Source organism: Salvia hispanica, chromosome 5 (assembly GCF_029641045.1).
Source record: "Salvia hispanica isolate PSC_SH4W2 chromosome 5, Shi_PSC_v1, whole genome shotgun sequence".
In the NCBI taxonomy this organism is placed as follows: Eukaryota; Viridiplantae; Streptophyta; class Magnoliopsida; order Lamiales; family Lamiaceae; genus Salvia; species Salvia hispanica.
In genome coordinates, this window is record NC_142696.1 from 6,799,910 (window position 1) to 6,870,565 (window position 70,656).

A 70,656-nucleotide genomic window follows, 5' to 3' on the forward strand; every position below is an offset into this window, starting at 1 on the left:
TATCATCTGCAGGAATGGGGACCAGACAGTGAGAGGCCCAAGAATCCTCGTGAAATGTTCAATATGCGACATACAAGTGCAAGGAACATAATTGAACGGGCTTTTTGTTGGTTCACGCAGCGGAAGAGCATGTAAATAAATCACATAATAATCAGATCTATTTAGCAGATTATTTAGACAAAATCTATTCGCGTAATTATCACATGTATCATGCTCATAACTTGAATTAATCATGCTTTAAGAATATTGAAAACCTAAAACATGCTTTTCTACGGAGTAGAATAATACCTAATTAATTCTCCAAAGAATTGAAGATGGCTAGCGACTTCTCCACGTGTAGCTTTAAGTACTAGACCACAAATCTTCTCTCTGGTTCCCGAACTGTACTCTAATATCAGTGTGGGCTGATCTTACTAGAATACTAGGACTTAAATAAAGAAGACAGAAGAAATCCTTTTTGGAATAGGACTCAAATTCGAAATCTCCTACAGCTGGGAGAGATCGAAATTTTCGAAAATTGCAATATGAGATATTGTGTATTTTCTGTCTCCTTTATTCTCCTATTTATATTAAGTTCCTTTTGGGCCCAGACAGGGATCTATGGAAGGCTTTGGATATGGGCTCATCCAATTTACTTTTTACTAATTAAATTGAACCCACAATTTAATATAAGTTATAATTGGAATATTACGAGCAGCCACTACAGAAGTAATATTGAACTCTCCCCATCCAAATCCGAAATTATAAGTAATCCGGGTTTCCGTTTATCTTTCATTTCCCGTGCTTAAGATTAATATGTCCATTAATTAATTAATGTCTGCTATTGACTTAATTAATTAACTTCTTATTAATTCCAAGAGTGGACTTAGCATGAAACACTCATTTATTATTCATAGAGTAATCATACTCCAACTAGCTAGGTTCCGAATAATAAAACTTAGTTTCGCGCTCCTCTTGAGGACATTATCAAACGAGACTCACCTCGTGCACGATTCAATATAATAGCAATCCTAGCACCGCTAGATATCGATCACCACTGCCCAATATATCAGGATAATTGGGCTACGAAAAACCCGCACCATTTGATAAGTCAAAGCAATGCATAATCAATACCGTATGCTCAATGCTAACCTACATTGATTAAGAAATAAATATTTATCAAGACCTCGCCTTTCAGTAGATAGCCCAAGGCAAGTCTTGCTGTTAGATCCGTTCAGTGCTATACCACACCAATGTCATCTTATTTCAGTAAGGCTTAGAAATATACGGACTGACATTGCAACCTTTCTCGATGGGTAGTCTAATTCCATCTAGGTTGTGAAATTCATATTTTTCTTTGTTTAGAACTGACCGTATTACCTTAAAGTGGACGACGCCCACAACCGGTCTACTAAAACAAAGACTTAGACTTTGTTAAGTTAACTTATACATTTAAACATGCATTAACATCCATTAAATGTAAAACATAACAACATTATGACAAAAATAATCTGTTTTATTCATTGGAAAATAAAATAAGAGTTTTACAGTATTCAATCACTCGAAACGTGATTTCTAGTATACAAACTCTAACAATCTCCCACTTATACTCAAAACACTTTCGAGTATACAAAATGTGCTAACGTCTAAATCTCCCACTTATACTGAAAGCGGATTGAGGTCTTGAATTAGTCGAACTCCCATTCCTTCAACATGGCTTTCATACGGCTTTACCGCTAACGCCTTCGTGAAAGGATCTGCCAGGTTGTTTTCTGACTCAATCTTGACCACTTGTATGTCTCCTCTCTGCACTATATCTCGAATGATATGATGCTTCCTCTCTATGTGCTTGCTCGCCTTATGAGCCCGTGGTTCCCTCGAATTTGCCACAGCACCAGAGTTATCACAATAAACGGTGATGCGCTTGGGCATATTCGTAACCACACCTAAGTCCAGAAGGAAGTTCTTAAGCCATACAGCCTCCTTTGCAGCCTCCGAAGCGGCTACATACTCGGCTTCCATGGTAGAGTCTGCAATGCATTTCTGCTTTACACTCTTCCAAACTATAGCTCCACCTCCTAAGGTAAACACATATCCGGAAGTTGATTTTCTCGAATCCAGATCAGCCTGAAAGTCTGAATCTGTATATCCTAAAGGACAGAGCTCGGCTGCATTGTAAACTAGAACATAGTCCTTAGTCCGATTAAGGTACTTGAGTATGTTCTTTACGGCAGTCCAATGTCCTTGGCCGGGATTTGATTGATATCTTGCTACCATGCCAACAGCAAAGCAGATATCGGGTCTAGTACAAAGCATAGCATACATGAGACTACCAACTGCCGAGGCATATGGTATTCTTCTCATCTCTGCTATCTCAGATGCTGTCTTAGGACACATCTCTTGAGACAACTGGATGCCATGTCTAAAAGGTAGGAAACCTTTCTTGGCATCTTGCATGCTAAAGCGTCTAAGTACCGTTTCGATGTAAGATTCTTGGGATAAGCACAACATTTTCTTACCTCGGTTCCTAAGAACCTTGATACCGAGAATGTGTCCCGCATCACCCATATCTTTCATCTCGAACTGGCTGGACAACCAAGTTCGCACTGATGACAACATCTTTTTATTGTTTCCAATTAGAAGAATGTCATCTACATACAAAACTAAGAACACAACATTTCCTTTTTCAACCTTCTTATACACGCAGCTTTCATTAGGGCATTTTTCGAATCCAAACTTTTGAACAGTTTGATCGAAACACTGGTTCCATGATCTAGATGCTTGCTTGAGACCATAAATGGCCTTCTTAAGCTTCCAAACCATGTGTTCCTTGCCCTTCACTACATAGCCTTCGGGTTGTTCCATGTAGATGGTCTCCTCAAGACTCCCGTTTAGAAACGCAGTCTTAACGTCCATCTGCCATACTTCCCAATCCATGTAAGCTGCTATAGACAAAAGTATACGGATCGATTTGAGCATGGCCACTGGGGAGAAGGTCTCATCGTAATCGATACCTTCCTTTTGGGTATACCCCTTAGCCACTAGTCTTGCCTTGAAGACTTTAACTCGTCCATCGGGTCCACGTTTACGTTTGTATATCCACTTGCTCCCAATGGCAGTACAGCCTTCGGGTAGGACAGACAAATCGTAGACGTCTTTGTCTAACATAGATTGTAGTTCCGAATCCATTGCTTTCACCCATTCGCAATGATCGACATCAGCCTGCGCCTCTGCAAAATTCCAGGGATCCAGTACATTGCTGTCCGAGGAGTGATCCATACACTCACCCAAACCAATGTATCTATCGGGCTCATGAGAGACCCTCCCACTGCGGCGCGGCACTACAATATCTGGAGTATTAGTTGAAGTTTCTGGAATTGTTGTTACACTTGGTAATTGTTCTTGGTTAATGGAAGTTGAAACTTGAGTTAGCTCTTCTAGAGCAATCTCACTGCTGGACTTATGATTCATTACATAGTCTTCCTCTAAGAATGTGGCATGAGTGCTCACAATCACTTTCTGATCTCTGAGACTATAGAATTCATAAGCTTTCGTTCCTCTAGGGTATCCTATAAACACGCAAACCTCAGTCCTAGATTCCAGCTTAGTTGGATCCTTTTCCAATACATGAGCCGGACACCCCCATACTCTGAGATGTTCTAGATTGGGCTTACGCCCATTCCACAACTCATATGGGGTAGTAGGAACAGATTTAGAAGGTAAGACGTCTAAGAGATAGTTTGCAGAAAGCAAAGCATGACCCCAAAACGAAACAGGTAACCGTGCATAACTCATCATCGATCTGACCATATTTAATAAGGTCCTATTCCTTCTTTCAGCCACGCCATTCTGCTGGGGTGTGCCCGGCGCAGTCGTTTGGGATTCAATCCCAGCTACCGATAAATAGTCCAAAAACTCGGCACTTAGGTATTCGCCTCCGCGATCAGATCGCAGGCATTTGATACTCTTACCATGTTGCGTCTCTACTTTAGCCTTAAACTCCTTGAACTTGTCAAAAGTTTCAGACTTGTAGCGCATCAAATAGATGTATCCGATTTTCGAGTAGTCATCTGTAAAGGTGACGAAATATCGAAAACCGCCCCTTGCCTCGGTTGACATTGGTCCACACACATCAGTATGAATGAGCTCAAGTACTTCTTTGGCCCTATTCCCCTTTGATCTAAAAGATCTCTTAGTCATCTTGCCTTCGAGACAGGACTCACACTTCGAAAACGGTTCCTTCTCAAGACCTTTAATAAGATCTTGATCAACCATCGCATGAATCCTTCTTTCGTTGGCATGACCAAGTCTAAGGTGCCATAAGTACGTTTCATTCATTGAAGTTGAAGGTTCTTTTCTTTTCTTAGAAATTTTCGATGTAGCATTGAGTTCTGATTTACGTTGATTAAATTGTGTAGAAGTGATCGTGTACAGATTGTTTTCCATGATACCGCGACAGATATAAGAACCATCTTTCTTAATAACGCAATTGTCATTAAAAGAAATCGAATATCCATCATAAGACAATTTAGAAACTGAAATTAAATTTCTTCTAAAAGAGGGTATCAACAAAACATTCTTCAAAATCAAAAATCTATCACTAGAAAAACGTAAATAAACGTCTCCCACTGCAACGGCCGCCACTTTCGTAGCGTCGCCCAGCTGGACCTCTATCTCACGATCATGTAGCCGTCTTGTCACCTGCATCAAGTCAGGATCAAAACATATATGATCAGTTGCTCCAGTATCAATAACCCAAGTATGAGTAGATGTCAAAGCCAAACATGACTCGACTACTAGAGCATGGTGCATACCTGCAGCCTTGCCCTTTATAGGACAATCTGGCTTCCAATGACCTTTCTCTCCACACTTGAAGCATTTTCCAGTTTGCTTCTTGTCACCCCGCTGTTTCTTCTTTCCCTTAGCATTGTTGACTGCTACTTGGTTCGGTGCCTTTTTCTTTCCTCTTCTAGCCTTAGAGCCAGAGGAATTAGGCGCGATACTCATCATAGCTACTTTAGCTTGAACCATAAGGTCCTCCGCCGACTGAAGTTCAGTCAGCAACTCTGCTAAAGTATAATTCCGTTTGTTCATCTCAAAGTTGAGCTTGAACTGCTGGAAGCTAGGGGGAAGACTCTGAAGGATTATAGTAACCTGGGACTCGGGATCGATCGTCCCTCCCAATACCTCAATCTTGTTGAGGTGACTCATCATCTCGAGGACGTGTTGCCTCACAGACGAGCCTTCCTTCATAGACTTCGTCATGATACTCCGAAAGGCTTGAGACTTAGCCGTTCGATTCTGAGTACCAAAAAGATTTGCGAGATTTGTCATGATCTCGGCGGCAGTTTCCATGGCAGAATGCTGATGCTTGAGTACTGATGACATAGAAGCCAACATGTAGCACTTAGCCATCTCATTCGCCTTATGCCACCGTCTATGCGCATCTCGCAATGCTTGGCTGGCACTAGCAGCCGGGACAGCTGGGCGTGGAGTAGTGAGTACGAACTTGTACTCTTCTGCTGTGAGAACGATATCCAAGTTTTGTTTCCATTCGATGTAATTTTGGCCTTCGAGTTTGTTTTCTTTGAGAATGGCAGAAAGAGGATTAAAAGACATCTTGACGAATTTTATTGCACTGCAAACAGAAGATTTTACTATTTGTCATAAACTTATGTAAGGAAATTGAGTAGATTAACCATAAAACTTTTCAAAATCTTACAACAGCAAAATTAATAAATTGTATCCTCCTCAGGAGGTTAATACGCATTAAAATTTCGACAATTTACTGGTCACAACACCGACATATCAATAGCTTCCTCCTCTGGAGGTTGACATGTCAAATGCTTCCTAAGCACGACCACCTGGTTTAGCATTACAGTATTTTATTTCTACAACACACTCCCATAACAATGTTCATGTGTTGATAACAAAATCAAGCTATCTCATAAATTCCGATTGAACCCTGAAACTCGCAATTCCTTAGGATTATTGTCCCTACTCTGTAGGTGGCGATAATATTAGGAATCACTTTCTAGTTCACTCTATTCATTATTTGAGAAGTCCGCCCTTATGAACTTACTGTTTTCGTAGGATTATTGTCCCTACTCTGTAGGTGGCGATAATATTAGAAAATCAGCTTCACAAAATTTGGCAGTCCAACCGATGGAGACCATATATAAACCATTAGTTCATAATTATCGCTTAGATATTTGGGTTATGGTTTTAATTAATTATCCTTTAGCCTTAAGGCAGATTAAGACTAATTAAATTCTGTTGGTATTTAATTTACTGGATAATTAAATCTTTTATAATCTTTAATATCTTAATATAGAAACTATTAATCTAGAATTTAATTCTCATTCATGTCTTACTATAAGATATATCTAAAATAAAATACATTATTTATAATCTTAATTAGACATGAAAAATCAAATTCATATAATTTCCAAGTTCAAGATTAGGAAGAATATCAATTATATTATTTAATGTATTCTTATATATATCATATCTTATAATAGATTCTAGATATATATTATAATTAGGAAACTATTAAATTATTCTTATCTATATCATCTAGGATATAAAATATTCATAGATATAGAAAATAATCCAAATATTCCTAAAATCTAGGGAAATCTTCCCAAAATGTTTTATTTCATTAAATAATATTATTTTTAATGATATCTATTAATTAAACAATTAAATAATCATTAAAATAATCTTTCGTCAATTTCTAGAGATTCGAGGTTGGCACGAATCTACACAACGAAGATACGAAGATATCCCCGGAGATTCTCGCCGGGACGGCGTGTTCGCCCCCCGACGACCGCCGGAAAACCCGCGCCTTACGGCGCGCTCTTCCTTCTCCCTTCTTCCTCCCGGCGGACAACCGCCGAGATTTCACCCTCCGTCGTCGTCGAGCCAGAAGGCGCAGCCAGAGCCACGACCTCCCGGCGATCTCCCACTGCCCGACGAGCTCGCGCGCACCAGCAGCCGGCGGCTGCTCTCGGTTGCGCCTCGCTAGGGCTGGGTCGGCTAGGGTTTCGGTATTAGGGTTAGGGTTAGGGTTTTGCGAAGAAGACCGGCGCCTCGGTGGTTCTCGGACGAGCCACCGTGCCAGGCTTCCTCCGTCCGACGCGTCTGGTGCCGCCTGGGCTCGCGGTCTCGATCGGCGGCGCGCGCGAGCCCCTGCTCGCATGCGCGTCGCCGCGTGATCGCACGTCCTCGGCTCCTGTCGCGTCGCATCGCGTTTGATCGGGGCCGGCTAGGGTTTGGCGGGCTTGGCCGGTGGCGCGCGCGAGCCCTTGCTCGCCGGCGCGTCGCCCCATGCCCGTCGCCCTCGGCTCCCACTCGATTGGCAACCCTCTTCGATCGATCATAGCGCAATTCGTCCCGGCGCAAGCGCCGACGAATCGCACATCTAGTTCGTTCGAATAATTCAAGTTCTATGATTCGAATGTTCTTGAGTTCAACATGCATAAACATAAAAAATAAAAACACAAGAACATGCTTCGTAATCAATCAAGACATTCATACATGAATTTCGCGAAATTTAAATCCAAATAATCAGAGCCAAAGACTGGCTCTGATACCAATTGTTGGTTCACGCAGCGGAAGAGCATGTAAATAAATCACATAATAATCAGATCTATTTAGCAGATTATTTAGACAAAATCTATTCGCGTAATTATCACATGTATCATGCTCATAACTTGAATTAATCATGCTTTAAGAATATTGAAAACCTAAAACATGCTTTTCTACGGAGTAGAATAATACCTAATTAATTCTCCAAAGAATTGAAGATGGCTAGCGACTTCTCCACGTGTAGCTTTAAGTACTAGACCACAAATCTTCTCTCTGGTTCCCGAACTGTACTCTAATATCAGTGTGGGCTGATCTTACTAGAATACTAGGACTTAAATAAAGAAGACAGAAGAAATCCTTTTTGGAATAGGACTCAAATTCGAAATCTCCTACAGCTGGGAGAGATCGAAATTTTCGAAAATTGCAATATGAGATATTGTGTATTTTCTGTCTCCTTTATTCTCCTATTTATATTAAGTTCCTTTTGGGCCCAGACAGGGATCTATGGAAGGCTTTGGATATGGGCTCATCCAATTTACTTTTTACTAATTAAATTGAACCCACAATTTAATATAAGTTATAATTGGAATATTACGAGCAGCCACTACAGAAGTAATATTGAACTCTCCCCATCCAAATCCGAAATTATAAGTAATCCGGGTTTCCGTTTATCTTTCATTTCCCGTGCTTAAGATTAATATGTCCATTAATTAATTAATGTCTGCTATTGACTTAATTAATTAACTTCTTATTAATTCCAAGAGTGGACTTAGCATGAAACACTCATTTATTATTCATAGAGTAATCATACTCCAACTAGCTAGGTTCCGAATAATAAAACTTAGTTTCGCGCTCCTCTTGAGGACATTATCAAACGAGACTCACCTCGTGCACGATTCAATATAATAGCAATCCTAGCACCGCTAGATATCGATCACCACTGCCCAATATATCAGGATAATTGGGCTACGAAAAACCCGCACCATTTGATAAGTCAAAGCAATGCATAATCAATACCGTATGCTCAATGCTAACCTACATTGATTAAGAAATAAATATTTATCAAGACCTCGCCTTTCAGTAGATAGCCCAAGGCAAGTCTTGCTGTTAGATCCGTTCAGTGCTATACCACACCAATGTCATCTTATTTCAGTAAGGCTTAGAAATATACGGACTGACATTGCAACCTTTCTCGATGGGTAGTCTAATTCCATCTAGGTTGTGAAATTCATATTTTTCTTTGTTTAGAACTGACCGTATTACCTTAAAGTGGACGACGCCCACAACCGGTCTACTAAAACAAAGACTTAGACTTTGTTAAGTTAACTTATACATTTAAACATGCATTAACATCCATTAAATGTAAAACATAACAACATTATGACAAAAATAATCTGTTTTATTCATTGGAAAATAAAATAAGAGTTTTACAGTATTCAATCACTCGAAACGTGATTTCTAGTATACAAACTCTAACACTTTTGCGGTTCTTAAGATGCGTTGGGGTATTCTACGTAGCGCATCTTATTATCCAATCGAAACACAAACTATGTTGATAATGGCTTGTTTTCTGTTACATAATTACATAAGGGGGGAGATGACAGTCGATCCAATTGAACAGTTAGTTGACAATAACATTGTTGACAATGACATTTTTGCTGAGCAAGATGACACTGAATATGTAGAATATATCGATCCTACAGTTGATTGGAATAACAGAAGGGATCAAATGGCAGCTGACATGTGGATGCGTGTGAGTATAAATGTCTTGGTTATTGGACAATTTAAGTCGTATTATGTATTTGCATACTGTCTGCGTTTTCTCTAAGTTTGGTTATGTATACACATGTGGATCTTCACATTTGTGATTCTTTGTGATCAGGATGAAAGGCCATGACATTGTGACATCCGAAGTCCATGCTTTTATGCGTCAAGCATCAACGACGAGTGAGAAGCCCTCATCTGAAGCTTCATCAAGCGTTCCCACCCGGTCACTCACCTTATCAGAATTTGAGACGTGTTGTTGTAGTATTCAGGAGCATGGTTCTTGTGCTTCTTGGTGTAATTATTGGTAGACTATTGTAGGCTTGTAGGCTTGTAACTGTGTTATTGTCAAACTATGCACATCTTTAATGTTGGGGTATACATTATGGACTTCTTTTTTGCTACCTAATTAACTATTTATCGTTTATATTAGGTTGTATAGTTTGTCTTAATTTTTTTTTTTTTTGCCTTCATATGTGTTTAGAAAAGCTGAGTTGGTCAAGCATTATTGCTTGATGTTATGACATTGGGTCAACTGGGAAACATAGCTACTGGACTAATCTTGAGATTATCATCTTGTGAGGTGAACATCCGATAATTTGGCAATATTGATTTGCAAGCTAGTTATGCATTATGCAAACTCTTCACTATTGTCAAAATATTTATATCCTTTTTTTATGAATTAAAAGTCATCCGTAGATATTTTGTGGACATACCAAATCTTGTTAAAAATAAAATAAAAAATTGAAGGTATAGTGGTATGCAAATCAAGTAAAAGTAATAATAAAAAGGTACTGACACTTCGAATTCACATTTCAGTATACATTATTTTTTAATATAGTCTACTAAAATTTGAAACACGAAACATTAGTCATATTTTAGAATTACAAGCGTTTTTTCAGTATATTTACTTTACAAAACTTATACTTAGTATATTTACTTTACAACACTTATTGTCAATATTCTAACTCGTTATTTGAATAAAATCAGATTTTTAAAATGATCTGAATTGTAACAGTTGTATAAATAATTCAACTTGATGAAAAAATATAAAAATAGCTTTAACTTGAAAAATAACCAAACTATAACGAAATTTATGAAAATGACTTAGAATCAAATTTCTCTCTCTCATAAACCCCAATTAACCCATCCACGCTCATTAATTATGTTCGACAAAAGTCATCAACATCAGCAATCACATTTTAGAATTGACTCAATCACAATCTCACAGGTAAATTCAAACTCATCATCATCAACAAATATACTTGGTTCATGATGACATAATTAACTCATCCTCTTCCAACTTCACGTGAAAGTAGCTGTGTACAATCTTGAGTACTACTAAAAGTCTGCTGATATGAATTGTTAATGTATGAAGCAGCTTTGCTCCATGAAACTAGGAAATGAATTACTAGATCAACAGCCTTATTCCAATTACATAGGTTGAGTTGTTCACATAGGATTGGTGCAGCAGAGTTCTAATAACATACCAGTATTCAGAAATTACACTACTAAAAAGTTTGCTGATATGAATTGTTATATCAAGAAGCAGCTTTACTCCATGAAAGTAGGAAATGAATTACTGGATCAGTAGCCTTATTCCAATTACATAGGTTGAGTTGTTCACATAGGATTGGAGCAACAGTCTTCCAACACATAGTATTTAGAATTCACATGCTTGCTTAGAGACAAAAAAAACGTAACAGTCAAAATAATGCAACATTTTCCACATTGAATATTATTTCCTACTCACTGGCCCAACCTTATAAATATGGATATCATTGTTTCACACCGTAAACAAAATGGCTTCCAAACCCAAATCTCAAGATGAATATCTCTATCATGGGATATGGACGGCTGAGCTAGACAATCTGATTGTTAGTAGTATTCTGAGAGAGAAGCAATTGCATCAGTTCGTGGGCTTCGTCTTCCCTCCGGAGTTCTTGTATGAGGCTGAAGCCACAATTGAGGAGGAGACGGGCATTCGCGTCAGTAGGGACGACGTCTATAACCGGTTGCAATTCCTGGAGCGCCGCTACCGAACCTTCAAATCATTGGTCGATCATCCAAATACACGCTTCGAGCCCTCGTCGAACAAGATTTTTGCTTCTGGAAAAACTTGGACAGCCATTCTTAAGGTTATTTTAATTTCAATATTTTGATATGATGTAATGATAGTATGCTCTATTCTTTCATAAAATTTTGGAGTTTCTTGTGATTAGAAAAATGCATTTGCTGGAGCATATACAAACAATGGAGAACCAGAGTTCAAGATGCTCGAAATGCTGTTTAGTGGTGAACTCAGTGTGACAAATAATGATATCGAAACTATTGTGCTCTCGGACAACACCATTGATCTCAATCCGGATATTGATGAGGGCCAAGGTGAAGAGCATGTAAGTGGATATAAGCATGAGAGCCACCTACTACCACGCAAGCTGTTCGACGAGAGTTCACACTCCCGGGACCGTGAGTCATCAAATTCAGAGGAGGTTCGAGGGCACGCGCGGGATCGTGATAGGGAGCTTGGACAACAACCTGGAAATTTCTATTACCACGGCTTTGGCAACGCCCCAACGAGGACAGTTGACTCCTCAAACAGTAGCTCTTGTGCATCGTCACAGCCAAGTGAATGGCGGCGCCGACGATAATTGTGAGGTGAAATGCCCAATGAACAACACCATCATGAATCTTATTTACAGTGATGTAAGCTTAGGATTGCCACTTGGCAAATAAGTCGTGTCTTGCGACATGGTTGTCTTCGTCTTACGCACGTTGTGAGTGTGGTTTTTAAAATCTGTATACTCATGTGTAGTCCCTAGATCTAGTTCAATTCCAAAAGTTGCACTATGCGACATGTTATGTAACTTTGTTAGTGAAATAAACATGAGTTTCAGAAAATATGGCCTATTGTATAATTTCCCTTTGGTTCTTAATTTAAAACATTTTTATGTTTTAAGATAATGGGAAACTATATATTAACCTTCAGCTCGTAACAGAGGGTTCCCTTGATAAACTAGCTCTACTAAAAACATCAGCTTCGGGACTCCAAAGTCTCTTCATACACAAGACAAATTCTAAGTGGGCTGAATTATCTTCACAGCCGTGATGTCGTTCACAGGTGCTGTAAATCGCCTCAATTTGTTCTTCTATTTATAGTTTCTTGTCCAAGGATCTCATATTCTCCCACAAGATTACTTTTTCCTTTCACTTTGTATTCTGCGAAATATATGTGGTAGCAGATTTGGATACATTTTTTGACAGTTTGTAAATAGTACTAGGATTTTATGTTGCCTTTTCTCTTTTCAGTAGCAATCCTATTATTTTCTGTGCATCCTCGTCTCTTTCTACTGGCCCTCCATAGAGAAGTATAAGTAATTTGACAAAACATTACAGTAATGAGGTTCCATAGAATCCACATATAAAGTCATAACAACAACCACCAAATACAAACCAAGGCTTCCAATGTTTTAAGCTCATATATTTGAGCATGACAACAAAGCTCGACAAAAGATCACAAGTGCGATTATAGTTCATTGCACATAAGGATTACTAGATATCATATCCTACAAAATAGCTAAGTCAAAAGATCAAAGAAACAACCATCACGAACTAAGGGTGATTCTTCTCCAATGCACGAAGAACGTAAGTATGATGGAAAGCTTCGGGAAGGCTATGGAACAAGTCCAAATGTTCGACTTTGCTGAGGATGAATTCAGCGGCGTCGATTTGTTGTCCAAGAGTTATGCCTTGTATATTACCAAGCATGCCAAACACTTTCTTTCTTGCCTTGCTAACATCGAACTCAAATCCAATCCTACTTGCCAACTTATCAAGTCTAGCGTTGGTTTCATCCTGTCCTTTAGCAAGCATTTCAAGCAAAGCATCAGCCCTATCAACGAGTTTGCGCTTCTTACCTGTTTTCTTTGGCAATTGAGTTCCAGAGTCACCGTTTGTCTTTGTGGGAAGCTGAGTTCCGCTGCCACTGTCCCCCGTACTCTGATCTGCCGTTTCTTGTGAGCCCATGGTGTTGACTGGCATTTCTGGAGAGCTCGTGGTGTTTTCTGGATTAGTTCCAGAGTGGCCATCAGCACTAGCTTCAAAATCAGCCTCTTCACTCCCATTACCCACACTGAGACTTGATCGCACACCATTGTACAGCTCCTGTAAATCCCGGCCAGTAGAGCCTGTTGCCCGATCCTTGCCAAAGATGTCTTTCCATTCATCAAACATAGGCCACGACTTGGAACGCATGCAGCGTGCATTCTTATCCAACTACGACAACATGAAACAACCATCACCAATCAAACACATTAGCTATGACAGAAACCTTGTAAATATAATAGAGAGCCTATATAAGAAACACACCCTAATAATTTGTTCCCATTGGTCATTATCACAATCAATCTTGTGATCGCCCTTGTAATTGAAGCCAACGCCACTTCGTTTGAGCATGTTGACCAAAGAGTAGTAGTTTTTTTTCCATTGCTGGAGCTTGGAGCTGATATGGGGGGTCGCCTTAATGTCAGTTTTTGGGCATTCTTGGTGGATGATTTCCTCAATCTTAGCTAGATACCCGCCACGGTAGCCGTTATCTGCTTTCCACTTGTTCACAACAAGGAATTTAAGGGCTACCAATAAGGCCTCTTCCTCACGAGTAGACCAGCTGCGTCGAGTCCGGTCAGTCTTCGGCCCGCGACCAGCCCTTTCTCCAATTTGGGAATCTATGCCGAAAAAATCATATGACTGGTTATTCTTGTTTTTGTTGGCTAACAACTCAAGATAAGGTATGTCAAAATAACTAACCTTCAACCATGTGAGACTTGTTCCAGGCAGAAGTGTCTCCCATATTGAGCAAATCTGATAGGTATTAAGGGAAGACACAATATCAGAAAAAAAAAAAAAAAAAATTAGTTAGCTCTCTATGGATATCCCACTTAAACTTCAAATAACATACTCCTAAAATCTGAACTTATACATACACCATTCCATATAGTTTTGCATATTACTAAGTGACAAATATACTCCATTTGCAAACAAGAATTATGCAGAATCCTACCTATCGCGTGCTAAAAGATGAAAGTTCTCAAATGCATCATAAAGATCCAATTTCTGTTCACAAAATGGAAGGTAATATAGACGTTTGAAATACCAGTTAATAATTTCAGTCAGTTCCAAAATAAGGATAATTTTTGTCTGAATAAATGAGGAAATTGAGCTCATACATGAGGAATTTCGTCCATAATTTTCGTCTAAATAACTGAGAAATTTTCGTCAAAATAGCTTGCTCTTGATTTCCAACAAGATAGTCTAATAACTTGGGATTAAATCAAACTTGAGGCAATTTAACTGAAGGAATACCTGTTTGCAAAACTTTCGTCCAGTCTTGGCTGCGTGCAGTAGTGAGGGGAAGAAGATCTGGAAGGAAATTATAATATATATCTAGGGCTAGGGCTTAAAAGGGTATTTTGGAGAAAAATAGAAAATATTGAGGGCTAGAATGTCTACACAATATATATATTTGTTAATGTGGGTATCAAACTTGAGTGCTATTTAAGAAACTTATATTTCCTAAGGTATCAAACAATAACCGAGAAAAAGAAAAGCCAACATAATTTGGATTATTTTCTGATGTAGTTTCTTCTCTAGCATTTTCCAACTTATGCTATCAAACACACCCTAAGAGAGTTAAACAAAGTAGAGAGAAAAAGTAAGAGAGAGAATACCAAAAAAGGAAGTGGTTCACTTATCTTGGGACGTCCCTAAAAGGAATGTGGTCGTTTATCTTAGGACGGAGGGAGTATTCAAATATTATATATAGATTTTATAATTTTAAAAATATATTTCCTCCATTCCAAAGAAGATGATCACTTCCTTGGGCAGTACGAGATTTTATGGAGCTTTATTTTGTGTGTTAAGTGGAGAGAGTAAAGTAAGAGAGAAGGAATAAAGTAGAGATAAATGGTTTTCAATTTTAGTAATGGTCATCTTGGATGAGACAAACCAAAAAGGAAAGTTGGTCATCTTCGATTGAACGAATGTAGTATAAATATATTTTATATATAATTATATTTATATTTCATATTAGATTATGGAGTATAATATTAAATATATTTTACATATTTTTATAATTATAAAGCATATATTTACCTTACCAAACTTTGCGTTATATCGCATACTGAATTTGCGGTATGGCGAAATCAATACTGATACGTACCTCATTTCCGATATGTCGTATCGAAATTCGGTATAACGGATTTTTAAGATCAATGACAAAATAATATTTAAGTTTTAAAATATTGTTTATAGATTCTATATTTTATTTAATATATTTTTTATATAATTATATTTATATTTCATGTTATATTATATAATAAAAATATACAATTAGATATATTTCACATATAATTATGTTTATATTTTACGATATATACTGAATTTCGTTATACCACGGTATATCGCGGTATTTGAAAATTCATACTATTATATTACCGAAGCATCATATGGTATTAAAAATAACAGTATAGTGAAAATTTGGTATTTTCAATATTTTTTTCGATACGATAAGATCGACATTTCGGTATTTCAGTATTTTCCCCCACCTCTATTTATAAATCAATGAACTCACTTACTAAAAAGTTCATTAGTTTACGAAGCTAAGTTTGAGACCTGCACTCCAATTTTTTATCTTTATGTACTAGTTATTTACTTTTACACTTTTTACCACTAAAACTCAATAAATACGTCAAAGTACCTGTATAGATTATAGACTATAACACTGAATAGTTATACAATTCATACTCATAACGCATTAAATCTAGTTATTAAAATATAAGAGTAAAGGGCAAAACTGGTCCTGAACATATGGTTATTTTATGATTTTGGTCCTAAACTTTATTTTTTGAATATTTGGGTTCTGCACATTTCAAATCGGATCACAATTGGTCCTCCGTCAATAGTTCCGTTAATTTTATAACAGTCAAAGAGTTTAACTAATTTTAACCAAATTAGACTTTAGTAAATATTCAATTATTTCTTAGTTAATGAATAGTACATTAAATCCCCTGGAGGAAGTAGAGTGCGGGGCGGAGCTGGCGGTCGACGCAGCAGGTGAGGAGGCGGGGGCGGCGGTGGATGACGCGGCAGAGGTCGGGGGCGGCGACGCGGGCCTCGCGGAGGAGGAAGGTGGTGGCGCGGATGACGGTGGCGGAGGTGGGAGAGGAGAGGAGGTCGGGGCACATAGGGATGATGCGGCAGAGGTCGGGGATGGTGAGGCCGAGGGAGAGGAGGAAGACGACGGTGGATTGGATTTGGGAGACGGGGGTGGAGAGGAGGGGAGGGTGGGAGTGGAGGTAGTGGAAGGAGTCGACGCCGAGGGAGTCGAGGTAGAGGATGATTTCTTGGATTTGGGAGGTTTGAGGCGTCGGGGGAGAAATGGGATTAGCAGGAGACTTGATTGGGGGAGGGAGGGAGATGGTTTTGGTTGAAGAAGGAGGGGGGGAATTGGAGGTGTTTGGGGCGGGGAGTGGAAGGGAAATTGGGATTGGGGAGGGGGAGGGGAGTGATGGCGGCGGAGGAGACAAAGACAGACACAGAGGGAGAGACATGCGAAGGAGATAAGGTGAAGAAGGCGTGTGAATTAATTGAATATTTACAAAAGTAATTAGGGAATTAATTAGTGACTTAAAAATTAGAATTATAAGTCTAATTTGGTCAAAATTGGGTTAAATCTGTTGACTGTTATAAAATTAACGGAATTATTGACGGAGGACCAATTGTGATCCGATTTGAAATGTGCAGGACTAAAAAATCCAAAAGATAAAGTTTAGGACCAAAATCATAAAATGGTCATATGTTCAGGACCAGTTTTGGCCTTTACTCAAAATATAACTTTCACATTTATCCCCCAAACTTTATTCTTTGATTGTTCTCAATTAACGCAAAACAAAAACTAAAAAGAAACACATACACAAAGGTCATGCATTATCATTGCCTCAAGAAATAAGAATGGATTAAAGTACTTCATGAAATATTTAATCAAGTAAAACCAAACAATGCACTTTCTTTACTAGCTCGTTGATCACTTTGAAATCATGCATCAAACATATGTATACATACATGATCAAGTTCTTTCACTTATCAAGTATATGGATAAATGTATATGATGATATCATAAACTATTCAGTATTCATATATGGTTATTCAGTCTTTAAGTTCGCCCATATCCCATCATATACCAATTTATACTCCTTCACGTCAACATTTTATGGTCCTACTCCTATTCATTCACCTGCAATGGGGCGGACGATGGCCAGCCCTATATTTTTTAACAACTAATCCCTTCGTCCCATAAAAATAAGTGCACTATCTATTTTTGTACGTCCCACAAAAATATGTGCATTCCATTTTTGGAAAGTCATCCCAATTTATTACCCCAATACATCAACTTATTTACAACTTATACCGCTATTAAACACTACTAATAACGTAGGTCTCGTTATCCACTAAACTACTTTAACTACCTTTCTCCTTCTCTCTTTTACTTTATCGATTTTGTTTAATTCTCTTGCCATATCAATTGCTCATATTTTTATGGTGTATTCATTTCTAATTTTTATGTTTTCGAACAAGGGCAAGATGTTGGGGGAAGAATAAATGGGGAGGACTATAGCCCGCACTTTCAATTTTATAGTCTTACCCATTCACCTTCAATGAGACGGACTATAGCCTGCACTTTCATTTTCTTTCAAAGTATTGTCAAGTGCCATAAATATTTTTGTTTTGTCGAGATGCCTACTTGGCTATACCAAAATGATGAATGAATTGAACTGAAAATCCTATTCGAGTTGTATGCACAAAAGAATGGACCGCGTGTCATTGAAAGGGTTGGCTGGTCAAAGTGAATGGACCACATGTCATCGAGAGGGTTGGCCGGTCAAAGTGTCATGGAAGGTGACCACCTTCCCATCACTAAAGGAATGTACAAATATGGCAGATTGATAGAAAACTCTTAGACTGCAGTTGAACTTTAAGCTCACAGAAAACCTAGCAAGCTCTAGCCTTTTTATGATAAAACTCCTGAGTGTTACTGTGATGGCATGACAATAATTTTTTATGTAATGTATATCTTTTGGAAAAGTTTTCACTGAGTATTCTCGTACTCAGCCCTGCATGTATTTCTAAATATGCAGGTTGAGCCGTGGATGAAGTGGTGTTGAGTGAGATTGGCGATTTTCGTATCTTTGTAGGACTCTCAAAGGCATATATCTCTATACATATTGTTGTGTTTAAACCTTCTTCCGCTTTGAATTTTATATGCGTCTTCGATAGACTTATTGATATGAACTATGCTAGGAACATGAAGTACCAGTTGATGAACTCCTTTTCGAGTTTGTATGACTATGTAAATCCCTTGTGAATTCTAATATCTTTTGTAATAAAATAGATGTTTGGTTGATGATTAGTTTCCCTTTTATTCCCCATGCATAATCATGACTTCCGAACTTTGTTATCCTTAGCAAAATGCGGTTGTGACAGGTCGGCTCCACCGAAGTGGGTGTTCGGATCGAAGTTGAACTCCGCCGAACTCTGTGTGTCGCATGGCCGGAAATCGTCAGGTTCATGACCCGGCCACCGGGCACCACCGCCGCCGAACATCGGTATTCCATTGGGGCTGTTCGGGTTTGGGAAATCTCTGGGATTCATCTTTGAATTACTAGAGAGAGAGAAAATGATATGAGGGAAGAGAGATTGGAGTGAAATGTGTGAGAATGAAGGTAATAATTGGGATATATATAGAGAGTAAAAAAAATCGGATGAGCAGCGTTCGCCCTTAAGTTCGCGGACTAAGTTAAGGGCGTAGCTATGGTCCGCGGCATCGTCCGCCCCATTGTGGTTAAGACTTAAGACCCCATTGTGGTTAAGACTTAAGACAAAAACAATCTAATTTTAATTTTGTTACTATTTATTTTTATATAATATAATATAAAATAATTAAATAAACAAAATGACAGTGTGAATGTCTCTCCTTCACTCCTTGGGCATGATAATATAACATACACCAGCTGAAATCCGCCAGTTTGTTCGTCGTCGCCAATGTTGCCTTACGCCACCATCCACGACGCCGAGGCTGCCCTGGGCAGATCCCTCTCAAACGCAGAGACCGTCTGGTTCAATTACTCGGCCACCAAGTCCGACTACATCCTCTACTGCCACAACATCATCTTCCTCTTCATCATCTTTTCTCTCTTCCCCTTCTACTACCTCTTCCTCGAATACTTCTTCACCAATTCCGTCGCCCCTTTCAAAATCCAGCCCAAAGTCAAGCTCTCCTTCTCCGACACTCTCCACTGCTACAAATCAGTCATGCGCATGTTCTTCCTCGTTGTTGGGCCGCTCCAACTCGTCTCCTATCCCTCCATTCTGGTAATTTTATCTTTTTTTCTCAATTCGATGCCTAAAATTGTCACCTTGCGCAATGAGAGTTTCGTTCAGTGTTATTTTCATATGAATTGTTAGTGCTGAACATAGTGTCATGTGATCTTTAATTAAAGGTGGAATCTTTACATTCACGAATGAAGATATGTTTGTCTACTGCATTACAAGTGTGTAGCCTTGAATCATGCTTGGTTTCTGCTGGATCATATTTTTTATTGTTATTTGAATGAAGATAATAGGAATAAGAACCGGATTGCCACTGCCTTCATTGTGGGAAATTGCGTTGCAATTGGGGGTCTATTTCCTTGTGGAGGACTACACAAACTATTGGGTCCATAGGTTTCTGCATTGCAAGTGGGGGTATGAAAAAATCCACAAGGTGCATCATGAATACACTGCTCCGATTGGATTTGCTGCGCCGTACGCTCACTGGGCTGAGATTTTGATCCTCGGGATCCCGTCTTTTCTGGGGCCCGCAATGGTCCCCGGGCATATGATCACATTCTGGTTATGGATTGCGTTGAGGCAGATTGAGGCTATTGAGACTCACAGTGGGTAAGGCACTTTGCATGCCTAAATCTCATGCTTTCATTTGATGCAATTTGGTGACAAGTCTCCAGCTCTTGATTGATTCAAGTGTCATTTTATCTGCAACGCTTTTCATAATTTGACCTAATGATGGCCCAACAGTGATATTCATTCAATTCATTTTACTGTTTGCTTTTGATATTTTTATTGATATGCTGGAAAGTAAATGTATTGGCTCTATTAGGTCAATAATAGTGGACATACTTTTTTGCACGAGGAGAAAGATAGAAGTCCTCTCTCAGTCTCTCTCTCTCCTCTTGGTGTGCCTCTTAATTTATTCTATCTGCTGATCTCTTTCGCCTTGGTTCTTTTAAGGGGATCTTTTTCATATCTAATTTAGTATCTGTGTGGCTCAAAACCGTAGTGAATTCAGAGTAGCTATATCATTGGACGCGTTATCTTTTATAATGTGTTACGCGTGCTTTGGATAAAAAGAGAGGTTATCACCCTCTGAATTTTCTAAGTTTGATGGTAATATGTCAAGTGTGACCTGTGAGCTTCTTATATCTTCCATTTTTCTCATACACCCTGTCTCTTTTGGTATTAATATTTAGTTTCCAGATCTGCTTGACTGAATTTGCATCAGCATAACTTTCATGTTTTATAGTACTATAGACGTATATACTAATTGTGATTAAGGTAGAATGTGGCTATAGTTTCCTTGTCTGCAATGACTGGCCATATCAATCATATCTATAGAAAATAATTGGTTTTCACTTTCTATCTGCATGTATTAGGATCATTGTAAATCAGATGAAGCTCATAACCAGTTCATTCCATTGTAGAGGTGAAGCAGTTTCAATTAAATTTCTTGAACGAAGTTGTGTCCAAATGGAAAAAGAATGGAAAGATGTGGTGTGCTTATCGTACGAGTGTTGGCTTGGTAAGAAAAATGGCTAATTGAATCCAATAATAAGTTTAGTTTTTAATACTAGAGTAACTGAAATCTTTCTGTAGAATGTAGGGAAATGAGTTGGTCCAAGAATATTTACTAGTTAAATCAACTCGAGATTCTGCATTAAGTTGTTCGTCTGCATGAGTCATTTTACATTCCCCTCGTTCTTTTATTGTATACACATCATAGTTCATACTGAACAGGGAAAACGTTGCCTTGCCATCTTTATTTAAGATTAAGTTGTTTAATTTTATAATTTACTTATCCTATCGAAGAGTGTTCTAAATGCATGTAGCAATCAGAAAATGGTGATGGGTGCAGGGAAGCATTTATGAGTGGGTGATGTAAAAAGATGTCACTCTTTGTGTTGTATGCTGATATATTTATCTCTTTGGTTCTCATGTTCATATCCTTGTTCTTAAAAACTGTGAACGAAGTTTATCTCGAAATGATTGTTAAACTTGGTGTACCATGCTAGAGATTCTCTTTTTTTCTGGGTTCAGAGTTACGTTTAGGCTCAGATTAAGCACCACAAAGACATTTTACTTTGCGTGAAATGAGAACTGGAGGTCAAGATCAACCAAGAGTGTTAAAAAGTTTAGTGTGCCATGCATGACCCATGATTTTGTTTAAACCTTTTTCTTTTCAAACTGAGATTTTTTTTTTATAGGTTTCTCTACTTACCTGTTGATTAGTTTCAGAAAGTATATCTTGTTGAGGTATTTTCCTTAACCTGATTTGGATAATAGTGTTGCTGAGTACTTATACATGATATTCAACGTTTTTTTGAATCAAGTATTTTTGAGAATATATGTTTGTGTTGGAACGGACAGAGGTTTATGTTTTAGAGTGCGTATCAAGTATTAACTTGGTGTTCTGTGATTGATTATCTTAGAGTATGCTTGTGACGATGATCATTGTTGCATCCACCTTTTCTCTGAGTCCAGGTTGGCCTAGTTTGGTTATTAAATCGTCTTACTTTTCCTCAGAGCTGCTCCAAGGGTGATTCTTATATAATAATCTGGTGAAAAGATCTCCCATTTTTTGAAATCTCTAGTTTGATTCAAAACCGAGGTGAAAAAGAGTCGCTTTTATGTGGAAATAGATTAGTATTTATTTATTGTCGAATAAGCTTTGAGAAAATGTGACGTTATGAAAAGTTGGTTGGGAGTTTATGGTGAAGATGTGCCGTTAATGTTTACGAGAAAGATATGATGCCAATAAAACAGAACTCTCAAGAATCGATCTATTCTCCATAAATTGGTTTTCTGCCGTCACAGTTGTTAACTAATCTGATATTCACTTTGCAAATTAAACTTTTCTTTATCATCTCTTAGATTTTTCATCTGCTTGTGAAGACAAAGTTGAAATTGGTTGCTGCAGGTATGACTTCCCTTGGACTCCGACGAAGTATATTCCATTTTACGGTGGCCCAGATTACCATGATTACCATCACTATGTTGGTGGACAGAGCCAAAGTAACTTCGCATCAGTATTCACCTATTGCGATTATATCTATGGCACTGATAAGGTGATTACCGGAACGAATTATATCTTCCATTACAATCGTATAGTGGCTTCAAATTCTTGCACTCTTATTATTTCTCCACCCTGAATTTTCAGGGATACCGCTACCAAAAGAAAGTTCTTCTGCAGGTATGTAATCACGATTAATATGTAGCAATGTATGTCTAAGTTATCTGCGATCTCTCTCTCGCTAAGCAGAAACATGCTGAAATTTGACTACTGGGAATGAAGTTTCTTTGCTTAGATGAGATTTTACTTGAAAAGGCTTTTCACCAAATGATGCCATTTCAAAACCAATTGATTTTCTTCTCAACTGAAGTTTGCTCAACAATATAAACTGCCATCTTTGCCAGCTACGCGAGGGGCTTAAAACCAAGAACGGGCAGAATGGACGTTTGCACGACCAATTTGCACAAAGCCATAAAGAGGAATAGCTTCTGGATAAATTATATTTTGGTCCAATGTCAAAACTAAGTCTCTTTTGCATCCACATCTTGTCGTTCTTATCGTTCAGAACGGCTTTGCTTGGTGCTCAGCCGGTAGGTTTCCGAGCTTTATCCTTGTGTAGTTTAGGTAGACATAACATTATGGTTTGTGGTTTGTACTTTGCTATCTATGTAATTTTGGTATAAAAATTGCTTGCTTGTTTTACTATATACTCTTTTGTAGTTTTATGGAAGGAGGCTTTGGATTTATCTTGTTTTAGTATGCTAATTATAGAGGACACATAGTTTCAAATTTCTGTGTATGCATATATTAATCAATAATCTGGGTTGAATCAGCTAGTTTGATACTTTATTGTAGGTTTTGATTCTTTTGATCGAAGGTCTATATATTTATATTTATATGCACATGGATGCAATCAAATGCAAACTCTAAAATATGGTACAAACTCTAAACTATAATATGGACCGTTAGAAAATGTCAGCAGATGACAAAATAGTAGGAATAGAAAATGTCAACACATTGTCAACGGTTGATGTTGTGTTGACATTGTATTGCCATTTTCTCTTGCTACTATTTTGTCATCTGTTGATTTTTTAACTGTCCAGATTATAGTTCGGACTTTTGTACAATATATGGATTTGCATTTTATCACTACAATATAAGCATATAGTAGTGTTATAGAGCCACTATAGATATATACATAATAATGTTAAAAAATAACTAAATTCTAATACATAATCAAACAATCAAATATCCAGGTCATATGTAGATTAGGGGTGGGTCGATACTATATATCGTATCGAAAACGTTGTATCGTGTATCGTATCGAAAATATCGATATGAAAGAATTTCATATCGTTATCGTATCGAAAGTTTCGATATATCGAGCTTTCGATATAAAAAAAATTTCATATCGTTATTGTATCGATATTTCGATATATCGTACCGAAATTCGATATATCGTTAAATATCGATATATCGAAAATTTTCGATATATATCGTATTTTCGATATAAAACGATATATCGCGATATAAGGAAATTCATATCGTTATCGTATCGAAAACTTACGATACGATATCGTATCGAATCAAAAATTACGATATATCGAAAATTCGATATTTTTCAATACGATACGAGCGATATATCATTTTTTTGGTATTTTTCCCCAGCCCTAATGTAAATACTACTACTAATTACTAGATTATTTTTAAATCATTTTAGTTGATACCATGCATAGTATGAACTAAAACAACCTGGCCTAATTAGTATCTAAAAATTGCGTGCATATTTTTAATCTCATCCTTTCCTTTTCAATCATATGATAATAATATTTGTTCTCTAATCATGTGTTAAAATTTAATTATTTTTTATCACTACCGTATAGGAGTATATACATATTCATATGAGTATCAGATTTTGATCATTATTATTTCCCTTTACCGTAGATTCCTTTAGAACTGTCCTTTCAATAAGATATGCATTAAGCAATGCTAGTTCATTTTTAGAACTATTACTACTAATATATTCTAACATTTGAATACATCTAAATAAATGAAGGATTAATCCATAATATTTTTATTTATCTAAGTTAATTAATACTACTCAATTGTAAATGCCACCTTCAATAGTATACTTCCTTTGTTCCATTGAAAAATGAATGTTTTCTAAAATAGAATCTAACATCTCTATTTTTTAATTACTCTTATTTTATTCTCTCTTCATTCACAAAACAATACCACAAAAAATTTCGTGTCGAAATCCAAATGTTTCATATATATTGGGTCCATCTCCATTCCCTCTTTCCGCAAGGGATCTGGATCCCCTGCCGTGCTAAAAGTCACAGCATATTTTATTCATAAAAAAAATGTTAAAATTATTAAGTTTATCTTATATAAAACAATACTAGCTTGTTTGTAACAGCATCACCTGTTGTGGCTTTGAGCACAGCGGGGGATCCAAACCCTTGCGCAAGACAGCTAAATTAAGTACTACACTCTCATATCATATTAAACTCGTATTAAAGCTATAATGACATAGTTAATGTCACGTCTGAATTTTGTGAAATAAATACATTCTCTCTTGACCAAAATTATTGTCGCTAAATACCATTATGGAGTATTCAATTATTGCAAGGATGAGTTACATCGATCCTTTAACTGTTGAAGTAAAGATTTCATGCAATACCAAACTTAATACTAAAACAAATACTGTGAATTCATAGCTTAATTTAACGAAATTTACGATAACCTTGATTTTATACAATAAAGTTTTATAGGAAAAAAAAATTACTTCCTCCGATAAAAAAAAAAAATAGACAAAGTTGTAAATGACACTGTTTTTATTGCATAATTGGTAAAATAAAAGAGATGCAATTGGTAAAGTAAGAGAGAGAAAGGGAAAATATGGTGGAAGTAGTTTAATTTCGGTAGATGCCCAAAATGGTAAAACTTGTCTATTTTTTGTGGACGAAGGGAGTATATTACTATAATACTCCCTCCGTCCCACACCACTTGACACACTTTTTTTTCAGGGTCATTTAAAAAATAAAATATAAATAGTTAGAGTAAAAAAATAAAGTATGAGAAAGAATAATATAGAGAAATTATTCAACGTCAGCACAACTGATAAACCTGTTGATGTTCTCACTAAGGCATTACTAAAGGACAAGTTCGAGCTTTGCAGAGGTATGATGAATTTGTGCAAAGGATTAGTGTGTTGATTGAGGTGGAAATTTGTTATTTGTATGACCAATAGCACAAGATAGCTCAAAGGAAGTGTATGTGTATATACTCCATTCGTCTCATTTTAGGAGTTTCATTTAAGTTTGACACGAATTTTAAGAAATGTAAAAACAAGTTGGTGAAAAAAGATTGTTGAACGTGATTCTCACTTTTATATATTAATTTTATAATAAAATGTAAGTGAAAAAAGTTTAATGGAATTTAAGACCTATTACCATTTAAGGAATATTTCAATCAGGACTTCTAAAGTGGAACATCCGAAAATGATAAATCTGAACTCCTAAAGTGGGACGGAGGGAGTACGTCATTGTGATTGTAGTAGTCGATCACTCGTGACATTTCTTCTCTCTACAAATCAATACACTTCGTTTTTCTTTTCGGTCAATCACTCAAGTTGTCCTTCGATTCTTATATATTAAATAATAGTACTTAAAAATTATTGGATTTGAAATTCAAGGTTTCAATTCCACATCCTAATACCATGTATTAAACGGGGCTTTAAAGATTTCAGCATGCATTCCATTAGATTTCCATGCTATACTTTATATTGATCCTAACCTAAGCATAGGCTCGAACAAACTGATCTTGTTTCGTTGTACTAACAAATTTTCTTTTAATTTATATATTCCCCTTACTCCAGCCCTTATAAGACTGAGAAGTTTTTGTAAAAAGAAAATGCAAATAAATAGTAAAGTGTTACTTATTGGAAGTGTAAGCAGTAAAGTATTATCTGATGAAAGTAAGATGCACAAAAATCGAATTACTTGAATGTGAATTTATAGAATTTAAATCCAAAGTTAATGAATTTGTCTAATTGGATTAGACCATTTATTTACTGGAATCATAAGTAAACCTATATGTGTGATATTTACTCTTTCCCTCTTTAAATCGCATATTATTAATTTATCATTGGTTCAACACAAAATCACGTCATTCACTTCAAAGGCCTTATCATTTTATTTTTTTGTATTCTTCTCACACAACAATATATTCTTATCAAAGCGGCGAGTACTTAAAATGGTATTGACGTCTAATATCAAAATTTTCAAAAAAATTATATTTTTCTCATAAACTTTGAATTTCATAATCTAATAGGATGAACTTTAATGGTTACTGAAATTTCACACTAGCGAAAAATTCCAACTATAATGAAATGATGTGGATGCTGAATTGGAAAAATTGAATCTAGTTGGCAATCGTTTTTTTAAAATAGTTTTTGAAAGAAGAAAGAAATCCCACAGGAACAAAATCTGGGTTTAGAATGAACAATACAAAAAGACGTTATTTTTTTATTATATGAGTTTAATTTTCATTAGATAAAATAACGTCATTTTATTTAAATGCGTACGAATTCCTCGATTTTCCGACAAGCTCCGGCAATCCACATATGCAGTATTTTGCCACCTCAGCTAACGAGTGTGAATTTCAACAACCATTAAAATTCGAGATATTATATGTCAAGTTCAAAGTTCAAGAGAAAAAATATTTTTTAAAAGTTCTGTGATATTAGGGGTCAGTACCCCTTTTTATAAAAATACAATCTCTTCAATTTAAAAAGTACTTATTCAAACAAAAGCGGTTCACTAGTCTTGCAATCGACTCGCATTGGAGAAAAAGAAACATTTTTTCCATTATAAATATAATAATTATGGTGAATATATGGTGTATAATAATGTCTTTAACCTCGAGTTAATGGGTAGAATGTGATACCAAATTGTGGCCCATCACAATAATATAATTAGAACATTTCTCTTTATGTAGTAATTGAGCGCTAGCACTTAATGCAAAGAACTTAGCCTACGCATGATTACAATAATTCGTATGAGTAGAAATTAAGTAGTCGTATCAAATTTGGGATTCTCGAGATGACTACTATTATATTCAACATGTTTTAAATACGAGTCATATTATTTATGCTCTTCCTTCGTCCAATTAGTATTGAGTCATAGTATTATTTTTTTAGATTATTATATTATAATCGAGTCATTTTATTTTTAGTGAAATTTAGCATAGTTAAGAAACCAAACTGAACTAAGTGTAATACTTTAATAACATAACACAAAATAAACGAAATGCGTCGTTTTGATGAAGTAAATGATTCACTTTAATGATCCAAATGTAAATGTCTACTCAAAGCTCGTTCACATATTAATGTATTTGAAAACTAAATCAAAATTCTATTTTTCAGCATTGAATCTGTTTCTTAATAATTCAAATATAAAGTAAAATTACTTAATTGATGATCCAATTAATTAAACTCGATCGTTAATTATACACTATAGGAACAATTTGTCTATAAAGAACTTAGATCCTAATTTACCATTTCAAAAAGAAATATCCTATATTATTATTATTATTATTATTATTATTATTATTATTATTATTATTATTATTACAAATACAATTAAATAATAATCTCACCGTCCCCAAAGAATATGCACTTTGGTTTCGGCACGGGTTTAATTGCAAAATCGATAAAGTAAGAGAGAGGTAGAAAAAAAAGTAAATAAAATATTGTTAATAGAGAATGAGTCTCACTTTATTAGAGAGAAAATAATTCTAAAATTGAAAAATGCATGCATATTTTTATAGGACGGATTAAAAAGAAAAAAATGCATATTTTTATTTTCATGAGAGGAGTTTCTACTAATCCACTGTTTAGTGTTCCAATAACATGAATGGAAGGTGATTTCCAGGTTGGAATGTTAGAAAGAGGAAAAAGACGGCATATTTCACGTGTTATCTCTAGTGTAGAAGATTTAATTAAATCAAATGTCACAATAATCAAGGTAACATAAAGAAACAATGATATACCATGTGATACTCAAGTACGTATGTATCCTTTTATACTCCCTTCGTCCCAAGATAAATGACTTGTATTTCTTTTTGGGATGTCTTATTATAAATGATCTATTTCCATTTTTAGCAAAAAGTCATCCCTCTTACTTTATTTCCACCTATTTTATTCTCTCTTCTCTCCTCTACTTTTTCCTCTCTCATACTTTACTCTCTTCACTTTAACTTATTTAAATATCCTTCCTTAAATCTTATGCCTAAAAGAAGTAGGTCACTTATCATGGGACGGAGAGAGAATGACATAAGTATATAGTGTGATGTCATATACGCAAGAGAGATACTATTTTAATGATAACATACTGAAAATTGAAAAACATGAAAATGTGAAAGAGACTAGTAGATTCGGACAGCTATATGTATAATTATAGCATACTCCCTAGCCTATTTACTTTAAGAAAAGTGAATGAATTATTTAAATGACTTTCTAATAATTTCATATACACTTTATAGGTTTCCCTTTTACAGAGCATCTTGTGGAAAATTATTGACATCTAAATCCATACCATACCATACCCTTAACCTAGATTCTTGCATCCGTCCTTCAATGGATACTTAGAGCATCTCCAACCATTCCACTAACCTCAAACTCATTTTAGTATAAATTTCACATTAAATATTGATTTTACTCTAACTATTTTCCCTAAATTCAAACTTAAAAGAATATTCTCTATATTATGATTTTTTTACTCACAAAATTTGAGAATTTTTTAGGTTTTGGTTTAGTGTAAACCTAAAGATAGGTATTTTTTTCTCAAAACCAAAAATAGGATTGGTTTTTGAGTACTATTGGAGCTAAATACCTATCTCATTTTAGGTTTTAGTGTACCATTGGAGATGGTCTTAGGCATAAGAATTTTATATATACTACAACCGTACTCTGGTACTCCTAACCAATGAGGTCACGGGTTCAAATTCAACAACCCGCTGAGACACTTTCAGTCTTAATCTGTATACTCGGTCGAGCCAGGATTCGGTGGAATGGGTTCAACTCTACACCCGCTGGAAAGCTTTCGGTCTTAACTGCAACGACACTCCACAAAATTCACATTTTTATAGGGATATTATGTTAAATTTGGAACTCCATCCTTTAATTATTTTTGTGATCAATACAAGTTTTTATTTGTATTCTATATAGATTCTAGCAAGTATAACAAATCAAAGTGATCATAATATCCTCTTATTAACTTAGTTTGAGTTTAAAAGTACTATTAGTCAAGTTCCAACACTTAAAAAATGAAAAAGAAGTGATTCAATCAACAGAAAACTAAAGATACTACTTCAGTATTTATTATATACTACTCTCTTTGTCCACCATTAGAAGTTCCAATTGAATTTGAAAAAATATAAATTTGGAAGTGCTTTTTATAGAGTGTAAGAAATACTATTTGACTATTTAAGTGCGAAACTATTTTGAAAATGCACGTAGGGCACAAAATAGCTTTCCACGTTACTCTATTATAGTACTCCACTATTACTCCTCCCCAAGTCTCCAACTATTTCAAGCTGCATAAAATATGTGACTGAAAAAAGACTTGCTTATATTTATGCAGACTATAAGGTATTTATGTTTTATAGTTCGGTCAACACTGCTGTGCCTGTGCGTAGCAATACAGATGCAATTCATTAAATTCCTAGGATGCCCTTTTTTTGGGGTTAACAATTTTTGATCCGACACGATAATCCGATACGAATCCGCACGAAGTTAACTCGACACGAATACGCACGTTTAGAATTTGGGTCCTTATAAGGTCGACCTAATAAGAACCTGGAAAATTTGGGTTGAGTTGGGTCGGATTTGGGTCGGGTTGGGTTATCCGTTATGAAAAAAAATAATTATTTTTATTATTTCTATTAATTAAAATAATATATTAAATTTAATTTAATTATTTTTATTAATTAAAAAAATATTATAATTTTAATATTATTAGTAAAAATATGATTAATACTATTATTAATTATTTTTTATGATAAAAAATATTACTGCATATTTAAATTTATTAAAAAATAATTATTTCAATAATTTTATTATTTGGATTTAAAAATTATTTAAATTAATTATTTTAATTTTGGAGTAATATCTTATTTTATCGTGTAATATCAAATTTTAATTATATAATATCATATGTCGGTCGTTATCGTATAGCGTTTATATTTTGTAGTAACTTACTATCATTAAAAAATGACCGATATTTTTTTGGATTACACAAAATCCGCACAAATCCGACACGACCGATATTTTTTTAGAAGACACAAAATCCGCACGAATCCGACACGAATCTGTTTGGATTGAACCCGATAAGAACACGATGGTTTGGGTTGGGTTGGGTTGGGTTAGGACCCGATAAGATTGGGTCGATATTGGATTGACCCGATAGCGACCCAATCCGCACGATTTGCTAGCCCTACCTTTTCCCAAATCATATTTATCATACTCCATATTTGTGTATGAATTTAAACGAACAAATATACAAATAGTAGATGATTTTTGTGTACTCCTTCGGAAGATATTAGTATCATAGAAGGGTGATTCCCTATTTCCCTTAATTATATTTGGAAACTTTTCCGCTTTTTACTCTTCTCTTACTATTTAACAAATACTCCCTCTGTAAAGTCTAATTTTCTCATTTTAGTCCTTCTGCATATAGGAATCTCTGTTTTTACCACAAATAGTAATAAGGTCTTGCATTCCATTAACTCATTCTACTCACATTTCATTTAAAATTAATATATATACAAGTGAGACTAATATTCCACTACATTTTTTTCACTCACTTTTCTTAACATAGCTTAAAACCCGTGCAGCAAGAAATGGACTCCTAATGGCGGACGAAGGGAGTACTAACACCTACTCCCCCCGTCTGCAAATTGGAGTCCCGTTTGCCATTTTGGTCCGTCAGCGAATATGAATCCCGGTTCATAATTACCATAAATGATAAAGAGACCCAAAATTCTATCAACTCATTTCTCACATTTATCATTTAAAACTAATATATACAAGTACTACACATATTTCAGAAACTTTCTTTCATCTACTTTTCTTAACATTTATTAGGAAAGAAATGAGACTTCTATGCGCGGACGGAGGGAGTGCAATCCACCATTTCATCCCTCGTGGATCCCACTTACTTGTTTCACTAATTTAAAAATGTAATTAAATAAAAAATTCTTTTAAAATATACTTAATTTAAAATACCATATTATATAGTTAAAATTTTAAAAATTTTAAAAAATATATAATTAAAATTAAATTAAAAAATCCTAAAAATTAGATAGTACTAAAATTTACGGCCTTAGCAGCATGTCATATAATGCTCGAGAGACCGAATAAGGAGACATTGTGACTCCAATTGTTCCGGTATGTAGTGTCTGCCTCTATGGACTCAGCGAAGCCATATAAAAATTCTTATTGACGCCGAAGTGTGGAGGACTCTTGGCGAGTTACGCCCCTTGGAGGATAGAAAAATGAAAAAAGAAAAAAAATGATAATAGTATTCCCTCCATCTCAAGATAAGTGACTCACATTATTTTTTCTTTCTCATTTTTCTCTTTCTCTCTCTTATTTTATCAATAATTCTCTCCTAATTTATCAATTGTGCATTAAAACTCATGTCGTTCCAAAGATTTTTAATTTTCAAGGATAGAGGTAGTATTTGTTTTATTTAATAAAATGTGTATGTAATGATGACTTAGTGGAATGGTAAGATCCACTTGCTAAAATGAAAAAAGTAAATGAGACTTTAAATCACGGATACCCCAAAATCGTAAATGACAGAGAGAGTAATATAAGTTCACCACAATAACTTATGTAGAGAGAAAAGTTGGCATCGTCACTTCATTCATAATTCACTCGTCCCTAAAATATTGACAAACTTGTAAATGACACGGGTTTTAATGTGCAATTGATAACATAATAGAGAGATGGGAAAAAGTAAAGAGTAGTGCTAAATGGCCACATTATGGCCGGCCATAATATTAAAAAATTATTAAAATTTTGTGTAATTAATGCTTAATTGTTGAAATTTATGTATCTAGAGAGTAACAATTTTTTAAAGACTAATATACCCTCATATATTAGTAATGAGAATGTTAACTAACAATAGAAAGTAATATCATAATATTCAAATAAGGTATGGTATATAATAATAATACCTACTAAAAAAAATATAAAAATAATGCGTATATGAAACTAATAAACTTAATAATGATATAATGCTACTAATATATCATTACGGATTTATGGCCAAACTCACCCTATTAGTACCATGACCTTTAGATGTGTTGCATATAAGTTTACATGTTATCTATTATTATTATATTATTATTATTATTATTATTATTATTATTATTATTATTATTATTATTATTATTATTATTAAGTTTAGTTATTGGTATATAATTGTATTATGTCATATGATAGTTATTTTGGCAATAATGATGGTTAAATAATATTCTAGTAGTTTTTGTAACGTAATAATATTATATATTTTACATAATATATTGTGGGAATATTCTAGTAGTATCTTAAATATACCAATTATTTATAATATTAATATGTGACATATATAAATGAAATTAAACTTTCGATTATTTGATACAATTATAATATTAAGTAATTTTATGATATGCAATACAATATAATATCATTGCATATTCACGAAAAATGGCTAACAAAATAGAATAGCTAGGAGTGACATTGTGTACAAGATTAGTTAATCTTATTTAACTTAGCGTAAAATATATCAACTATATGCAAGTATACAATATGATTTATTTCTAATATATCCATACATATTTGTTTTAAAGTATTGAAGATTGTACATAATTTAAAGACTTATCATTAATTTTCTTGAAAATAAATATTTATCATTATTATTATGGTAAGAGAATGGTGTATATATTTGTCATTACTACTCTTAATATTTATCGAAATAGTGGAAAAGGGTTATTGTGTAAAATCAAGTTAGCATTAACTATTACTATTATTTTATTACATTAACTACTATAATTATTTACAAAAATGCCATTGTGTGGCTGGCCACATTATAGCCACATAGCATTACCCAAAAGTAAAAGAGAGAGAGAGTGGAAAAAGCTAGTGGAAGAGTGTTAGAGCATCCCCATCCGTGCTCTTAGCTAAGAGCACGGAAGTGGGCCCAGACCCACTTTTACTCCTTGTCCTTAGCTAAGAGCATAACACCCACATTCGTGCTCTTAGCTAAGGACAAGTTCAAGGGTCACACCATTCTATTATTCAATTTAAATACTTCAATTACTAAAAACATTTCTACATTATAAAAATACATTAAAAAATAAAAATTACATAATTAAAATCCTAAAAAATAAAAATTACATAATTAAAATCTTAAAAAATAAAAATACATAATTAAAATCCTAGAAAATAAAAAAATACATAATTAAAATCCTACAAATTAAAAATAACACACGTGGAACACTAGTCCTCTATCCCCAATTAGGGCTGGAGAAAATTACCGAAAAAATGATATATCGCTCATATCGTATTGAAAAATATCGAAAAATTATCGAATTTTTGGTATATCGTAATTTTCGATACGATACGGTATCTTATTGTAAGTTTTCGATACGATAACGATATGAATTTCCTTATATCGCGATATATCGAATATACGACACATATCGATATTTTTGATATATCGTTTTATATCGAATATACGATATATATCGTATATATCGAAACATATTGAAATTCAATACATATTGAAGTTTAAAATTATAAATATATATAAATCCATTTAATTCATTCATATATTTAAAATATATATATATGAAACCCTAATAAGAACACTATATATTTTATTGTGTTGAAGTTTTATTAATTTTTGTGTTATTTTTCAGCTTTGAAATTATATTTTTCGATATACAAGTATTCGATACGATAACGATATTGATATTATCCATATCGAAAGTTCGATATATCGAAACTTTCGATACGATAACGATATGAAATTCTTTCATATCGATATTTTCGATACGAAACACGATACAACATTTTCGATACGATATATCGTATCGACCCACCCCTATCCCCAATTGCCTCTTGAAACCCCGGATCATTTGCTCATGTGTTGCAAGTTGCTCCGGAGTCATCTTAGACGTATCGTTCAAATAGAGTTGGCCCAAGAGGGTCCACAACGTGTTGTTCAGGGGTGGAGGAGGCACAAAGGGAGCGGGAACGGGGGCGGATGGAGTCGAGGCGCGACGACGGGTGGTCGTCGCCTTCTTCCTTCCTTGCAGCCGGCGGGAACTGCTCGGGCCAGCGTCGGGGCTACCCAAGTTAGTTCCGGCAAGCTGGGTAGCCACATCATCGGAGGCGCCGTCGGATAGGGCTACCGACCTCGACCGTTTGCTGGAGGAGTTGGAGGAGGATGCTACTACGTCGCCCTTATACTTCGGATGTAGGCGCCCCTCTTGCCAACCATCGAGGTACTTGAACGCTTTGAACTCCATGCGTTGGTAGGTCGCCAAGGCGGCAGTGATGATGTCAAGCTCGCTCGTGCCGCTCCCCGCCGACCGCTCTTCCTGGAGGTAATACCCCTGAAACTTCCCGATTGCCTCGTTGCATCTGAACATGCAATTGTGCACCATACTATCATTGCGATAGATGGTTCCCCCGGCCGGATTTCATTGTAAAGACGAGTGATGCGCTACCAATACGTTTCCCCGGTTTGGTTCGTGCCTGTCTCCGGATCTTCGGAGACTGCCAAGTAGGCTTTGAATATCGCCATCATCTCACCCTGAGTGTACGGGGTGCGAGTGCCACGAACAGGATGAGTAGGACTACCTCCCGAACAGGATGAGTAGGAATAGAAGTAGGAGTAGGAGTAGAGCTGTTGCTCCTTCCCGATCTGGGTTCGGGTGCCCACCCGAACCCAGAGGCATTTTGGTCGTGCACCGGCCAAGGACGGTAGCCACCCGGAGCTTGCAAACCTTGGGTTTGAGGAGGGGCCGTAAATTGCGTTTCCGGACTAGAGAATGAGTCGGAGTCGAGCCAATCGTGGTTCCAACCGCGATTGCCGGAGGGGTGATCGCCGAAGCCGGACATTGTGTAGTGTGGTGGGAATTTAGATGAGAGAATATGAGAAAGAAGATGATAGAATAGATGAGAATGTGATTTTTTTTGTGTTGAAGTGGGGGTATTTATAGATGAAAATGTGAATTTTGGGAAAAAAAATGAAATATAAATTAAAAGTGGGTAGAAAATGGGTATAATTTTTTGGGAAGTAGGAAAATATTTTTTTTTATTTAAAAACATTTTTTAAAATAAATTTCTAATTTTAAAAAAATAAAAATAAAAAATCGAATTCCGTTGGCCAATCGGACGCTGCCACGTAAGGGTGCTCAGCGGCACGGACGTGCTCTTAGCTAAGAGCAGCGCCGTGCCGCTGGCACTGACGGACGAGCTGCAGCGGCACGGACGGACGGACGAAATTTTTTTCACCGCTGTGGATGCTCTTAGTGGATTGTGGAGTCCACGTTATAAACTTATAATTGATGTGTAGAATTATTATTAGTTTGTTGAAACACTTTCCATATCTAGACTTTGTCTAATTATGGAGACAGCTCAAAATAATAAAACTAGTTCATTTTTTTGGGACGGATAGAATATAAAACAAAAGAAATAATATCAATAATGCAATTAACATATTCCTCTTAGTAAAAGAAACCTAAACTACAGGCAAACTCATAACCCTAAAATATTGACGTACGATTCTACAATTCAACCATCCAAAGAACTACACGAAATTGTATTGGTTTTACTGAAGTATTCACCGATACATATTGAAATATTAAAGCTTTCTTTATCTGGTTTTATTTTGAGATCTTCGACATTTGAGGTTGAGAAAAATCCTTTGGATTTTTAGCGGCTTCGATGATGAGTTTGGAAAGTAGTTTTGAGTAATCATGTTACCACAATTTGTGTCACGTAAGTGTAAGTGTGGTAAGAAAAATTAGGTCTTTGGATAGTAAATGTACTCCCTAAATAATTTGGAGGTAATTTTGTTCAAAAAAGCGTAAACACATTTGTCCCAAGCAAAATGGGTAGTATAGCAACCGTAAAAGTGCATTTTAAAGCGTAAACACATTTGTCACGAGCAAAATGGGTAGTATAGCAACCGTAAAAGTGCATTTGAAAGTATAACACCCACAAAATGTACATCGCAAATAGTATAAATATTTTATACTTCATCCGCCTCTGAATAAAAGTCATATTATTTGATTATGTCACGAGTTTAAGAAATGTAAAGAAAAGTGAATATAATAAATTAGTGGATTATGACTCTCATTTATACATATTTGTTACTCCATATAATAAAAGTGAATTAAATAAGTTAGTGAATCGTAAGACTTACTTACCATTTATGATAAAAGTGAAATAAAACTCTTATTTAGGAACGAATACAAATGACAAACATAACTTTTATTCATGGAATGAAGAGTAGCAAATTCCACTTATTTTCATTAAAATGTCCCACAATCAGCTGAGTAAATTATAAAATTATGTCATTCTTGAAATTTAATGATTTTAGATCCTTCTTTATTCATTTCCATATTATTTGGAAACTTGGCCCGACTTAAAGAGACAAAAGATAGATAGAGAAGTCTGACATTTGGAGTACTAGTATTTCAAATCTTCCACAATATCTGATTCCTATTCTAGAGTAATAATTCAAGAGTCATAAGAAAAATATGATAGGAACATTAAATGAGTGTTTTGGGTTGTTAAATGAAAACATAAAAAAATTAAATGAATTAAGAACCAAAATCGTCCATGAATAGTAGCAGGGCGCGTGTTTGTAATAGTAGGAGCTCTGCTTTGGTTAGATAAAACGAAACTCAACCGCATTACACACCTCCATATTCGTTTCTCTCTCTACACTAAGAGCATTCCCAATGGAGGTGGCGAATTCTCGGCGATAAATCGCCGGTTATCGCCGAATTATCGCCGGCCATTGTGGCGAAGTCGGCGATAATTCGGCGATAATGTTGCCGTTGCTTCGCCGAGTGGCGTTCTAACGCCGGATTATCGCCGAGCGATCGCCGGCCACTGTGGCGACGCTCGGCGATAATCGGCGATAATTAAAATTTTTTTTTTTTTTTTTTGAACCCAACGGCTATTTTACATTCCACCCCTATAAATATTTCCTCCACTTCCTCCATTCATCACCCACAATCTTCATTCTCTCCATTTTCAATCTCTTCTCCCAATCTTCAATTTTCATCAAAATTATGAGCTTTTGGAAGAAAAGTTCCCGATCGGGTAAGGATAAGGGTAAGGGGAAAGAGTCGAGTTCACAAATTCCCAACACGGATGAAGCAAACGAGCAGTGGATGCAGTCGTTGTTGGCGATGGGTTCTCCTCCCGGCCAACTTCCATACGGGGGTCCGTCTCCTTTGCAGACTCCTCCGGCGCGGAGACTTTCTCCGTACTTCAACTCTGCCGGCAGAATGCCCTTTCCAGCCGACGATGTGTATCGGCCCCAGTTCGACACCCCCGGATCAACCCCAGGCGACCAAGAATCTCAGGCCGCGACACTGAGCGCGGAGGACTTCGAGGTGGAAGAAACGCCCACCGAGCCGCCTTCTAGGAGCGGGAGGGGGAAGGCGCCGGCGTCGTCGGCTGCGACTGATACGGGTTCCGATGAGAGGCCGAAGCGGGTAAGGACTACTTACACTCTGCAAGAGTCCGAGCTGATAGCCGACTGCTGGGCGGACACGTCACAGGACGCGGAGCGCAGCAACTACCAGACTGAGATCATATTCTGGGAGCGGATTGCCGCGAAGTACAGGAGCCACAAGACTGCCTCAATGAAGGACCATGGCAGCGAGGCGATCCGTCGGCATTGGGAGCGCCTCATGAGGGACTGCGGGCACTTCAACGGTATTTATTCTAACTTGATGACTCACATGACGAGTGGCCAGAACGAGCACATGGTCCGAGATGAGGCCATCCGGATGTATAGTAGCCAGTACTTGTCGACGAAGGGCTTCAAGTATTGGAACATCTACGATAAGCTGAAGGATCTCCCCAAATTCCGGACGGGAATGCACGACGCGCTGCACGGGAAATCGGTGCGCTCGCGACTTAGCGTTTCGGAGAGCGAGGGGAGCGCGGCCCACATCGACTTGAGTGGGGATGGTCCGCACGAGCGCCCGGAGGGAGTGAAGAAGGCGAAGGGGAGGCGGAAGGGGAAGGGCGCAACGTCGGAAGTCGCGTCGGAATCCGTCATCGACTTAGAAAAAGCCACTTATTCGAGCAATGTCGCCAATCTGACCCAGATGTACACGCTGTACTTCACCGGCGGCGGGACCCCTGAAGAAAAGGCGGCCCTCTGGAAATGCATCCAACACCTGCAGAGTACGCTGGGGCTCGATCCCGACGCCCCTCCGGCCCCTCCGTCTTAGATTTTTTTTTTTTAAATCTTTGTTTATTTGCGTTTTTTATTTGTAGTTTTTTTTTTCTCGTTGTATTATATTTTCCAATGATTAATACAACGATGAATTGTTCATTATTAGTCTATTTATTAAATACATTTGTAGGGAAAATTAAATAATATAAAAAATAATGATGTAAAAATGAAATGTTGAGTTAGGGAGAAATAAGGGAGAAATAAGGGAGAAACCAATGTAGCACTTGGCTAAAAACTGGGGATAAATTTTGGTGCTGATGTGGCGCTGATGTGGCAGGAGTTAGGGAGAAATAAGGGAGTTTTTAGGGAACTCCATTGGGAGTGCTCTAACTCCATTCATCTTTTCTCTCTGCGGCTAGCTATAAACTCGAAACCTCCAAAACTTACAGCTGAATTTCTTCACAATCATTCCTCAATCGCGGCGGCGCCACCTTCCCCGCCGCCGCCGGCCGCCATGGACCCCACTCAAAAGTTAGAAAATGCAAATGAAATCACAAGTCTGGAGGTGCTGCATTGACAATTAATCCCACACCAGCAATGGCGGCGAGCAACAACAACTCCGCGGTAGAATCCGCATCCTCGGACGAGCTGGCGGCGAAGCTCGCCCACAAGCGGTTCGAAGGGCTGGTGATGGTACGGACGAAGGCGATAAAGGGGAAAGGCGCCTGGTACTGGGCCCACCTGGAGCCGATCCTCGTCCACAACTCCGACACCGGCCTCCCCAAGTCCGTCAAGCTCCGCTGCTCCCTCTGCGACTCCGTCTTCTCCGCCTCCAACCCCTCCCGCACCGCCTCCGAGCACCTCAAGCGCGGCACCTGCCCCAATTTCTCCTCCAAGCGAACCTCCATTGACCACGTCCCTCCGTTGACCATCGTTGACCCCTCGGTGGACTTATCAGGGCAGCAGCAGCAACAGCCGCTGGTGCTGTCAGGCGGGCGGGAGGATTTGGGGGCTCTGGCAATGCTGGAGGACAGCGTGAAGCGCCTCAAGAGCCCCAAGCCACGGCCCGGCCCGAGCCTCAGTAAAGCCCAAGCCGACTCCGCCTTGGATCTCCTCGCCGACTGGGTGTACGACAACTGCGGCTCCCTCGCCATCGATCACCCCAAATTCAAGGCCTTCCTCAGCCACGTGGGCCTCCCCGCGGTCTCGAGGAAGGACTTGATCGGGCCCAGACTGGACGCCAAGTACGCCCAGGCCAAGGCCCAATCCGAGGCCAAAATCCGCGACGCCATGTTCTTCCAGATTGCCGCCGACGGCTGGAAATCCGACGACAATCCCGTCCATTTGGCCGTCAATCTCCCCAACGGCACCAACGTCTTCCGCAAGGCCGTCTTCAACGCCTTCGTCTCCGGCCACGCCGAGGAGATTCTGTGGGACACCATCGTCGAGATTTGCGGCAGCGCCGTGCAGCAGTGCGTGGGGATAGTCTCCGACAGGTTCAGAACCAAAGCTCTCAAGAATCTGGAAGATCGCCACCGTTGGATGGTTAACATCACCTGCCAGCATCGCGCTTTCAACGCCTTGATCAAGGATTTCGGCAACGAGCTTCCCCTGTTCAAGAATGTCGCCGCTAATTGCCTCAAACTCGCCTCCTTCATCAACAACAACTCCCGAATCCGCCACAGTTTCCACAAATACCAGCTCCAGGAATACGGGCACGCTGCTCTCTTCAGAGTACCCCTCCGAGGCCACGAGGCCTCGGATTTGATAGAGGACATAATTGCCTCGGCCGGCGCTCTCCAGCTCCTCTTCTCGGACGAATCGTACAAGGAGGAGCCGGCAACGAGAGAAATAGAAGAAATGAGAAGGAATCCACACTTTTGGAATGAAGTAGAGGCAGTCCATTCTCTAGTGAAGCTGATCAAATCAATGGCGCAAGAGATCGAAGCAGAGAAGCCGAGAATCGGGCAATGCCTCCCTCTCTGGGAGGAGCTCCGGGTGAAGGTGAAGGAGTGGTGCTCCAAATTCCACATTGCTCAGCCGCCCTTGGAGAGGATTGTAGAAAAAAGATTCAAGAAAAACTACCACCCATCTTGGGCTGCAGCGTTCGTCCTTGACCCCCTCTACCTGATCAGAGACGCCACCGGAAAATACTTACCGCCGTTCAAATGCTTGACGAGCGAGCAGGAGAAGGACGTGGACAGGCTGATCACGCGGCTGGTGTCGAGGGAGGAGGCCCACGTTGCCCTGATGGAGCTCATGAAGTGGAGGAGTCAAGGCCTGGACCCGGTGTACGCACAGGCGGTGCAGCTGAAGCAGAGGGATCCGAATTCAGGGAAGATGAGGATCGCCAACCCGCAGAGCAGCAGGCTCGTGTGGGAGACGTACCTCAGCGAGTTCAAGTCGCTGGGGAAGGTCGCGGTCAGGCTCATCTTCCTGCATGCCACCTCGTGCGCCTTGAAGCTCAACCGGCCCCTCGTGAGATGGGCAGGCGGCGGGCGGTCGAGGGATGATAGGCTGCAGAAGATGATATTCATTGCTGCTCATTCCAAAATGGAGAGAATTCCCAATGATGAGGACAAGGATGCAGAGCTCTTTGCCTTGGAAAATGGTGAGGATGATGTGCTCAATGAGGTTTTTGTTGATACTTCCTCTGTGTAAGATTCCCTCCTTTTGCTTATGAACTCAAATTAATCATTTGATTTATTAACCATTTACATAATAATACTAGCTTCTGATGAGATGGGCTTTCTCTGCTATAAAATCTTGCTTTATTCAAACGAGTACTCTTTGTAATGTTTAGCTTCTAATTCAGAGTGTTTTCTCTACCATTGGATTGGATGTTCTAGTTTCATACATGAAAAAAACTCTTGTGATCGATTGTTATCAAGAGAATTATAATTGAAGTTGGATTTTTGTGGTAACAGGAGCATTTGATCCTTACATGGTGAGGCCTCCCTGACAGACTGATCACCAGCTCTACGTCGTTCACTCTCTATTAGCAGAGGGCCGGATCCAATTACTATCGTCTCCAAATTCCCGTAGAGCTACAGCCCTACCCGATCGAACAACTTAACTCAAATCGCGTCAAGTTTCTTGACAGAGCCAAGCCATGATTGAGGATCTTGAAGCAACGAGATAGTGATTGGGGGTTTCAGAGATGGAAATTACAGTAGTGAATCTTTTTATTTTTGTGGCAATTGTTGTAGTTTAATCTCAAAACAAAAACAGATCAAAACAATTCTTACTGTTGTAGAGTTTTTACCTTAGCTTTTTTGCTTCATGTGTTACCAGTCTAATTTGTCTAGCATATATGGATTTTATGTTATGGAAATATTTAATTAATGTTATTCGCCTTTCATATCACCAATGCGGGCTTAATGTCTACTAGTAGTAGTAGATCAATCATGGAGTATTTGCTACTATGATAGTATATTAAAATAGGTATGAAATGTAAATCATTATATTAGTATTTGATAGTTGGATGCTACTAACAATTTTGAACTTCAGTTATAAAAACGGTGCATTCTATAATGTTATAATTATATTATACCACATCATAATCATACATTAAAATACAAGAATAATAGTATACAATTTGGAAAACAAGGATCATACATTAGAATACAAGAAAAATATACAATTTGGAAAACAAGGAAAAAGAAATAGTGTACTAGTACATCATAAGCCCATGCACATAGGTAAAATTATCAGAGTATAGGTGTTTGATGATTTATGATGATGCTACTTTAGCTTTCCAATAATGGAAAGGCAAATCTTTTTTCCACATTTTTGAAAAATTCCCCCCAACACCCCAACCTACTCTCCCCTTTCAATGATGGATTGTCATAACATTTTCATCCACTCACTCTCTGTCAAGAAAAGGGGAAATTTTGAATATTAAAAGAAATTAATTAGGAATTAGTACTTTATGGTGAGCAAGAAAGAAGTATTCGAAAATGGAGTAGAATAATATGCTTCATTTGTCTTTTCCCATCTACTAATTGCTGTTTTAGTGGAAAGACAGAAATTCCTGTCGGCAAGATTAGTACATTGGTAGTTCTGAAAACACACAAATTATAAGATGACTAAGTAAAATGACAACTTACCAACTGCAATTGATACACATAAAAAGATTAGAAGAAATTAGCTAAATAATGAGATATATTACCCTTTGATCAGTGTGTTCATTCTTCATCACACCCCACTTTGCAATATTGCAAAGAAAAAGATAGAGATGTATAATGACTAATGTAGGAGGATTCTTGGAGAATCTTTCTCCATTCAAGCCATGTATTTGTTCAGGTAAATTATATATATAGGGTGCATATATAGTACAATGATGTGTATATGTGTGTACAGTGTCCATAATTTGTATACTTCCAAGTTTTATTTAGTGTAAGAATATACCCAAAGCCACTAAGATATTCATTGTTTATTTTAGGGAAATAACACTTTTTATTGCAATTTAAAATAGAGAAGGATGATATGCTTACCTTCAAAGTAAAGTGTCTACAAAGAGACTAAAAAATTTATTAGTTAAACGGTAAAAATGAGTTTCCTAGTGGGAAACAAGAAAACTATGAGGTGACATAATTCGGCCATATGCTCAACGGCTTGTTGCAATGATGTTATTTTCGTCTCATTATTTAATATGTTCAAGCATGTTTTATTTTAATTGATTAAGTTTAATGCTTAACTGACTATTATTTTGATGATTTACGCATGGATACTAAATTCGAGAGATGAGTATAAATTATGACAATGTGATCAATCGACACATTAATTTAATGAAATTGTGTTTAATGGTAAGGACTTAGGATTGTAGAATTTTGAGAAGTTGCACGCTGTTAATCAAACGAATTGGTTAAGACTTGATTCGATAATGAACAAGAAATTAAGAAGTTAGTAGATACTACTACTTAGATAGGTGGATCGATTAATGAAACCGAATCCCTATTAGTAGTATTTTTATTCTTATTTAGTCTTCCTAGTTCCTCCAAAGTAAAAGCTAATTAGTATTGTTTTCCTTTTCATAAAAATATTACCAATATCTTAATTAGTTAGTCTACATAGTACTACTACAAATTAATTAATGCCGTATAGTAGTTAGGTTTAGTCAACTAGTCCTTGTAGAAATGATAACCTTGCCAAAAAGTGCATCAATAATATACACATGCAATACACACACAAACACTAAAATAAGGTATATTTAAAAATAATATAGAGATACACAATACATATAAATAATACATATATATTTAAAAAATAATATCAAATTCAAGTTATATTTTAACTTACCGAATTAAAACAATTGAAATTAAAATTGTATAAATATCAATTTCCTGATCATTACATCATAGGAAGAAACTGGAATTATATTAAAAATTAACTTTAAATCAAATACTACAATTCAAACTCTGTTATAATGAAATTTCTTAAAAATGGTGATTTACATTACCAAATATTGAAATGAGAAGTAAAATAATAATTCAATTTCTTTTTCATACCAATCTTAACCTTGATGCTTTCCACCCAATCCCATCTATCTCTATATGTATAATATAATTATCAATATTATCATCGAACATCATATAGTAAATAAAGATTTCTTAAAGCGTATTATTTTATTTCAAGTTGAATAGTATAATCAAGATTTGATTCTTTTATACCTATGCGGCAAGATCAAGATGATACATATATTTTATATGCGTGTGTGCATGAAATAAACATGATGTTGTGCAAATATGGAAGCAGGACTATTGCCTGCTCCAGTATAATAGTATTATATTTGATGGGTATATATAAAGAAAATACTACCCCCGTCCCTAAATTTGGTCCAATTTTTTCATTTTCGTTCATTCCCCAAAATTTGTCTTATTTCACTTTCGACCATTTCTGATGGTTGACCTCATATTCCACTAACTCATTCATACTCACATTTTATTATAAAACTAATACTCCATATAAAAGTGGGATCCACAATCCACAAACTTTTTCAACTCACTTTCCATTACATTTCTTAAAATTTGTGCCGGATCAAAGTGAGACAAATTTTGGGGGACGGAGATAGTAATATACTACTACTCCTTATATAAATATTTATTTATAAAGAGGAATGCTATATATTCAGTGCTCTCCGTCAACAATTTTCATGGGCATGATTCGTATTTAGAGCATCCGCAACGGAGGACGTCCCTACGAACGTCGGACCGGCGTGCCGAACGTCCGCACTGGATGTCCACCATTAGGCGTGCGAGGGGCGAATGCTGACGTCCGTCGCGGACACCTCACATCCGCGGCTTTCCGCCGACGTCCCGACGGACGTCCCGATTTTTGATTTTTTTTATTATAAAAAAACTTTATATATACGACTCGTTGAACTTCATTTCATTCGCACCACTTGTTTCAACGAGTTTCTCTCTCTCTCTCTCTCTACGTTTCTATTCTATCAGTATATCCAAAATGGCTAGTGGTAGTGGTGGGATGCTGATGATATACGCTGGCGAATTAACGAAGAGGTGTGGGCCATTACGTCCCGGCAGATAAATCGCCTGATATAAGTGGCCTTGCAGCAGCAGCCCTACCTCGCCCCATCCATCGTCGTTCTATAGTACCCGGGGACTACATCATTGCACATCGTCGGTTGTATGAGGACTACTTCGCTTCGGAGCCGCGGTTTGGGGAGAACATATTTCCGACGACGTTTTAGGATGCATCGTCCGCTATTTATGCGTATCGTGAGCGCTTTAGAGCGTCGATACAAATATTTCAGGATCAGGGAGGATGCGGTTGGTAAACCCGGCCACACGCCCATACAGAAGTGCACTGCCGCAATCAGGCAGCTGGCATGTGGAGGCGCGACCGACATGTTCGACGAGTACCTCCACATCGGCGAGACGACTGCCCGCGAATGTCTGCAATAATCGGGGATAGGTATCTTCGGAAGCCTACCCCCGAGGACTGTCAGGCTCTGATGGATATGCACAGGAGTCAGCACGGGTTTCCGGGAATGTTGGGCAACATAGATTGTATGCATTGGGAGTGGAAAAACTGCCCCTCCGTCTGGAATGAGGTGTACACTACCGGCTTCAAAGGCAAGAATCCCACGATGATCCTCGAAGCCGTAGCTGACTACCGGCTATGGATTTAGCATGCGTATTTTGGAGTAGCCGGGTCGAACAACGACATCAACGTCCTCCAGTCGTCGCCCCTTTTCAACGGGCAGTGCATGGGCGTTGGTTCGGCCGTCAGTTTCGTCGCCAACGGCCACCTGCAAAATATGGGCTACTATTTGGCGGATGTGATATACCCTATTTGGCCCGTCTTTGTGAAGACGATCAGATTCCCAACGGATGAAAGGAGGGTCTATTTTGCGGGACGTCATGAGGCAGCGCGCAAGGAAGTGGAGCGGGCATTTCGTGTGCTCCAGGCTCGATGAGCAGCAGTGAAGGTCCATCACGACTGTGGTATATTGACAACATCGCTGATGTCATGTACGCATGTATTATCATGCACAACATGATTGTCGAAGATGAAGGTCCAACACTGACTAATTGGGTCGATGATGATGTCGATGCTGGGGTTCCAAGCCATGGCGTGGCCACAGCCAATGTACGTATGAGGATACTGATGCACTATTTATTCGCACTAAAAATACCTGCAAATATACATGGCAGATCTGATATAGTTAAAGGTCAGTACCGGGATATCGAACACGGGGAATATAATTGCAACTGGCTATCATGTACTAAGCTTCAAATACTATCTAGAGAAACAAGAGAATTTTGAATTAACTAAGCATAAACACATAAAATAAAGTAAGTAAATTAGGCAAATAGAGGAAATCCAAGAATAGTGGTTTCACAATTATGGTTATACAAATTCCAACTACAATACCCTAGCATAGTTTATACTTCGATAGAACGAGTCACACTAGTTATGCCCATGCAAAGCGTAGATTACTAACACTAGGGTTGTCAATCCTAGATACGTAACTCCTAGAAGCTCCTAAGACCCTTGAAAAGTCCTCACTCTCAATTAACAGTGTCGTTTTAAAGGAAGCTAATTGTAGTGTCTATTAAGTGGATCTAACTCGCCAACCTCCTCTCACGATTATGTAGCAAGTTATAGCAAATCAACATCGAATGTGTCACTCAAACATGCAGTATTACGGAACAAATTAAGGAAGTAACGAAGTACAAACAAAACGGATATTAAATAGAAAATGAATTGTATAAACCAATAAAAGTTACTAACACATCCAAAGAAGTCTTATAGTTTAGCTACTTATAGACAAATAGCAAAAACTACAAGTTAAAGAACAAAACATAAAGAAAAGCAAACAAAACCCAAGGATGAATTGTTGTGCAATCTTTAGTCTTCTCTTGTCTTGCTCCAATCTCCGAGAATGGTGATAGAAGTATGGATGGAGGAATTAGGGTTGGAGAATGGAGGGGGGAGCCATAAAGGCTCCCCTTCTGGGAGCTATGAATTGGTTGAATTGAGGTTATGGGGTATATATAGGCTTGAGAATGATTTAAATTTGGTAATATGTTTCCTCCAAGCATTAAGAAAGATGCAATTTTCGTTCCCCATAGTAGAAGGAAAAGATTTGGTTTCACAAGGTAATATCTTCTTTCCTTCTTTAAATTTCTGCCTAGACTGCAGCTGACAGCTTTGCGCGACTTTGGTAGAACGGCCATAACTCTCTCCACAGAACTCCGATTGAGGTGATCTTGGTACCAACTTGAAGCACTTATCATGACGAAGAGAATGGTGTGTAGAAAGCCTTGATTGACCTTCACAATCGCCGGAAAATTGAGTTTTAACACAGCCGTCGTGCGCCGTGTTTTCCCAGCGGTCGCTGGCAAGGGCGCAACGACCGCTGGAGAGAGTCAGAGCCCTCTGGAGTCTTTGCAGTGACCGCTGCACATGTTGCAGCGGCCTGCTGGGCATCCCTTCAGTTCAAGCTTCCGGAAATTCACCTTTTTATGTCCCTTTTCTGCTCTATTTTGCACGTTTCTCACAAAACACGTCAAAATATCAAAATGGATCAAATATGCGAATAATGGACATGTAATGCAACTTTGACACTCAAAACGGACCAAATAATGGCCTTAAAACCGTGCAAAATCCGAGCGTATCAGATACCCCATGGAGAGGCCGATCGGGTCCGTGCATTTGCCGACATGCTCCAACAACAAGCCCATATTCGACTCCAGAACGATATAATTTTAGTGCTATGGACGCGGAGGGGTGCAAGTTGATATTTTTAATGTAATTTGTTTAAATTTTTTTTTTTGTTGAACTTTACTTTTTTATTTAATGAAATTATCATTGCACTTTCTCCGTCCGTATTCGTGTCGAAATTTTAATTCCGTAAATTGTTTAATTTGGTGAAATTGTAAATTTTTATTATTGTGGATGTCCGCCATTGTGTAGTGGGATGTCCTTATGACGTGACAATGCAGTGGAAGGTCCTTATGACGTGGTAGGAGGTTTTTGGGAAGTCCGCCGGGACATCCGCACCACTATGGATGCTCTTAGCCTGGTAGTATGTTTTATACATTTATTTTGATTTAATATTTTTATACTATTACAAATTTACATATATAAACTTTTTGTAAAATTCAAGCAGTTCTACTAAACTTTTCACAAGAATGAGTTAAACTAAGAATAAGCTTTGATTTCTATGCTAGTTATACTTTTTTGAAACAATAGCAAATTAAATTTTGGAATATTATTATATAAAAAAATTGCTAAAATAGCTAAATGTGATATTCATATCATACTATATACTTGCTGTTTGACAATTATATACTCGTACTAGGAGTATAATAATGTGACAATGCGGCATCCAACACTAAGATTTTATACGCTAAGGATGTGTTCGGTTACTCATATTTGATTAGGCCAAGAAATAAAACTGGTCAAGAATTGGGTCAAGAGGGCCCACCATCCTTGTTTTATTTCTTCTGTTCAGTGTAGCTGATTTGGGGAAGAGGTGGAAATATGGGCATGTAAAGTATTGTCTAAAAAGACCAAAAACACCTCAAATGTTTCCTCTCTGCAAAATAATGGCAGCCATTAGAAGAGGTGAAGATGCTACCCAAATTTGCTGCAACACGAAACACTTTGCTGCTACACGAAGCCGATCTCTTCATCGACGAACTCATCCGGATCCCCACATCTCCAGCTTTTGCTTTTGCCAGCTGATCGCCGGAATTCTTATCACTCTGTTGCGGAAAAGCGTTTGCCACGGTAGCTTTGATCATCAACACCGACATAGAGTCCATCAGTCACCCCCATCGCCTTCAATTTCATCCACGCCCGTCTCCTCAGAGCTGCCCCTGCTGACCGTCGTCCTCAGTTCTGTTCGACTCATCTCCTCTCCCTCTTCTATTTGGTCTCTCTCTCATCTCCTGCATCATCGCTCGCCGCAACTGGTCTCGCCTCCGCTCCATCGTCAGTCTCCCACTCCTTTCCATCTCGATCTCACTCTCCGCAAATTGGATGAAACTTGTTGTTGCTTCAAGTAATATGCTCCGCCGGCGGAAATTGGAAAGTGAAGACTGAACTTTCTGGTCTTCGATTTTGGTGGCTTAAATTGAATGTGATGACTGAAATTGGGGGAAATGAAAACGATGGGGGTAAAATTGTAATCTTGTCTTCAATTCTTGGTGTCAGCCGCACTCCCAGATTCATAAACCACCTATTGCGTAAGAAATGAATTGTGCACTTTTCTGATGAACAGTGGCGGGCCCTTGCTAATTTCAAGGGCTCGCATGAATTATACATTGTAAACCGAACGCTGTAAATGGACAGAATTGGAGTCATTTCTTGGCATTTCTAACAAAGCGAACACATCCTTAATCAACCTTTTTAATTTACTTGCATTTTCATGCTATGGGAAAAGATAGATTACTTTATAGCACGTGAATACATGAAAATCGGCAGCTGGAATCTCTCTTACTGAACAAGTAGTAGTACTCGTATTATAAAGTACTATGGTGGGTCCCAGCTTAAATAATTAACCTTGTTTAGTTACAACTTAGCTATCAAAACAACTCATTCTAAAAAAATGAAAACAAAGTATTTAGATAAAATAAAAACACTTTGCTATCAAAATAGATGCAATTTTAATCTTATCGGTCATAATTACTTCACTTTCTCAATTTGTTCTTTCCTGCTTAAACAAATGAATGCATTTAATCAGTTGTCACCAAATGTTAGTACTGTTTCACCTCCTATTTAAAAAACAAGTGGAATCTCACTTTAAGTAGATGGTATTTCCTTAGTCTTGCTAAAAATAAATTATTTTTTGGCATAAAATTTTACAGAAAATTTTCATTTTTAATGGACAACTTAAAAAAAATATATTAATTTTTAATAGAATAAACGGAATATATTAGTATTTAATTTAGTGAATTTGAATTGAACTAAGTCATGTTTAAATTTAATAGAATTAGAGACTATCCTAATACTCCAAGAGTCCAAGTAGTTCCTATATTAAAAATCGTGCATGTGAGTTGACCAACACCAATTATGAGGTTAATGTTTGATGTCAAAGGTTTTAGGTTCGAATCCTTTGTAACTATGAATGATCTTTAAATTTAATTCCCCCATATATATTAAGCTAGTTTTTTGTCTTTTATTTTATTGTTTTGTTCGTTCCTCCTCCCGATCAATTTATTATCCATCCAATATGTGAGTCACATAAATCATAATGAATAAACTAGAAGATTTGTATTGGTGCCTCGGTCGAATGATGGTAATTGCAAGCAACACAATATCTAGAATCACAAATCAATTCATTTTTCAACTTTAAATTTGAAGGGACTATGTTCGTTTTCTTCTCTCTTCTGATTTGTGGAGCTACAGGTAAAGTTGGTAGTACAATTACTATTTGATTAAAAATGTAATTTCTGAAAAGTAGTACAAATTAAAGCCCAATCCATTTAATTATTGGAGGCCCAACAAAAGACTTATGAGTCAGAATGTGAAGGCCCAACAAACTACTTCTTCTTCTTATCTAGAGGAGTAATAATAGTATCAGCTCAAACAAAAATTGAGAAACCGGGTGAAACATAAGCTAAAAAAAATAGGCGACGGCCACTTAATCACCGCCGTTTATTCCTTGGTCAGTTAATCCGTCCAATATCAGTTTACACATTTGTTAATTTTGCAGTAAAACCCTTTAATTCACTTTGTCATTCTTTTTCCTATAAACTCATTAATTAATTCCCAATTCAATGGTACAGGAGTAGATATTTTCCGTTGTGTAAAGTTGGAGAAAACAAGAAATGGCTGACCACTCCGACGATTTAGACGAACTTCTTGACAGTAAGAGGAAGAACCCCTTTTATTTGTTCTCTTTGATTTTGTATTTATTTTGATGAATATGGAGAGGGGCAGAACACCAGCCAGTTGATTTTGTGTTACTTTTTCAAACAATTTTCAGCCGCTTTGGATGATTTTCAGAGCCTTAATCTCGCATCTTCTGCTCAAAGGTACAAACTTTATCTATTTTATGTGATTGGATTGTAGAGAAACAATTGGATTGAGCTTTAAGTTTTTGTTCTGGCTTGTGATTGATTAAGGATTACTATTATTATTTATCTATTTTGCTTCTGGATTTCTTTCATAGAGATAGGTATACTGATATTTCTTTTGTGGGATTATAGATGTGTAGATGATGGAGGGAACAAGGTAGAGGGTTGTACATTGACTAGTGGGAATGTTCAAGGGTTAGGAATGGGGTTGCCTGATTTGAAGACCAAGAAAAAGGGTAAACAAAAGGTACCACTACCACCGACAAAGCAAGAATCACACATCACGGATGCACTTGATCAGTTGAGGGAGCAAACTAGGGAGGCGGTGAAAGGCTTGGAATCGGTGTCTGGGCCTCGGCCCCCGTTGGCTGGAGATGGCTTTGGTGCAGACCCAATGATGGAGGATTGGGTCAAGCAGTTTGAGGAGCTTGCAGGCACACAGGTTAGTGTGGCTTGCTAAATTTGATCTAGTTTATGGTTTTTTGTTGATGCACTTTGCCGTTTCATAAGTGGAGTTTTTTTTATTTTTTGGGGTTCTGTTTAGTGACCATTCTCGAGCTGAATTTTGCTGCAGCCTGCTAATGGTTTATTGTGATAGAAAGAACTTAGTCCTTCACTGGAGTTGCATTGAAACTAACATTTTTATTGTTAAAATCAGGATATGTGTAGGTATTAGTTCTTACGTAATTTCAAACTTTTCATATTTCCTACCATCAAAGCTCCCAACCTTTTTGGTAACATTTGTATCTCCTTCACTATAATTGGAAAATGCTGTAAGTTGGCACATTTATGGTTCACACCTTGCCAGGCTTTTACTTGTAATAATGTCAATAATTTGGCAAAAGCATGTTGTTAACTTAATAACTTCAACTAGGACTGATGGTGTGAACATATTTGATGAATTCAATCTTTTATGGTTTTTATCTCCCTGTTAGACATGGATATCGACTGTACAAGATGTGAATGTTTGTGAGTCACTATGACCTTGTGATCGGAACTGTTGTTCCTAAGGTCAATGACTCAATGGATGGGCTTGGGCAATATGCTTGATTGTGTAATTCTTACATCTAGTATGCATAATTAATTGGGTAAATCTAATCATGTATACTTGGTATTCTTTGGTATGTTGGGGTATACTATCTAGGGAGGATCTTTTGATGTTCCTTTTCCCATCAATTAGAGAATTCTATTGTTGACTTACATAAACATCATGGGAAAAAACCCCAACCCAACTTAAGAGTTTTGCAGGGCTGGCTAGTTGTAATCTTGTTGTGTTTTGTGTTGATACGATAACGGCACAAACACAATAAAGATGGTGTTCTCGTCAGCAGTACAACAGTTTTTTAATTAAATAATTAAAGTAAACTCAAGTACATGGCAATATATTTTAACAGCCTCCAAAGTGATAAAATATACAAATATTTAATTGAAAAATAATTCAAATTTACTATCGTGGAGAACGATAGTGACACATGCACAATAAGCCTAAGCACTAACACATTAATTTTGTGCCTTTCGGAGTTGTAGTATAAGTGTATTATACTGTGTTAAGATGTGACTTCTAGAGTAGTAGAGTGACAGGGTATTGATTTTACCTGTATGGTTAAAAGCACCACACATGTCAATGGATGAATGCAATCACGCATAGCATGTAGATAAGGTATCAACTACATGTTTTAAGTAGAACATGAAGTGTGTCCCTCAGTGTCCATTGCCACAAACTTCCGATATATCTTGTTGTAACATTGACTCAATATTTATGCATATGATACGAATCGGGCGTCTTATACTGATATGGTCATTTCCTGCATAAGTTGCATTTGTTCAGTAGTTTGTTATGATTTTATTAATTATTAATTGTTAGTTTTTTATTTTGTCAATGAGTCTATTAGTTTAATAAGATAAGTACTCCTTCCGTCCCACTCAAGATGGCCACTTGTATAAATACTTGATATTTCTTTTTAAATTTTCCTTCTCATTTATGTTTTAGTTCATCTAAGAGTGATACACGTGTACTCTGGCCTCTTATTTACAGGATATGGAGTCAATTGTAGAAACCATGATGCAACAGCTCCTATCCAAGGAAATCCTTTACGAACCTATGAAAGAAATTGGTGAACGCTACCCAACATGGTTGGAAAAGAATAAATCTGAACTGACACATGAAGAGTACACCCGATATTCGAATCAATACCAGTTTATTAAAGATCTGAATCAAGTGTATGAAGCCGAGCCTGAAAACTTCAACAAGATTGTTGAGCTTATGCAGAAAATGCAAGACTGTGGTCAACCACCCAATGATATCGTGCAAGAGCTTGCCCCAGACTTTGATCTATCGAATCTCGGACAATTGTAAGCATATATTAATTTCCTGTTTCTATTCTAAATATTTTTAGGAGGAATTCATTAGTTTAGTGTAGCACATCAAGAACATGGCATTTCCGTTTCCATACTAATAATGTTGTAGTTTGAGTTAGGATTCTAGCTTTAATTTTGGGAAAAAAATGTTGAAGCGAATGCATTGGTATGTACCAAAAAGCATATCATAGTGCTGGAGAGTAGAGATTTGAGACGACATGTTCGAGCAAATTCAACTGCTCATAATCTGCGTAGTTGTTGCAATTAATTCTTAAACAGATAAAGGAAAATTAGGTGTTCAAATCCTTGTGTACATTTTAGCTTGTGGATAACAGTAGTGAATGCACGGGATTGTTGGTCCATACGTCTGATGAACCTATTTCGTAGTTCCTGAATAATTTTAAATTTTTGCTTGTATCTAGTTTTTGGCTGTTGTAAACTTCTTTTCCTTCACTTGGCAAATGTTTCTTGATTTTACTTAGGTGATTGAGTTATTGTGTTTTGGTGTTGCAGGTCGCCAGAAATGTTCGAGTCTCAACAGAATTGCCGTATCATGTGAGAGAAGATACAAGTGTTGAGAAGTTGAAAATTATGAAATATAGGCATGTCCTCAGATTAATGTTCTTTTACATTAGTTTTCAGCTATGTTTGAATATTTTCAGCATACTGAGTTACCGGAGAGGATCACGAGCTACTCATGGTTTTTCATTGCGAGAAAGGTATATTGTCCGAGCAAGAAAATGGTGCTGCCTTAAATATATTAAAAAGCGAAAGGGTTATTGCTATTTCCTAGACCTTATTTTCTTATCTTTTCATAGGTTCACTTCATCACTCATCAAGATTTGCTCAATATTGCAACACAGTATTGCTTTTTTGGCACCCGAATGCAATCTAGAATTTGTTCATAAGAACAGACTGATTCACTTCCCCAGCAAGTTTTATTTTAATTAACGTCAATTGGAATTTTTTAGTAATTGTGCGAGTGGGATACTTGTTTTTGACCAAAAGTTGTCTCATCACACTGCAAACTTAGAGCAATCTAAATGCCTTGGACTGACAAATCACATCGAGTCACCTGAGTTTCTTGTAAAGTTAAAAATGAAAAGTTTCTTGTAACGGTTGTCGTCACTTGGGCCAAGTGGAGTTTCTGTCGAAACTCACTCAACCGAAGTGAGGTTCTCTGTATGGATAACAGGATAGGACCGAGTGGAGCTTGGATACAAACTCACTTGACTAGAATGGTGAATGTCAGCTAGAATAAGGTCGAGTGGGTCTAGAAGTCAAATACCACTAGACCAAGTGAGAATCGCTGGATCTTACCAAATGTCCGTTCTTTCGTCCTTTTTGCTCGTTTTGACCCACTATCTCTCACACAATTTCAACAAACTCGTCAAATTCATTTACTGCGTAATCGGTTGGGAACTTGGAATCTCATGTTTCGAGTTATAAAACCTTACAATGTGCACATCAAACAACATAAATTCTATAAAATTACAAATTCATTCCTACAACATTATTGACTAATAATGGCTTGCTAAATTATTAGCCGGCCCAAATAGCCCGCTAAATTTACATGGTTAGGGCTGAAAATTTCTAGCCCGTTAAAATTACAGTCCGATTAGCCCGCACCCGATTAACCCGCAACCCGTTAGGGCCAGACTCAAAAACCCAATGGGCTGGCCCGGAAATCAGATAAAATTTCTATCGTTCTATTTGTTTGACTCTAATTCGACACTTCATCAGTTATTTTATAATATAGATTACTTAAAGAATAACTTTCAATTTTATATATTAAATATATAAATTATATATTAAATTTTTATTAACATAATAATAGATATATAAATTAGAAACTTCAAATTCACTAAAAAAATATATTTAAATTTTAAAACATGCTTTAAAATTTCTTGATGTTTATGTTTTATTTTGCATAAATCTCAAATATTAGTATTTGATCATGTTTATGTTTGAGTTTAAGCATATATCTCAAATTTATCATAATTAAATATTTTACATTTTATAAACATAACTAATTTTCACCATTATTTATTGGATTGATCGCACGTTAATTTTATCGGTAGCAACCCGATTAGCCCGTTAGGCTAGCCCGAAACCTGAGCTTTTAGGGTTAGGCCGTTAGGGTTGAACTTTTATAACCCGAAAAAATCACAGCCCGATTAGCCCGCACCCGATTGACCCGCAATCCGAATAGGGTTGGCCCGAAACCCGATGGGCTGACCCAATTGACATCCCTACTACAAAGTGATTGACAAAGAATTAAATAACACGTATCAAATTTAATTTCCAAATGGCCAAATCCATTAATCCAATCGGGGTGTGTCGTTATGGTAAATCGTACCAAAAAGATCATACCATATACTATATCAAAAATTCGATATGATAAAAACCATACCTTTCCTTCATTAAAATTTTTGGTATATCGAATTTTTCAATATAGTCAAATTCAATCCTGTACCGCTTATTTTTGGTTTGTCATACTGAAATTCAGTATATTGGAATTTTATGGCTTACTGAATTTCGATACTATATATTGCACTGTCGTTACACCAAGTATAAATATATTCGTTATTCATGCTATATAGCATTTTTACGGTATATATTGATGGGGTGCACTATGGTGACACCATAGTTAAAATGACAGCCTAAGCAAACTATTTGTGATATATATGCAAGCAACTCGGCATATGGTTCAAAGCAATCTGCGATATGAAATCGGAGCACTATTGTGACACCATAGTTAAAATGACAACTTAGGCAAGCAATATGCTATACATAGGCAAACAATCCGCTATACATAGACAAACAACTCGTCATATGGTTCCAAGCAATCTGTAATACGAAATAATCAAGCAATCTGCAATACATAGACAAACAAGCCTGCCACGTGACATGCTAAGGTTGAATCTGCTCATAAATCTAATGGCTTCATTGGTGGTAGGTTATCATTTTAATTTGAGTTGTCATTTTAGTATAACCCTATATTGATATCAACATATATACGGTATATCTTAAATTAAGGGGTATATACCAAAATTTCAGTATGCCGTGATATACCTTGGTATATGAAAAGTCATAAAATTACCATACCTAAATCTTTTGGTACACTATCATACCGTACCGAAAATCAAGGTATACATATTTTTCTTTACGCAAAGTTTGATATATATTAGTAGTATTTTGGTATTTTTTTGCCCTTCCCTACTCTTGCTTATACTCTATGTTTTGTACAAATCACGCCATAGGGTAGTGATAAAATGCAAACTCATATATTGTACTAACTCCAAACTTTTCAACACAATATCAACACAATGTAAAATTTTAAGATTATGATGTCAACACAACATCAATCATTGGACCACTGGCGTATCCAGTGTAGTACAAAAATACGATTTTGTATTATATATTGTACCATTTGTTAAAAAGCTTCAGTGGCGCAGCGGTAGAACGCGCCTCTTTCCTTCTCTGTGACGTGATTTCGATTCCAGGCGGCCTCATTTTTATTCTTGTATTATGTCCTTTATTTTGGAGTTATATTGTACTCCTACATTTTATTATTGTATTATGTCCTTTATTTTGGAGTTGTACTGTACTCCTACATGAAACTTGAGAGTATTTTTGCTGTAATTTATTCTTTTCTTCTTCTATTTTATAGTGATTATATTTTTATTTATATGGAGACTTTCAAGTGTTTTTATCTATAGATTACTATGTTTATGTATATTTTTTCAATATAATATCAATAGTTTACTTAGAGTATTTTTTTATTTTCAAAAAGATTTACTTTTCAAAAAGATTTATATGGAGTATATAATTACTATTATATTTATATTTTTATATTCACAATTAACGAAATGAACGAAAAAGGAGCAATAATTCCTCTATATCAAAGTAAATATCGCACTCCCGAATCAAAAATCCTGCATATGCCAGACATTGTGTTGACATTGTTTGTTGCTATTATTTTATCAACTGTTGATATTTTCTAATACTCCAGATAATAGTTTGGAGTTTGTACAATATTTAGAGTTTGCATTTGATCACATTCCTCACACCATAAGGCCATGTTTGGTTGGCGGGAAAGTAAAGTTGGCAAGGAAAATGATTCCTGGGAAAATGAATCCCGGGAATATGATTCCTAGTAACTTTACTTTCCTGTGTTTGGAAAATATCAAGATTTTAAATTTATATTTAATTTAAACACCAAACTAAAATATAATAATTATTATTTATTTATAAAAAAAGAATAATATTGTAATTTTTTTTAATAAATTATAAATACAAAAAATATATTATTATATTTATTATTACGATGTATAGTTTAAACATGGATTATTCATTATAATATATAATAATGTAATTATAATTATAGTTACATGGAGTATTATAATGATTTATTATATAAATAAATATAATAATTATTATATTATAATTATAATATTTACGGATATTATAATTGAATAAATTTTATAAATTAAAATTGCACTATGACTTTATTGATTAATTTTTAATTTATAAAATATAATAATAATAATTTTTTATACAATTTTATATTATATAAATATATTTTAATTATTAATTATTAATAAATTATTAATTACTATTATGAATTATTATAAAATATAGTTATAATTATGATAATTTTAATTATAGTTATTTATTATAGTGAAATTAAGTATTATTTATAATTTTAAATTATTTTTAAAACATTGTAATTAATAATAATAACAATAACAATAACAACAACAACAACAACAACAACAACAACAATAATAATAATAATAAAACTATACTACTATATTGCTTAAATATGTAAGAATCCTAAAACTGAAAAAAAGAATACTTAAGAAAAGTTAGAATTCAGAATCATGAAAAGTTGTAGTAACTTTCCTTATTCTCGGATTCTGATTACTTTCCCAGTTTGATTAAAAATCGAAATAAACACAAGAATCTAAAATTTAAAGAATCAGTTACTTTCCCTGACAGAATCCTGACAACCAAACATGGCATAAGCGTATGTGTTCTTATGGAATTTGAGTATGCTAACACTTTTCTTATTTGTTGCTAGGCTTAATTTAATTAATTCTCTCTCCGTCCACAAAGAGTGAACTATTTCTTTTCTCGTTCGTCCCTAAAGAGTATGAACTTTCTAATTTTGAAAAATTCAAACAAACATACTACCCCTACAAATCATTTTATTTACAACTTGTACCATTACCATTAACACTTCTACCATTATAATAATATAGACCCACTCTAACATTATTTCCACTACCCTACCTCTCTCTCTTTACTTTACCCCTCATTTATTAAAATCCGTGCCGAACCCAAAGTTCATACTCTTTGGGGACGGAAGGAGTACTAATTAATTATATATAATTATATATGCTTTATATATTTGATAGAAACTAATAATTCTATTTTATATAAAACTACAATAGATTTATCTATTTTTATTCGTATATATTTTATTCAAATATAACATTTTTATGTATATGTTAAGTACACGTGTGTTTATGTTGATGAAATTGTAACCACATATTGCTCATCTATATACACCCTATTAATAAGTAGATATTCTCAAAGCATACAATATTTTACACCTTATCCTTCCTAAATAAAATAAAGTGTGCCCTTGAAGTTGAACAGCATCAAATTGCTCATACCAAATCATCTACTTTTCACTTTCCCATCTTGCCCCTCCAAATGCACAGTGAGGAAAAAGAACTTTTTAAAAAAAATTCACCCTCACCTCTGCCGCCATATATTCTGCATTGCTTATCACATCTTGTTTATCCCAGTGATGGCCGATTCATCTCAATTAGTAAACTGTGCAAGGTTTGGCGGAAATCGGGGGAATAAATGCTGCCTGCAACGAGTAGAGGTGTCATGGCCGGTTTCCAGCTCATTGTTCGTTGGTAACGCTTCCTGTTAGAGAGCTTTTATTGAAGACGAAAATGGTGAGAGGCACAGAGAGAGGTCGGAGGGATTGGAATTTGTTGGAAGATTTTGGTACACAGGGGCAATTATGTCATTTAGTGGGGTGCTTGATCTGGCTTAATCAATTATTTGCAGTTACATGAAGACGAGAGAGAAACCGATACAACATTATTTTTCTTGTTGCTTCGGGTATGTTCTTCCTCTGTTTTTTCTTTGATAACTATTCGATATTCACGATTTTTTAATCAATGCTCGGTATTTGTGTTCAATTTTGTGGTTTATTGATGTTTCTCTTCATTCAGAGGAGTGAAAATGGGAAGAGCTCCGTTTTTGACGCAGTGTGATTCTGTGTTGTTAGACAGCTCCTGTGATCTTGTATAACTAGCGGGAATTGTTGCTAGATTCATCTTTAAGTAACGGACTTAGAGTGAATTTAACTTCTGATTACTTGTTTATCGTTATTGAATTGCTGCGGAGAGTGTTTTAGTACTCGATTTTTGAGTCTCGTTAAATATGGCAGCAAAAGCCTCTCAAAAGGAAAAATGTCTGGAAAATGAAATTGGATGAATTGAATGTATGTCTATTGAAATAGAATAGTGGGATGATAGTATCTTCTTAAACGTCAGGAGTCTGCTCTCTGCAAGAGCTGCTTAAGTGGATGCTTATAGAATTGGGTGAAAAGTAGTTGAGCTATGGCATCTTATATTGGTGCTTCAGTCCATTCCAGGTAAGAATGCATGATAATGGCTCAGTTTGAAGTTAGTAGCATGTTTTCTTGCATGGGATGCTGAATACTTGTTTTTTTTATGCCAGTTACTTAAGCTACCTTTTTCTTGGGGAGCCAAATGGAACTCGAATATCTAAAGGTTCTGCTTCTCCGGCTGCTGTTATGAGAAACAGTGCCAAAAGCAAGGAATCAGGACCTGGAAATCCAAAAACAATGGCTTCCTGTCTGACACTTGCAAAAAAAAATCAAATTTTGAAACTTAGGAGCTCCTTAAGACATTTTGCTATCACATACCCGGACAATGTAAATGTTGATAGGGAATATTTTAAAATTCCTGGGACAAGGAAGTCTATGGGTGCAAGAACCAATAAAATGTTGAGTTTATGCAGGTGCATTTTCTTTTCATTCCCTGTGCTACAGTATATGCTTTTACTTCCCGATTTCTCTTTAAGTGCATTCTCCTTCATATAGTCTGAAAAGAAAGAGATGTTAAAATAGTAATAGTGATCAACATAATTGGGGTGGTGCCTGATGTATTGGGAACAATGGCACATCATGGCAGGAATATTGTGGTTGGTTGTAAGTGTTGAAAAGCATTTTAGCCCACAAGTCCTTAAGTGACGTTTACTAATAATTGGAGTATACAAGTTTATTATCATGGAACCCATAAGGACAAGACTAGAAAGTTATGTTGAACAGCATAGAAAATTATGTTGAACAGCATAGAAAATAGGTCTCATAGAAGACTGCCAAGTTTATATCTAAACTGTGAACATAAAGGAGTACCAAATATGGAAATGAACATAAAAATACTTAACTGTACTGTGAGCTCTAGTATGGAAATCTAGTTCCTCACTTTGAAATGTTAAAATTGGCCAGGCTATGCATGGTTGGTTTTCACCAGATAAAGTCTTACAAGTTTCTTTTAACAATACGATCAAGCACAATGAGTTGTTAGCAACACTTTCTTTCTTTTACTCACATCTTCTATTATGCTTAGTAAATGTTTCAAAGAACTCTTGCAAGTACTGCAAAGCCATCCAACATTTCCCCTATAAACTACTCCCTCCGTCCGCGAATAGGAGTCCCGTTTTTCCATTTTAGTCCGTCCGCGAATAAGAGTCCCGGTTCACTTTTTCCATAAATGTCAATAGGGCCCCACCTTCCACTAACTCATTCCACTCACATTTCATTTAAAACTAATATATATAAGTGGGACCCTTATTCCCCTAACTTTTTTCCACCCACTTTTCTTAACATTTCTTAAAACCCGTGCTGCCCATGAATGGGACTCCTAATGGCGGACGGAGGGAGTACATGTTTACAACAAAGGGTGGTCTTGGATTTTTTCTGGTTGGGATATTATCTCTCCTTAAACTCATTGTCTAATCATCTTCGTGGAAAGGAAACCCCTTTCCTAGAATTTGATTCATTCCTCTTAATTTCTCATCCTATGTGTACATTGTTTAAAGGGGTGTACATATGAATTTTGGATGTTGCATACTGTTATGAACAATTCTCTTTGTTGTGACAGGCAACATTACTCCTCAACTGAGAAATGCTATATGCAAACTTGTGGGCTTTGTTTTTAAAATTCTTGTTTCACTGTCAAAATCACGATCTATTGTTCTTAAAAGGTTGTTGCAACATCTTTATATGATTATATCATTTAATGCAAGACTTCGTAATAACTTTGAAGGTGCTGGAGGATTTGTAGTTTTTATTAAAAATCTGAAATCCGCCTTTCTTAGCAGCTTTCTCATTGTCACTTCCTTGCAAAGAAGCATTTTAATTTCAAGACCTTACTGTGAATTCTGAAAGTGACTAATCTGTATAGAGTCATTTCATTAACTGTAGGTCTTACATTGATTTGTAGTGAAATTGTTTTGTCCATTGTGTTTTCATCATGTGTGGTATGGAATAAGTCACTGATTAATAAGCCTTTTGTAGTTGTAATTGGAGTATTCAGTGTCCAAGCATAAAAAATTGTCTTACAACTGCTTGCTTTTCTAGAGTTTCTTTCTTTTGCTTTCTTTTGCTTTCTTTTTGGTTTTGGTCGCTTGTTAACCGACCCTTCGTAATGATATCATATATGAATTATGAGTCTATAATTATGCTGCCTATTATGTAGACAGATGGTCTATCACCTCAGTTAACTACTTAACTAACCTGACTCCTAAAACTTATTTCTTTTCGTTATTAAAACTTGAGGGCTTTTGCATCCAGATATTCTATTTATCTAAAAAATAATTAGCCAAAAAATGTTTGTACATGTTCAGCTAGTTAAATATAATTGTGTTCTAAATTCTATGTTAACCTGCTTTTATCATGTAAAGGAATGTCAAAATGCTACTTCAAAGTAAGTTAGAATTTCTTTTGTCCCATGACAACAGTTTTTCTCACACGAGAAATCTGTCTTCTCTTATTTTCTGATCACTTGATGGAGTTACTAATCTACAAGTTGTAACAGCATTCTTAGCTTGTTTTTGTTTCTTTATCTTAACTCAACTATCTACGCCACTCTTACTTGTTTATAACTGCAGTAGAAACCCTACATTTTATTGCAAAGCAACCACATCTGGAGATTTTTCCAGCAACACTCCTAGTCAAATGAGCCAATATGAGAAAATAATTGAAACATTGACGACTCTGTTTCCAGTATGGGTATGTCCACACCATTTTGTTGCAGCTAGCAGATGTGATTCTGCTGCTTGTGTTTGTAATATATCTTCAGAAGTAAATAATGTTTCTGAAAAAAATGTTCACATCTCTGAATTCATTGCAGGTTATTTTAGGTACCATTATTGGCATCTACAAGCCTTCGATGGTATGTTTTTTTGGTTAAGATGGATGCAATTGGAAAAGTAATTAACTGAGTATTCAACTTTGCAGGTTACTTGGTTGGAAACAGACCTTTTCACTATTGGATTGGGTTTTCTCATGCTTTCAATGGGGCTGACTCTGACATTTGAGGACTTCAGGCGATGCTTACGTAATCCATGGACAGTAAGTACTACTTCATTTTTGAACCTTAAGAACTGTTTATTAGAAGGAGATAACGTCTTACTACTTTTATCAACTTCTGTAGAATTAACATTCTCTTTTCAGGTAGGCATAGGATTTTTGGCTCAATACATCATCAAGCCAATGTTGGGCTTTTTAATTGCAATGGTACGTCTTGTTTTCTTACATGTTCTTATTTAACTCTATTATGTTTGTTTTTACTGGTAAGTTGTAACAGGAATTCGAGACAGAAATTTCTCTTAATAACAATATTGTAGCTATGTTTGTTACACTTATGTCTGTACTTGTCATAATTGGCCACAAGATGTGGTGTTATTGTAACCCAGTTGCAATACATTATGGGGAACTTGATTGTGAATCATGATTTTCCTTCACCAACTGATGCTTATCCAATTAATAATGTTATACAGACGCTGAAATTGTCTGCTCCTCTGGCAACTGGACTTATTTTGGTTTCTTGCTGCCCTGGAGGCCAGGCATCGAATGTTGCTACATACATATCTAAGGGCAACGTTGCACTCTCAGTTCTCATGACAACGTAAGCTCTAATTATGATTCTTCTACATTTTCCTATCACAATGCCATTAGGATGCCCTTTAGCTGCTTATCATGAAATCCATATACGACCGCATTAGTTGCTTTGTGATTAGTTATGCATCTCGAGTTCATTATGTGTTTGTGCATACATATAGGGTAATACTACCACGACCCTAGTGCATAACAAACAGCACTTAATATCCATCATATCCATCAGTGGTCAAGATTTGATCTCCTGTATGTCAATAGAAGCCATCTAGAATAGCAATATAAGTGTAATTTAGTTAACACGAAATAGTTAGTTAAAATTAACCACTTTCTCTCTCCTAAAAATATCTAAAACTTTGAACTTCACATAACTCTCTCAATTGAAATTATATTTTCACAAAACATATATTATCAAATTAAAGGTAATTTTATAAGGATTATAATGACATTCTTATTATATGTTTGGATGAATAAATTTGATATGTCATTAGTTTTCTCATAAAGTTACCTTTAATTTTATAGTACTTTGTAATTTTTAAAAAAAATAGAGAGTTATGTTAATTTAAAATCCATGAACACAAGAGATGAATAAACACATAAAATCTATGAACAACCAGATTAGTTGATTTGTGATTGTGTATGTGTTACATTTGTTCATTTATCTCGAGTTCATGCATTTTATGTGTTTGTTCGTAAATTTTGTGTATTTATGCTTGTAGTCTCATTTTCCAGTCTAATTTCATTCTAACAATTGCCATATTCCTATTTCCTATACGCCCAGACCCAGTCACAATGTTGGACATTGTCCAAGAATCAATTCTAGCTTAAAAAATAATTTTGAACACTGTTAAGCTGGGTGGCGTTTGTTGTATGATGGCATCTAAAGGTAAAAAGTGAAGCTATATCCAGATTAAACACAGTTTTGTTTTGGCATTGCAGCTGTTCAACCATTGGTGCTATTATCATGACTCCACTATTGACGAAGCTTCTGGCTGGTCAACTTGTGCCAGTCGATGCAGCTGTAAGCTTCCCTATCTTGGTGATTACATCTAGAAAATCCTACTATCCGGCTTATGAAACAACTTCTATCAGATCTGCTAGTCTATGACAAAAGTAAGATTGTTAGAGTAACCATACATATGATAAAGTAATTGGTCGTGGATTTGCAGCTTCATCCTGTTTATGATTTTATAATGTTAGTTGATGAAAAATTGTGATCCAAACGCCATATGATGCATTTGAATGAAACTTACTCTGCCTGCTTAATTTTTGTTAATCTAACCATGCAGGGCCTAGCTATCAGCACTTTTCAGGTTGTGCTAGTACCAACTGTTATTGGGGGTAATCTGCTTATGTTAAAATATTCAGCATCATTATACGGCAAAATCTGCTTGATCTCTTCACCATTCTAGATTTCCGCAAAGGTAGATGTTTTTTAAAATTGAATGAAACTTGTTCTCTGTTTTGCAGTTCTAGCAAACGAGTTTTTTCCAAAGTTCACCTCGAAAATAGTTACTGTTACACCTTTAATTGGAGTTATCTTGACCACCCTTCTCTGTGCAAGCCCGGTAAGTTCACAAGTTAAAAACCAATGATAAGACTCTCATATTACTTGATAAACAATCCTTTTGAAACCCCTTGTTACTGCACTCTTTTATTAGCTTCCCTCTTCTTTTACGTGTATCTTTCGTTTTCTTAGTGTGCAATAACTATTTCTTTTGTCAGATCGGGCAAGTTGCAGAAGTCCTGAAAAGTCAGGGAGCCCAATTATTATTGCCAGTGGCCTTCTTGCATGCTGCAGCATTTTTCCTTGGTTATTTGGTGTCAAAAATATCATTTGGTGAATCAACTTCCAGGACCATTTCTATAGAATGTGGAATGCAGGTATGCGTACATTCAATACGTACATATCTCTGTAAAGTAGTGGCAACCTTTTTTGTACGGGGGTGAACTTGAATAATATTTTGGTCTAAAAATGAAGCTAAAGATACCATATTCCTCTAACATGGTCTTGATCATACAAACAGAGTTCTGCACTTGGATTTCTATTGGCCCAGAAGCACTTTACGAACCCCCTCGTTGCCGTTCCTTCAGCCGTGAGCGTTGTTTGCATGGCGGTGGGTCTTGCATCAACCACCTACACTATTTTGGCCGTCAAGTGTGTGTTTTAACAGAGCTTGTGTTTTTTGCATATTACAGTTAGGTGGGAGTGCTCTTGCAGTGTATTGGAGGAACCAGCCAATTCCAGTTGATGACAAAGACGATTTCAAGGAATAGCCAATCATGATTTGTATCATTCAATTAGGAACTGCAAACGCGTTTTCCTTTTTTTATGATCATCATATTCATTCCACTTCATTTTTCTTAATTGGATGCTCCAATTTTGGCCTAATTGCTTCCTTGCTCTACTTTTATTGTCTTCTTAAATTTTAGTGGTATATACTATTTACTTTTGGGCTGATGCAGTTTTGACATGCTTTAGTGGTTAGTTTTGTGTCAGTTTGGTGATATTATCCTTCAACTACATAATCAAAAGTGAACTAAAAAGGCTCAAATCATGTGTTTCTAAATGTAAATAAGTAACTCAATCATAGATTTTTCTTAGTCTGTATCATTGCATTGTGATTGGTACTATCTTTTAGTAAGAACTTGACTGCCCCTCTGACTTGTCAAAGATTAATTGGGTGGCAATTCTCACGCAGAAGATGCATGCCAACATTTTCATTTCTTTAGACTTCAATCATGTATCTTTTTGATGTCTCCTTCAGTCACGTTCCTCCCCTTACCTTTAACTAGAGGGTGTAATGGTTCCATGTCGGAGTCTTCGTATTATTCAACATTTACCCCGACAACTTAAATGGATTGTTGTTGACCTTGTTTACAGATAGTAACACTTACCCCAACAACTTAAATGAATTGTTGTTGACATAAAATCATCCCAAAATTTGACACAACTCATTTTTCACTTGCCATGTCAGCATTTTAAATTTTAGCTCCAACACATACAATAGTGTCAGCCCTAAAATCGCCACAACTTATTCCACTATTTTTCATATTTTGTTATTTTATTTTTTTATTTAGAAAACAAGTAACATAGATTAATTTTACTACTCCTACAATAATAGAAGAAGAATGAAGATATTTATACATAGAATAATGTATTAAAAAAAATTTGTAAAAAAAATTCCGCCCGGCAGAAACCGTCTGCAATAGCGCCTCGGAATCCGTCGATCGCTGGGTGGACCGCCGCATGCGCCCAACGCCCCCTTGTCTACCCACTTGTATACCCCTCCTCCATCCTATAAAAATAAAGAAATTTGCGACGACACAATTATAATGTATAATTGGTAAAATCGTATTTATTAGTTATGGAGGTCGAATGTTATTTCATTAAAAAAAAAAAAAAAACAAGTCGGGATCTCTCCCAGTCTAATTCTCATTCAAAGCAATCACCAACCTCTTGGCCTCCATTACTCTTCCTTTTATGAACCAATGGGAAATGTTGCGGTCCTATTGAGATAATAAAATTGTTACTTTTCCTTTTTTTAACCAATGAGATGGAGGGAATGTTCGGATTGAGATGACATTGGGAGTTATTGCAATCCTTTTTGAGATAATAAAATTGGAATAATCCTTTCGCGTGAAGCTTGGTGAGTATATTAGTACTCATTTAAAGTCACACATTTTTTTTGACATATTTTAGCAACTTCAAGGGGAAAAAGTAAATGAAAATGGTATATAATGTTTATACCTTATCAAAAAGTGTAATATACCTTTCTAAAATTTAATCAACTCAAGGATGAAAGATATATAGAAAAGTATATCATTTAAAAAAAATAAAATAATAGTACAAAAGCATTAAAAAAACATAAAGTGTAATACCTTCTCAAATACCTTCCCCCTTAGAGAATGATTTTTTATGAAAAGAAGATAAATATGGTTGTTATATGATTTTACCTCTCCATCAATGGAGAGGTAAAGATACCTCTTCAAAATGGAAAAAGGTATAAAACCTTCTCAAATAATTTTCTCTTGGAGAATGATTTTTCTTAAAGAAAAGATAAATATGATAGTTATATTAGTTTACATCTCCATTTACCTCCATTCTTGGAGATGGAGACGCTCTTACAGTCACATATTTGTAAAAGTGGAAACACCATTATCCGATTTGACTATGAAATGTGATTAATGGTCCCGAATTGATATAAAATGCGGCAAAAAAATTGAACATCATTATTTTAGCACAAAAATTAGTTATACTGTCGAAATTGAAGCCAATATCATCTCTGTGGTACCTAGGAGGGCTAACTCGGAATAGATGGAATGAACCGGTGGGTTGGCTTCAGGTGCCACTATTGTCTATTATTAGTCTTTGTTTGGGAACCGATTCAATACTTAATGATGATTTTAATAAAATGAATGACTACATAATTTGTTGTATGGATATGTTGATGGCAACTGATTGAACAGTTTTAGAGTATATGTTCCCTCCGATACATTTCAAAGTAGAGCAATTCTTATACAGCACGTAACTTTATGCAGAATTATTTTGTAAGTTGAGTAGAGAATGAATAAAGTAAATGAGTGAAAAATTAGAGAAGTGTTGTTTTTATTTAAAGAATAAGTCATTTAGATTGGGACATAAGAAAAAGGGAATTGACACCTAATATCATGGAACTTTAAAAAAGTTCAGTTTTTCCCATGAATTTTGAAATTGACAAATAATATCACGAACTTTATCCCGAGTTTGTTATTTCCCACCAAATGGAAAAATTCTAGCAAATAATATCATTTTTTTCGTAATTATTGTACAACAACTTCGAGAGTTTCAAGATTTTCAATCTTTGAGAATAGTTTTTCTTGAAGCACACCCTCCAAATTTGTTCTTCAATCTATTAATATAGCTGGAATTTTTTCATTGGTGGAAAATAACAAACTCAGGATAAAGTTCGTGATATTATTTGTCAATTTTAAAATTTATGAAAAATAAATCTAACTTTTTAAAAATTCCACGATATTAGGTGTCAATATCTAAAAAAAAAATTGTGTCTAGGTGGGATGGAGAAGTGGAGTATTTAGTTTGCTATATTCAGTTAAATTATTTTAGAAATATGTTGTGGTCCGACTTATAGTAATTCGGCCCATTAATAATGGATCGAGGCCCTACAGCTACAGCCCCCTACCATTTAGATTGATTGCTTCCTACTCTCTCCGACCGACTGGCAAGTCAGCTTCCCGCCGCTGCCGCCGTCGACTGTGCCCGCCGCCCTCTTTATCAAGTTAACTTCTCGTTCTTCTTTTACTTCTTTCCATTCTTATTTGTTTTGACATCTGCAAATTTGTTAACTTTTTTCAAATTGGAATTCAATTTAAAAATTGGGAGAGTAAGATTTGTGAGATGTTGATTTTGAATGTCAAACTGTTTGATTTTTTATACTGATTAATGGATGTTTCGTGATGTACAGAATTTGATTAGAATGAACCTATGCTTGTCTATAGCGAAAAAAGGTATATACTCCAGCTGTTTGGTAAAATGTCTCAACCAAAACTGACTTCATACTTGATATGTCTCAATCAAAGCTGTACAGTATTCATTTCTGTTCTTTGCAATTTTTTATTTTTCGTTTTAATGCCTAAATGAAAAAGATATAGTATATCACAAAATGAATTTATTTCTATGGACGGGTTATTGTCTTCCCGTAGGCCTTAGCAATGAATAATTTTTAATAAAGGCTGAGCTAAGCTAAGAATTTTTTTTTTCACATTTTTGAAGTGTCTTTTACATTATTGCTTGAATTACAACTTGCATTTCACTTATTATTTACTTATTTTTGTTTAGGGTTTAGGGTTGCAGGAATCAGATCAAAGCATCCGTGCTGCCAATCGAGATAATGTTTATTAGAGGGGTTTCATGGAATAAATTCAGATGCAGTTCTCTGCTGCTCCACCGTTCCTATCTGGTTTTTGCATCTCAGTATTCGACAGAGCAACTTGTTGTAAATACCACAAAAATTAATAGTTCTACCAGCAGTGAATGTCGTATACTGAACCAGCTTTGTGATATTTTCCCCATATCAATCCGCAGTCCTAGTGATGTAGATTCATCTTGCAATCAGTTGGATGTTAGAGCTGCCGATGATTTTTCAATCCGCAGCCCTAGTGAAGTGGATTCATCTTGCAGTCAATTGGGTATTAGGGCTGCCGATGATTTTCTGCCGCCTGAAGATAAGCTGCGGGGAGTTTTCCTGCAGAAACTCCCCAGCAAAGTTGCAATTCATAGCGCATTGAGTGGGGTTG

The 70,656-nt window shown here is 36.4% G+C and overlaps 7 protein-coding genes, 1 long non-coding RNA gene and 1 pseudogene across 19 annotated transcripts in view; 7 read left to right on the plus strand and 2 right to left on the minus strand.

Annotated features, from left to right (window-relative positions):
• The first annotated feature begins 9,053 nt into the window (after positions 1-9,053).
• On the plus strand, positions 9,054-9,737 carry LOC148924275 (uncharacterized). The gene is made up of 2 exons (XR_016130928.1): positions 9,054-9,322; positions 9,452-9,737. It is a non-coding gene; the product is annotated as an uncharacterized LOC148924275 (long non-coding RNA).
• Positions 9,738-11,135: 1,398 nt separating this feature from the next.
• LOC148924276 (L10-interacting MYB domain-containing protein-like) lies at positions 11,136-12,214 on the plus strand. Its single transcript, XM_089059040.1, has 2 exons — positions 11,136-11,471; positions 11,556-12,214. The coding sequence occupies exons 1-2, from the start codon at positions 11,136-11,138 to the stop codon at positions 11,982-11,984; spliced, it is 765 nt and encodes a 254-aa protein (XP_088915166.1). The 3' UTR covers positions 11,985-12,214.
• Positions 12,215-12,723: 509 nt separating this feature from the next.
• LOC148924277 (uncharacterized) lies at positions 12,724-14,737 on the minus strand. The gene is made up of 4 exons (XM_089058361.1): positions 14,695-14,737; positions 14,140-14,193; positions 13,702-14,057; positions 12,724-13,608 (listed from the first exon to the last, which is right to left on the minus strand). Exons 2-4 carry the CDS (start codon positions 14,180-14,182, stop codon positions 12,946-12,948), a joined length of 1,062 nt encoding a protein of 353 aa, XP_088914487.1. The 5' UTR covers positions 14,183-14,193; positions 14,695-14,737; the 3' UTR covers positions 12,724-12,945.
• A 1,651-nt stretch (positions 14,738-16,388) lies between these two features.
• Positions 16,389-16,929, minus strand: LOC148924278 (protein SEEDLING LETHAL 1, chloroplastic-like; annotated as a pseudogene).
• Positions 16,930-19,363: 2,434 nt separating this feature from the next.
• LOC125186824 (methylsterol monooxygenase 1-1-like) lies at positions 19,364-23,475 on the plus strand. Of its 6 annotated transcripts, none has more exons than XM_048083276.2 (7): positions 19,364-19,758; positions 20,003-20,325; positions 21,096-21,241; positions 21,924-21,972; positions 22,637-22,784; positions 22,877-22,909; positions 23,134-23,475. In XM_048083276.2, the coding sequence occupies exons 1-7, from the start codon at positions 19,429-19,431 to the stop codon at positions 23,212-23,214; spliced, it is 1,110 nt and encodes a 369-aa protein (XP_047939233.1). In that variant the 5' UTR covers positions 19,364-19,428; the 3' UTR covers positions 23,215-23,475. The 6 variants fall into 6 exon arrangements, with proteins under 6 accessions (XP_047939233.1, XP_088914165.1, XP_088914166.1 ...); XM_089058039.1 differs by lacking the exon at positions 21,924-21,972 and adding an exon at positions 22,149-22,200; XM_089058040.1 differs by lacking the exon at positions 21,924-21,972 and adding an exon at positions 22,149-22,200 and having other exon boundaries at positions 21,144-21,241.
• Positions 23,476-39,600: 16,125 nt separating this feature from the next.
• Positions 39,601-42,583, plus strand: LOC125186757 (uncharacterized). Of its 3 annotated transcripts, none has more exons than XM_048083203.2 (2): positions 39,601-41,870; positions 42,141-42,583. In XM_048083203.2, exons 1-2 carry the CDS (start codon positions 39,811-39,813, stop codon positions 42,148-42,150), a joined length of 2,070 nt encoding a protein of 689 aa, XP_047939160.1. In that variant the 5' UTR covers positions 39,601-39,810; the 3' UTR covers positions 42,151-42,583. The 3 variants fall into 3 exon arrangements, with proteins under 3 accessions (XP_047939160.1, XP_047939161.1, XP_088914008.1); XM_048083204.2 differs by having other exon boundaries at positions 39,601-41,824; XM_089057882.1 differs by lacking the exon at positions 42,141-42,583 and having other exon boundaries at positions 39,601-41,874.
• An 8,685-nt stretch (positions 42,584-51,268) lies between these two features.
• LOC125186815 (peroxisome biogenesis protein 19-2-like) lies at positions 51,269-54,910 on the plus strand. The gene is made up of 6 exons (XM_048083266.2): positions 51,269-51,355; positions 51,477-51,558; positions 51,677-51,725; positions 51,900-52,209; positions 53,803-54,119; positions 54,639-54,910. The coding sequence occupies exons 2-6, from the start codon at positions 51,519-51,521 to the stop codon at positions 54,682-54,684; spliced, it is 762 nt and encodes a 253-aa protein (XP_047939223.1). The 5' UTR covers positions 51,269-51,355; positions 51,477-51,518; the 3' UTR covers positions 54,685-54,910.
• A 4,867-nt stretch (positions 54,911-59,777) lies between these two features.
• LOC125190147 (sodium/pyruvate cotransporter BASS2, chloroplastic) lies at positions 59,778-66,751 on the plus strand. 4 transcript variants are annotated; one of them, XM_048087356.2, is made up of 14 exons: positions 59,778-60,272; positions 60,710-60,810; positions 60,897-61,199; positions 63,357-63,474; positions 63,596-63,637; positions 63,703-63,816; positions 63,919-63,981; positions 64,245-64,372; positions 65,299-65,380; positions 65,649-65,700; positions 65,830-65,927; positions 66,085-66,243; positions 66,387-66,476; positions 66,559-66,751. In XM_048087356.2, the coding sequence occupies exons 2-14, from the start codon at positions 60,776-60,778 to the stop codon at positions 66,634-66,636; spliced, it is 1,362 nt and encodes a 453-aa protein (XP_047943313.1). In that variant the 5' UTR covers positions 59,778-60,272; positions 60,710-60,775; the 3' UTR covers positions 66,637-66,751. The 4 variants fall into 4 exon arrangements, with proteins under 4 accessions (XP_047943313.1, XP_047943310.1, XP_088915553.1 ...); XM_048087353.2 differs by having other exon boundaries at positions 59,779-60,272; positions 63,354-63,474; XM_089059427.1 differs by having other exon boundaries at positions 59,779-60,272; positions 60,713-60,810; positions 63,354-63,474.
• Positions 66,752-69,494: 2,743 nt separating this feature from the next.
• The window catches only part of LOC125188299 (Pentatricopeptide repeat (PPR) superfamily protein), a 2,585-nt gene continuing 1,423 nt past the window's right edge, over positions 69,495-70,656 (plus strand). Inside the window, exons 1-3 of one of the 2 annotated variants that reach the window (XM_089058802.1) lie at positions 69,512-69,637; positions 69,823-69,867; positions 70,199-70,656. The exon at positions 70,199-70,656 is cut by the window's right edge and continues 1,423 nt beyond it. In XM_089058802.1, coding sequence (XP_088914928.1) covers positions 70,251-70,656 — 406 coding nt within the window. In that variant the 5' untranslated portion in view covers positions 69,512-69,637; positions 69,823-69,867; positions 70,199-70,250. Of the gene's footprint in view, positions 69,639-69,822; positions 69,868-70,198 lie in introns of both variants that reach the window. The other variant, XM_048085074.2, reaches the window with a different exon arrangement.

Excerpts from the sequence above, each read along its gene's own strand:
- LOC125186815 (XM_048083266.2), top strand. The coding sequence starts at position 51,519 with ATGGCTGACCACTCCGACGATTTAGACGAACTTCTTGACA. Across the intron at positions 51,559-51,676 it reads TTTAGACGAACTTCTTGACA|CCGCTTTGGATGATTTTCAG; the intron begins GTAAGAGGAAGA and ends AACAATTTTCAG. Across the intron at positions 54,120-54,638 it reads CTATCGAATCTCGGACAATT|GTCGCCAGAAATGTTCGAGT; the intron begins GTAAGCATATAT and ends TTGGTGTTGCAG.
- LOC125186757 (XM_048083203.2), top strand. The coding sequence starts at position 39,811 with ATGGCGGCGAGCAACAACAACTCCGCGGTAGAATCCGCATCCTCGGAC.
- LOC125190147 (XM_048087353.2), top strand. The coding sequence starts at position 60,776 with ATGGCATCTTATATTGGTGCTTCAGTCCATTCCAG. Across the intron at positions 63,982-64,244 it reads TGGGCTTTTTAATTGCAATG|ACGCTGAAATTGTCTGCTCC; the intron begins GTACGTCTTGTT and ends AATGTTATACAG. Across the intron at positions 65,381-65,648 it reads TTGTGCCAGTCGATGCAGCT|GGCCTAGCTATCAGCACTTT; the intron begins GTAAGCTTCCCT and ends CTAACCATGCAG.
- LOC125186824 (XM_089058039.1), top strand. The coding sequence starts at position 19,429 with ATGTTGCCTTACGCCACCATCCACGACGCCGAGGCTGCCCTGGGCAGA. Across the intron at positions 20,326-21,095 it reads GCTATTGAGACTCACAGTGG|GATCATTGTAAATCAGATGA; the intron begins GTAAGGCACTTT and ends TGCATGTATTAG. Across the intron at positions 22,785-22,876 it reads ATATCTATGGCACTGATAAG|GGATACCGCTACCAAAAGAA; the intron begins GTGATTACCGGA and ends CTGAATTTTCAG.
- LOC148924277 (XM_089058361.1), bottom strand. The coding sequence starts at position 14,182 with ATGGGAGACACTTCTGCCTGGAACAAGTCTCACATGGTTGAAG. Across the intron at positions 14,058-14,139 it reads CAAGTCTCACATGGTTGAAG|ATTCCCAAATTGGAGAAAGG; the intron begins GTTAGTTATTTT and ends TTTTCGGCATAG. Across the intron at positions 13,609-13,701 it reads AATGGGAACAAATTATTAGG|TTGGATAAGAATGCACGCTG; the intron begins GTGTGTTTCTTA and ends ATGTTGTCGTAG.
- LOC148924276 (XM_089059040.1), top strand. The coding sequence starts at position 11,136 with ATGGCTTCCAAACCCAAATCTCAAGATGAATATCTCTATCATGGGATA. Across the intron at positions 11,472-11,555 it reads CTTGGACAGCCATTCTTAAG|AAAAATGCATTTGCTGGAGC; the intron begins GTTATTTTAATT and ends TCTTGTGATTAG.